We start from the raw sequence: 72089 nt of genomic DNA, 5'->3' as shown, positions 1-72089 counted from the left end.
GCCATGTTGGTAAAAAATTTATTTTTTTTAAATACAAGTGCTACATTTTAAGGAGGCTATAACCATTAGACATATTTATTCTATTTAATTAACATGCTGTCACGCCCTGGTCAAAGTATTTTGTGTTTATCTTCATGTATTGGGTCAGGCCAGGGTGTGGCATGGGGTTTTTGTATTGTGGTGTGTTTTGTCTTGGGGTTTTGGTGTGTATGTATTGGGATTGTAGCTAGTGGGGTGATCTAGCAAAGTCTATGGCTGTCTGGAGTGGTTCTCAATCAGAGGCAGGTGTTTATCGTTGTCTCTGATTGGGAACCATATTTAGGCAGCCATATTCTTTGAGTTTGTCGTGGGTGATTGTCCTTAGTGTCCTTGTTCCTGTCTGTGTTAGTTTTCACTAGTATAGGCTGTTTCGGTTTTTGTTACGTTCTTTATTTTGTAGTGTTTGTATTTTAGATTTGTGTTACGTTTTTTGTTCATTAAACATGGATCGCAATCTACACGCTGCGTTTTGGTCCGACTCTCCTTCACCACACCTAGAAAACCGTTGCAGAATCACCCACCACAAATGGACCAAGCAACGTGTTAACAGGCAGGAGCCACAGGAGAGGCAACAGAGGCAGCAGCAGTGGCGCAATGAGGAATGGACATGGGACGATATATTGGATGGCAAGGGTTGCTACACATGGGAGGAGATCCTGGCGGGAAGGGATCGCCTTCCATGGGAACAGGTGGAGGCAGCGAGGAGAGCAGAGGCAGCCGGAGAGAGGAGCCGGCGATATGAGGGAACACGGTTGGCAAGGAAGCCTGGGAGTCAGCCCCCAAAATTTCTTGGGGGGGGCTCACAGGGAGTATGGCTATGCCAGGTAGGAGACCTGCGCAAATTCCCTATGCTAAAAGGGGGGCTAGAGAAACCGGGCAGGCACCGTGTTATGCAGTGGTGCGCACGGTGTCCCCAGTGCGGGTGCATAGCCCGGTGCGGTATTTGGTGCTCAAGAGCTCCAGTGCGCCTGCACGGTCCGGTCTATCCAGTACCACCTCCACACCCCAGCCCTCCGGTAGCAGCTCCCCGCACCAGGCTTCCTGTGCGTGTCCTTGGTTCAGTACCACCAGTGCCAGCACCACGCATCAGGCCTACAGTGCGCCTCGCCTCTCCTGCGCTGTCGGAGCCTTTCTTCTCTCCTGCGCTGCTGGAGTCTCCCGCCTGTCCGGCGCCGCTGCCGGAGTCTCCCGCTTGTCCGGCGCCGCTGCCGGAGTCTCCCGCCTGTCCGGCGCCAGAGCCCCTCAGCCCAGAGGCGCCAAAGCCCGTCAGCCAGGATCTGCCAGAAGTGCCCGTCGGCCAGGATCCGCCCGTCGGCCAGGATCCGCCCGTCGGCCAGGATCCGCCAGTCGGCCAGGATCCGCCAGTCGGCCAGGATCTGCCAGATCTGCTAGTCAGCCAGGATCCGCAAGTCAGCCAGGATCTGCCGGAACCACCAGCAAGCCAGGATCTGGTAAATCCATCAACCTGCCTGAGCTTTCTCTCACTCCCGAGCTTTCTCTCACTCCCGAGCTTTCTCTCACTCCCGAGCTTTCTCTCACTCCCGAGCTTTCTCTCACTCCCGAGCTTTCTCTCACTCCCGAGCTTTCTCTCACTCCCGAGCTTTCTCTCACTCCCGAGCTTTCTCTCACTCCCGAGCTTTCTCTCACTCCCGATCTGCTCCTCAGTCCAGTGGGGTTCTGGGTGAGGACTACTAGGCCATGGTTGGCGGCGAGGGTGGTCTATCCAGGGACGCGAGGAGAGGGGACTAAGACAATTGTCAAGTGGGGTCCACGTCCCCCGCCGGAGCCGCCACCATGGACAGACGCCCACCCGGACCCTCCCTATTGATTTGAGGTGCGTTCGGGAGTCCGCACCTTAGGGGGGGGGGGTTCTGTCACGCCCTGGTCGAAGTATTTTGTGTTTTTCTTTATGTATTTGGTCAGGCCAGGGTGTGACATGGGTTTTTGTATGTGGTGTGTAGCTTAGTGGGGTGTTCTAGGAGAGTCTATGGCTGTCTGAAGTGGTTCTCAATCAGAGGCAGGTGTTTATCGTTGTCTCTGATTGGGAGCCATATTTAGGCAGCCATATTCTTTGGTTGTATTGTGGGTGATTGTCCTGAGTGTCTTGACGTCCTTATTCTGTGTTAGTTTGCACCAGTTTAGGCTGTTTCGGTTTTCATTACGTTTATTGTTTTGTAGAGTTTGTGTTTTGGATTCGTGTTACGTTTGTTTTATTAAACATGGATCACAATATACACGCTGCAGTTTGGTCCGACTCTCCTTCACCTTATGAAAACCGTGACACCTAACATAAAGACAACTCATAGTATGCTATTCTTTTCTTCTGAAATTAACTACATTTCTGCATATCATGCATCTTTAGACCTGTCTAAAATATATAATGGATTATTGTGAAGGTGTAGGCTATATTACATGGCTTTATGTCATGCCCTGGCCATAGAGGCTTTTATTCTCTATTTTGTTTAGGTCAGGGTGTGACTAGGGTGGGCATTCTATGTTCCTTTTTCTATGTTCTTGTATTTCTCTGTTTTTGGCCAGGTATGGTTCTCAATCAGGGACAGCTGTCTATCGTTGTCTCTGATTGAGAACCATACTTAGGTAGCTCTTGCCCACATAGGTTTTGTGGGTAGTTATTTTCTGTTTAGTGTGTTTTGCACCTGACGGAGCTGTTGCACTTGTTTCTTGTTGTGTTCAGTTCTAAATAACACAAACACGCTGCACCTTGGACCTCACCTTCTTCCACCAATGGCCACTTTATTCAACCTTTTAAAATGTCTTGTAGACTATATGTAAGCCAGGAGATGTAAAATGTGTTTATGTTAATTAACAGTCAATTACCGTGAGACCGACAGTTCTTGTTTTTGACAATCACCGGCTGACAAAATGTTGTGACCGCAACGGCCCTAGTTATTACTGACTAAAGGTGTCTGACTTTAAAGTAAGCACACTGTCAAGCGATGTAGAGTCTTTATGGATGCGTTTTGAATGACCAAAGGGGTCACACTTCAGACAAAGTATTACAGGACACATAAAGTGTCAATAAATAGCATAGAACCTTCCGTTGATTTCTGGAGGTTGTCATGGTTCACAGGTTACTGTAGGGTGTGAGCGGTATTTAGATGGGTAGTTGGATCTGCCAAGCTTGTGTGTGTGTGTCAGAGCCAATATGGTTTGGAGGAGTCCAACCTGAGACTACCTAGCCACCAGGTATTCCTCTTCTGTTCCCAGGCTGGAGACCAGGGCTTGATTACAAACTGCTACGATGGCGGCAACATTATTTGGTCTGATCTTTCAGCGGGAAGAGGGTGAATGTGTCAAAGACCTGACTGGGTCCAGCACCACACGGTATGGCTTGTTATATTGTTGTGTGTGTTTGTGTACTGAGGAACATGTAACTTGGTTCTAGAAGAAAGCCAGGTTGACATGTATTGTCATGTGGCAGGTTGACATGTGTTGTCATGGATCTTGCCCTGGTAGTAGAATTGAGCGATTGCCACTGGATGGGCCAGATGCAAAGTCAAAATTGGCTTAATTGTAAAAATATCCTGAAAACGAAAATGTGCTTTTTGGTCTTAATCTAAGGTTAGGATTAAAACCGAATTTTGTGACTTTGTGGCTGTGCCATTTAGTGACCACTCTGATGAGCTGCCTCAAGTACATAAGTCATCCCAATAAATACCAACCTACGTGTGTTTGTGTGCGTGCGTGTGTGTTTGCGCTCTTTGTGTGTGTGTATGTGTTTGCACTCGGTGCTGTGTTTCTCTCTCTGTGTGTGTGTGTGTTTGCGCTCTACGCTGTGTGTGTGTGTGTGTGATCCTTCTGACTCATAAAGAATGTGTTGTCCCTTTCTCTTGCTCCAGAATGCATAATGGAGGAGAGGTGCCAAGGCTTTGGGATGTCTTGACATGAGAGAGGCCTTGGATTGAAGCAGCTCAAACAGGCTCCAAGTCAGGCACCAAGATGCCCAGAACAGTTCCCTTTTAGAGTTTAAGGACGCAACACTTTATTACATACACTACCTAAAACATGCAAGGAGACATGCATGGAGGCTGTCTTTGCAACATGTGTGCTGTTATCTCTGAGACAGACATAGTCTCATCTAGGGTGCAATTTATAAGCACTTAGTATTAACCATATACAGAATCCCACAGTTGGACCAACTTTGGACAAACAACATTCCATTCATTTCGGACATTAATTAATTCATGTTCATTCATCATTTATGAAGAAAATAAGTATGGTATGTAAAAAGAGATGGGTCATTAATGTAACCCAAGATAACCCCAGAACCACAGCAAGAGCCATCATCAGACCAAAGCAATATGAACCACATAGATGGTGGTAATGCAATAATAATAATATATATAGTAGTAATGTAATAATATATAGTGGTATTGTAATAATATATAGAGGTCATGTTATAATATATAGTGGTATTGTAATAATATATAGAGGTAATGTTATAATATATAGTGGTATTGTAATAATATATAGAGGTCATGTTATAATATATAGTGGTAATGTTATAATAGATAGTGGTATTGTAATAATATATAGTGGTAATGTCATAATATATAGTGGTATTGTAATAATATATAGTGGTATTGTAATAATATATAGTGGTAATGTTATAACATATAGTGGTATTGTAATAATATATAGAGGTCATGTTATAATATATAGTGGTATTGTAATAATATATAGTGGTATTGTAATAATATATAGTGGTAATGTCATAATATATAGTGGTATTGTAATAATATATAGAGGTCATGTTATAATATATAGTGGTAATGTTATAATAGATAGTGGTATTGTAATAATATATAGTGGTAATGTCATAATATATAGTGGTATTGTAATAATATATAGTGGTATTGTAATAATATATAGTGGTAATGTTATAATATATAGTGGTATTGTAATAATATATAGAGGTCATGTTATAATATATAGTGGTAATGTTATAATAGATAGTGGTATTGTAATAATATATAGTGGTAATGTCATAATATATAGTGGTATTGTAATAATATATAGTGGTATTGTAATAATATATAGTGGTAATGTTATAACATATAGTGGTATTGTAATAATATATAGAGGTCATGTTATAATATATAGTGGTATTGTAATAATATATAGTGGTATTGTAATAATATATAGTGGTAATGTCATAATAGATAGTGGTATTGTAATAATATATAGTGGTAATGTCATAATAGATAGTGGTAATGTCATAATATATAGTGGTAATGTCATAATAGATAGTAGTATTGTAATAATATATAGTGGTAATGTCATAATAGATAGTGGTATTGTAATAATATATAGTGGTAATGTCATAATAGATAGTGGTAATGTCATAATAGATAGTGGTATTGTAATAATATATATAGTAGTAATGTAATAATATATAGTGGTATTGTAATAATATATAGAGGTCATGTTATAATATATAGTGGTATTGTAATAATATATAGAGGTCATGTTATAATATATAGTGCTATTGTAATAATATATAGTGGTAATGTCATAATATATAGTGGTATTGTAATAATATATAGAGGTCATGTTATAATATATAGTGCTATTGTAATAATATATAGTGGTAATGTCATAATATATAGTGGTATTGTAATAATATATAGAGGTCATGTTATAATATATAGTGCTATTGTAATAATATATAGTGGTAATGTCATAATATATAGTGGTATTGTAATAATATATAGTGGTATTGTAATAATATATAGTGGTAATGTTATAACATATAGTGGTATTGTAATAATATATAGAGGTCATGTTATAATATATAGTGGTATTGTAATAATATATAGTAGTATTGTAATAATATATAGTGGTAATGTCATAATAGATAGTGGTATTGTAATAATATATAGTGGTAATGTCATAATAGATAGTGGTAATGTCATAATATATAGTGGTAATGTCATAATAGATAGTAGTATTGTAATAATATATAGTGGTAATGTCATAATAGATAGTGGTATTGTAATAATATATAGTGGTAATGTCATAATAGATAGTGGTAATGTCATAATAGATAGTGGTATTGTAATAATATATAGTGGTAATGTCATAATAGATAGTGGTAATGTCATAATATATAGTGGTAATGTCATAATAGATAGTAGTATTGTAATAATATATAGTGGTAATGTCATAATAGATAGTAGTATTGTAATAATATATAGTGGTAATGTCATAATAGATAGTGGTAATGTCATAATATATAGTGGTAATGTCATAATATATAGTGGTAATGTCATAATAGATAGTGGTAATGTCATAATAGATAGTGGTAATGTCATAATATATAGTGGTAATGTAATGTCATAATAGATAGTGGTAATGTCATAATATATAGTGGTAATGTCATAATAGATAGTGGTAATGTCATAATATATAGTGGTAATGTCATAATAGATAGTGGTATTGTCATAATATATAGTGGTAATGTCATAATATATAGTGGTAATGTCATAATATATAGTGGTAATGTCATAATAGATAGTGGTAATGTCATAATAGATAGTAGTATTGTAATAATATATAGTGGTAATGTCATAATATATAGTGGTAATGTCATAATAGATAGTAGTATTGTAATAATATATAGTGGTAATGTCATAATATATAGTGGTAATGTCATAATAGATAGTGGTATTGTAATAATATATAGTAGTATTGTAATAATATATAGTGGTAATGTCATAATAGATAGTGGTATTGTAATAATATATAGTGGTAATGTCATAATAGATAGTGGTAATGTCATAATAGATAGTGGTATTGTAATAATATATAGTGGTAATGTCATAATATATAGTGGTAATGTCACAATATAGTGACGTTGCCATTCTGCCCTTGAGCAGTTAATCCCCCAACAAAAAACCTCCTCCTCGGGAAGCGATGACATGGACGTTGATTAAGGCAGCCCCCTGCACCTCTCTGATTCAGAGGGGTTGGGTTAAATATGGAAAACACATTTCAGGTGAATCCGTTCAGTTGTGCAGCTGACTAGGTCTCCCCCTTTCCTCTCCCAGATTCCCCAGCGTTTGGCTGTGGAGGAGCAACACAATCCCTCTGACGCTCTAAGCATGCCATAACCCAACTGATCCCCTAGTCACATGCACTGGGAGGTGGCATCCAATGTCTTGGAGAAAGAAGCCTTGGGATTTGAGGAGCTCGAACAGGCTCCAAGCTTAGAACATTCCCCTTTTTACGGTTCCAGGTTCTTGACCTTCTCTGCTTCAAGTGTAATACACAGTACAAACTACAGAGAAATGAATACAAACACAGAGCAATTATTTGAGAAAACAAGTCAGGAAATAATGAATGATGAGAAAATGTTATGGGCAAACAAAGAGAATATGGGAGAATGACAAGATGCAGTCAGTGTAGGTCATTGTAAGACACATCACCATCAACTAACATAACCAGAAAGGTATTGCATGGTGAAATTGGGGACATACTGTTTGCAACTCTGAATCGAAAAATGAAATGAAAATTGTTATTATTAGTCCCTACCGTGGGACAACTTTGAGGGATGAGAACATGGACCAGAAACAGAGACAATTACTTATGGTTTACTGTGAGGTCTGATCTGTATGACTTCAGGGGTTTATATATAGCAGCGTGTCTGGTTGAGTGGGGGTTTATAAATGGTTCTGTCAAACAGGAGTTAGAACACACAAGAAGGGGGAAGGGAAGGAGGAGACAACGTAGATACCTGACCCTGTAGACAGTGGGGAAGAGAAAACTGCACTAAGATCACACACAGTCAGTCAGATAGCGAAGGCTGAGAGCTTTTTTTAGTGTGGCTACACATTTGTGTAGTGTTTTTTTTATAAAAATAAAAATAAATGATATAATAGTAAGCTGTATGTGTAGGGAGGCAGTGTTGGACATTTGTTGAGATAAAGACTGTTGCTGTTGGAAACGATGGCTTTATCTGGACCATGCTTCCAGAGGGGTTTGGAGGCTCTATGGAGGCAAGATGAAGAATTTAGGGGGGATAAGCACAATATAGATCGAGATGGAGAAGAGTGTGCAGGAGAAGTGAAAGAAAAGGATTGTGGGGATCAGGTGAACACAGAAGAAGAAGATAAAGATGATGAAGCATTTAGAAGGGAGGAAAACAGTCAAATACATCTAAAGAGGGAGACAACTGAAGAAGAGGAGGATGAGCTTCAAGAAGTGAAAAAAGAGTGGACAGCTGTTGGGGGGCAGAAAGGTGGAATAGAGGATGTGGATTCAATAAGGGTATATAGCAGAGACTCCTATACAAGAGAAATGTTCCAAACCCTGCAGCAGCTCAGGGACTCCTCTCTCCTCACTGACCTGACTCTGAGCACTGAGGATGGGCAGCGTCTTCACGCACACTCCCCTGTCCTGGCTGCTGTGAGCACCCTTGTCCACCAGAGACTGCAAGAGAGGGATGAGGAGAACGAGAGGAGAGATGTTGACATGTATATACAGACAGAGATATCCATCAGTCTGGGTCCTGAGGTGGGGCTTGTGGGGCTGGCAGGGGTGCTGGAGTTTGCATACACTGGGGCCTTAGCAGTTCTGAACAGACACACGCTGGCCCAGATACAGGCTGCAGCTACAACACTAGGGGTCCCCAGAGTTCTACAACTCTGCAGTGAAGAGGAGGAGAAGATGAAGAAGGGAGTAGAGACGAGGGCAGAAGAGAAGAAGATCTCTGCTGAAAAACAGATGAAGGTCAGTCTTCAGTCCATCAGACAATTGTGGACAAAGAGAGTGGGCTGTGATGTAGAGCTGGAGGTTGGTGGGGCATCATTTCATGGTGAGTAGACTGAAGTCAAAATACATCACGACTATGTACTGTAGAATGATACAGGAGACTATTTATTTATGGGGGCTCATCCTGGATCGAACTAAATAACCCCTAATGATGGTAATCATGTTGTTTTTGAGCATATGATGTTAAATATGATGTTAAAGGCCCAATGCAGCCCGTTTAAAATAAATGCTCAATATCAAATTGTTTCTGGTAACAATTAAGATCCTAACTGTAATTGATTTAAATTGTGAACAAGAAACAAAAGTATCTTCTTAGCAAAGAGCAATATCTCAAACAAGAATTTAGCTAGTCTGAGTAGGATGGGGAAGACAGAAAATGAGCTGTTATTGACAGAGAGGTTTGAACTCACTTTCATATTGGTGTATTATCTTATTTGCCACCTGGTGATGTCACCAGGCAGGTCAAAACCCCAACACACCAAAACAGACAGAAATGTCAGGCAGTCTTTTCAAACCGCTCCTACACTAAAATTGCATTATCATATTTTCACAATTTCACAGTATAAATCCAACCTCATAGTGTGGAATTATACACTGAGCGTACAAAACGTTAGGAACTCTTTCCATGACATAGACTGACCAGGGGAATCCAGGTGAAAGCTAGGATCCCTTATTGATGTCACATAAATTCACTTCAATCAGTGTCGATGAAGGGGAGGAGACATGTTAAATAAGGATTTTTAAGCCTTGAGATAATTGAGACATGGATTGTCTATGCGGCAGGGTAGCCTAGTGGTAAGAGCATTGGACTAGTAACTGGAAGGTTGCAAGTTCAAACCCCCGAGCTGACAAGGTACAAAGCTGTTGTTCTGCCCCTGAACAGGCAGTTAACCCACTGTTCCTAGGCTGTCATTGAAAATAAGAATTTGTTCTTGACTGACTTGCCTAGTTAAATAAAGGTAAAAAACATTTTTTGCCAATCAGAGGGTGAATGGGAAAGACAAAATATTTAAGTGCCTTTAAATGGGGTATGGTAGTAGGCAGAGGTGTTGACTTGAGCCACATGACTTGGACTCGAGTCAGAAATATGATGACTGCAAATTGACATTGACTTTAACACCAATGACTCGTGACTTGACTTGGACTTGAGCCTCTTGACTCGACCTGACTTGACACCCTCCCCAAGCCCAAATATAAAACATTATGCTATTAAAAAAGTGTGCAGCGCATCAACTCTTCATTTAACCGATTACATTTTGAATCGGACAGCAGCCAATCAAATTGTGCCAACTGAGAAAAAGTTGTGCGTGGCAGTGCAGAGGAACGTCGGCAGGTGAATTCAGATGGAGCCCATGGAAAGATGACACCCCAAATTATTATTTTTGGATATAAAGACACAATACATTTTAGCAAAGGTGTCAGCTAGAGATGACGTGCAGGAGCATGCCGGGATTTGTAATCTTGCATGATGTCTACTTTTATGCTAATTATAATTTTTGAATCTGAGAGTAAATCGAGCTGAATATATTGATAAAAGTCACCTTGTACGAGGAAGATTTACAAGCCAGGGTAAGCCTACACAAAACACAGCCCTTATTTTTAAGAGTTTCTAAAATCCACTATGAGAAAAATGAACGGCAAAAGTAAGGATTGGAAACATTTCCCTGTTTGACCGCTAGGTTTTATGGGTAAATAATAATAATAATAAATTATGACACCTCCACTCTTGGGCTCTATTCTCCCGCTAGAATGTAAGATAGGCTATGTATCTTCTAGTGATCTATTCAGGGCACAACTTTCACTGGGGACTGGGGGTATATGCCCCCCCCACATTCTGAAATTGCATTTTTGTCTCACCCAGTTTTACCATTGGAATGTGATACAAATGAGGCAACGGTGTGCTTTAGGACCATGCGGACACATTCAAGAGGTTGAGTAGGCTGTTTGGAGTTTTTATCCGATTGGATAAATAAAATAATAATCATGTCCCCCCCCCCACTTCTAATTCCAAAGTTGCGCCCCTGGATCTATCTAAGTGAGCGACAGGGAAATCCTGCTGCTTTGTCGGTCTGCTGTCTGTCCCGCCTCTCTGTACCTGTATTATTTTTGGGCTCTGTGGTTGGCTGTGCGTTGTGGTTGGCTGCTGTCACATTTATTATGTAATGTAAGTGGTAATGATGATTTGAAATCTACTCATGTGTTGTTTTGTGGAACATTCATTTATTTGATTTTGCGTGTTTCATAGGCCTATATAGCCAGCCACGGAGTCGGGCACATAGGTAATTTACTGTACTTCGATTGACGACCAAACAGCTTGTGTTGATTAGTTTATAAAAGGTGTCGACCTGACTAAATAAATGGTATACAACAAAAAAATATATATATATATTTTTTTACCTTTAACCAGGTAAGCTAGTGGAGAACAAGTTCTCATTTACAACTGCGACCTGGCCAAGATAAAGCAAAGCAGTGCGACACAAACAACAACACAAAGTTACACATGGAATAAACAAGTCTACCGTCAATAACACAATAGAAAAAAAGAAAGTCTATATACAGTGTGTGCAAATGGTATGAGGAGGTAAGGCAATAAATAGGCCATAGTAGCAAGTAATCACTGGAGTGATAGATGAGCAGATGATGATGAGCAGATGATGGTGTGTAAGTAGTGATACTGGTGTGCAAAAGAGCAGCAAAGTAAATAAAAACAATATGGGGATGAGGTAGGTAGATTGGGTGGGCTATTTACAGATGAACTGTGTACAGCTGCAGTGATCGGTTAGCTGCTCAGATAGCTGATCTATGATCCGATCTGATAGCTGATCTATGATGTTTAAAGTTATTGAGGGAAATGTCAGTCTCCAGCTTCAGCAATTTTTGCAATTTGTTCCAGTCACTGGCAGCAGAGAACTGGAAGGAAAGGCGGCCAAAGGAGGTGTTGGCTTTGGGGATGACCAGTGAGATATACCTGCTGGAGCGCGTGTTATCGTGACCAGTAAGCAGAGATACGATGGAGCTTTAACTAACATAGACTTATAGATGACCTGGAACCAGTGGGTCTGGCGACAAATATGTAGCGCGGGCCAGCCGACGAGAGAGCATACAGGTCGCAGTGGGAGGTGGTATAATGCACTTTGGCAACAAAACGGATGCCACTGTGATAGACTACATCCAATTTGCTGAGTAGAGTATTAGAAGCTATTTTGTAGATGACATCGCCGAAGTCAAGGATCGGTAGGATAGTCAGTTTTACTAGGGTATGTTTGGCGGCGTGAGTGAAGGAGGCTTTGTTGCAAAATAGAAAGCCGCTTCTAGATTTGATTATGGATTGGAGATGTTTGATATGAGTCTGGAAGGAGAATTTACAGTCTAGCCAGTCACCTCGGTATTTGTAGTTGTCCACATTTTCTAGGTCATACTGCCGAAGGCTGCCTTGTCTCGGGCCACATTACGTCAGCGGAGTCTGACTCTCTGCCTGAATCGGCCCAGTACCACTGTGCTAGCTGGGAAATGATGATAAAACATTTGCAGAAGATGTCAAATCATTACTACAGGAACAATAGGTAGCGGAGAGAGAGCCTCGTTCTGTTCCAAAATAGGATAAAAGAAAACAGATTGAAGGTTATAAAAGCTAATGTCATGACACTTATATGGTATTATTAAAGGTATTGATATATGCCTACTGGTTTGATTAAAGTGTCGACAATGGAGTGAGTAGTCAACTGCTGCTTTCTGTGTAGCAAAGTCCATGCTTAACACCTGCTTCATTATTCAATCACACCTGTAGGTCTAGTCATGTTCACCTAACTTTGTATTAAAGTGTGGGTGCACAATCTCAACAGGGAATCCATGTTTAACCTTTAAAACATTTTTTAAACCTAAATAAACTACATTGAAAAAGTAGACTAGATTTAGTTTACGCCACAATAAATGTAATTAAAAAGGGCTGACTAGACTCGTTTTTCTGACTAGATTACTAATCTACCGCTTTACCTCAAACTCCCACCCACAGTGATTGATTGACAGGTTTGAAACCCTACCAACTCTGTGAGCCAAAGTCATCCTGCCCCCTCGCCTGACAATCCCTCCCACAGTGATTGATTGACAGGTTTGAAACCCTACCAACTCTGTGAGCCAAAGTCATCCTGCCCCCTCGCCTGACAATCCCTCCCACAGTGATTGATTGACAGGTTTGAAACCCTACCAACTCTGTGAGCCAAAGTCATCCTGCCCCCTCGCCTGACAATCCCTCCCACAGTGATTGATTGATAGGGCAAACTATTAATTAAAAATAAAAGTGGTAATTCATATCTTACAGTAAATATGACTTACATCTCAAGAGAAGAAAGGTTTCATGTACTTAGAAAGTATTCCTGATCATATAGGTCAAGGCTTAGACGTTATCCAAAACAAGTAACAACCCACTGAATTCATACATTTTCAGGATTTTTTATTGCAAAGTCATTTTATTGCAGTCATTGTAAAGTTATTAAAGTATTCAAAATGTAGCTGTGTATTTTGGATGGAATCAAGGCATTAGAATGTACCAGAGGCCACCAAAATAGAGCTCGTGCTGCAAAACTATTAGGGACTATCACCCGTACTTTTCTATTTGGCTGGCTACTCCATATACTTACGGAAAACACTGTCAATAAGAATAATAGGCTGATATATGAATATTATTAGTATATTAATATATAACAACATAATAATAATCTGATTTTATAATGAGAACAATTTAAATGAAATGTTAATTGCATATTTGTTTTGTTTATTGTTGGGGACTCGTTTGGGATCAAAACAAATGGTAAGATTCTGCCTTTTGTCTTATATCTGAATTCATAAGAGTCATCATTAACCAGATGTGGAAGTAGTCTATATGAGCTACCTGATGGTAACAACAATATTCAATTTCCTCTTCTTTCCCCTGACTCAAGTCCACAGAGTGCTCTTGTCTGCCAGTAGTGACTACTTCAGGGGAATGTTCACCAGCGGGATGAAGGAATCCCAGCAGGCCTGTGTGGCTCTTCCCTTCCTGGAGGCCTCAGAGCTGGAGGCCCTGATTGGCTACTCCTACAGCGGGTCCCTCCCCCTCAGCTGGGGGTGTGTCTTTGAGATCACCTGCATTGCCTTCCAGCTCCAGTTCCAGCCCGCCCTCTTGCTGTGCCTCGACTTCCTGAAACAAGAAATGGACGCCCACTCCTGCCTGGATGTGGCGTCTTTCGCTGAGGCTTATGGCATAACGGAACTCCTTGAAGAGGCCAACGACTTTGTCCTGAGACACTTCCAAAATGTGGCAGCCACGCCTAAATTCCAGGACCTGCCAGTCAAGAAGCTTAGAAAATACCTGAAAAGCAACTCCCTCTTTGTGCCCTCTGAGCTTGTGGTCTTCAAGGCAGTGGTGGTCTGGATCGAGGCCTGTCCCAGCAAAAGGCTTAAACTCACCAAAGAGCTGATGAAGAACGTCCACTTTCCTCTCATGACATTCAAGGAGTTCGGTGAAGTTAAAACCGCAAAACTGTGGACTGAATGCAACATAAAAAGTCTCTATCAGACTATGCTGGAGGACTTTCGCTCTCATCACGTTGCATCTGAGACCCTGTGCAGGGTCTACCTACCAAAGGACAGCCTAGTCTTGGTGGGTGGAGACCAGATCTCTGCCGACTTTATCCGGCGAACCCCTAGTCGAGAACTGTGGTTTGGGAACTCTCTGAGGAACTACACAGGCGTTGTGAAGACAGTTGAGTGGAGGTTGCTGGGAGAGATGCCAAATCCACCAAGGTTAAGTCACGAGTTGGCTGTTGTCGCAGGGAAGTTGTACGTGCTCGGGGGACAGAGTTATAAAGGCATGCTTGGCGTTCTAAACTCGGTCTACAGGTGAGATAAGAACTTTTGGGTTTGTATCTGCTAAGTAATGAGTCCTTTAGGTATGAATATTTTTGACATATTTATGTTTTTACATGATTTTCTTCCTTCACATCTCATTCTTTGTGTTCTTTCAGATATGATCCGCTTCAGAACCGCTGGGAGAGATTGGCCAACTTGCAGGAGAAAAGGTGTCATTTTTCTGTGGTTGTTCTGGATGAGATGATATATGCCATTGGAGGGTACATTGATCCAGAAACGAACCTGGATAGTGTGGAGTGCTACTGTCCAAATACAGATTCCTGGAGGTAAGGTTTTTCTTTGGGAGGAATGGTAACACAGAATCACTTGCAGTAATTACTGGTTCCATTGGAAATGGTATGTAACTTAAGTAAAACTTTGTTGCTTTGTTGCTATCTTTATCAAATGTGGCCTTCCCTGTTAGCTTTGCCAAACCCTTGGATATGACCTTGAGTTGCCATGCTTCCACACTGTTGGATGGAGAGGTCTTCATCTCAGGGGGGTTCGACTGCAAGTACCACTGTCTGGTGTCCATGTTCCTGTACCACCCTGAGAGAGGAACTACATACCTGGCAGAGATGAGCCAACCTCGAGCCCATCACTGCATGGAGACTTTAAACAACCATCTTTATGTGGCCGGAGGAGTCACTGTTGATGAAAACATGATGTCTATTGACCAGCTGGCCTGTGAGGTCTACGACCCTGTTAGTGACTCCTGGAGCACCCTCACGCCCCTGGCCGTCTCCCATGTTGGAGCAGCCTCTGTGGTTCTGGAGGGGATGCTCTATGTGCTGGGAGGATACTGCCAAGAGGACTACAGGGAGACCAGACTGGTGCATCGCTATGATCCCACCATCCAACTATGGGAGAATATCGGCGAGATACCCGGACCTAACACTGACATAAGAGCCTGTTTGCTCCACCTGCCCAAACACTTGAGACAATGAAACATCACTATACATCCCATAACACCACACTAAATATTATTCCATTACATGACCCACACCTTACTCCACCAGTATTCTTAACTTCAGTAACTTAAACATGTTTATTTCTCTCCATATGCAGGCTATAAGTGAATTACTAACAAAACAGGGAGGGTATTACAATTTCAGGGTCGCTTCATGTCTTCCTGGGAAATGAGAAACTGGGAAGTCATACCTCTGACATGAATGTGTTCACTTGACTTTGAAAGGGGACAAATTTTTCTACCAATAAGATTTTAGCTAGCTTGATAAACTAGCTAAAATTGCTAATAATAAAGTTAGCTAACTTGCTTAACATTGACATATATCAAACTAGCTACATTTGCCAACATTTGTCCAAAATCGTTTGACATAAAACATAACTTTTCTGTCCTTGCATTTATAGCAGTGTAAATTGTTATTATATCATATATTAAGCATTAAACAGTTAAATTAGACATTTAACTTGAACCCTGTAAAAATCCTAGATCTAGCAGTCAGACAGTTTTTGTGTTAAGATATCAGAAACGCGGGGTACCTATGTAACATTTCGTGTCTCCTTATGTTACAGGGTGGAAACAGTTTTCATGGGCACACAAATCCAAAATGATGTATGCGATTCCATAATTGAATGCTTCTAACGAAAGAGTCAACTTAACTTGATACTTAAAACCTAAATTGATACTGTCATTAACATGGTTCTTCAATAATTAAGCATTATACTTAGTGGATGCTCATTTGGTGTCCGGTTGATTAGTTACGTTGTAATCTCAATCTGATCCAGGAAAGAATTTTCCGAATGACAGTCAAGTGACGAGCAGCTGTTGTGATAGCGCAGGCGATACAACAACTGCTGGAAGAAAGGTGTTTGCGAGAAAAGTATTTTGGTGTCTCATTCGTTATGCAAGTGAAAACATTTGTGCCTGGATCCACAGTGAATGTAATATCTCTAGCGAATTGATGTTGATCATCTGTTGTTGTCTGATTGGTCTCATTCGATTTAACAAACAAAGCATCAAGGTAATGAATTCATGTTTTTGTGCCTCAGATTGGAAACCTAGTGTGCGCAATTGTATAGGATAGACTATTGCTCAACACCTACGCTCTTCCTGATCAAGGCTGCAGTATGTAACTGTATGGGGCAACCAGATTAAATTCACATAGAAATGGGAGTTATAGATCTGTCATTGTCATTGAAAACAAGTCCAAGAAAAAAGTACAAAAAAATGTATGAACTCATTACTGTAAATCCCTCTGGATAAGAGCTTCTGCTAAATTACTAACATGTAAATAGGTAGATCTGTTGTATGTGTTTAATTTGGATTTAGCCTATTTTACGTTCAGTATTGTACACCAGCTTCGAACAGCTGAACCCCCCTCCCATGGAGCCGATGTTCTGGATGCAATCATCAGAAGAACGAAAGATTACATGCAGTTTTCATACACCACCGCACAACAGGTCAAGAGGGGTTTCTTTGCCAACAATGGGTTCCCAGATACAAACGAGGCAATGATAGGTTATGTGATGCGCAAAATATGCGTCTGGCTGTGGTGGCAAGGTAGCCAGGTGGAATGCACAACTCGTTCATTCTGCAGAACAGCATTGTTAGCCTATACGTTAGCCTACACGCCTACGGGAGTGAGCTGTTGAGGATGGATGGCTTATTGGTGAGTGTTGCCTACTCATTTGAACTATATTTGCCATTGCTAAAGCAAATTGAATTGTCTTATTGGTCCTCTCTTTGTCCCTATGTTTTAATTTTTACTGGTCAAGCCACAACTGAGCGTGCCAAATAAATGCTGTACTCAATCTCCGACACTATTACCTCTGTCTCGTCCACCTTTTTGTTGTTGCGCCATTGTATTTCATGGTGCTGCTTTGTATATTCCCATGGGCTTTTACGGGATGATTTTGATACATGGTTACTTAAAGGCGTTTCGAAATGCAAATAGCCAAAGTTGTGCAGAAGCACTGAGGCTAAAAACAATTGGTATTTATCAATGGTTATCTATTACAGGTGTGAGTATGATACTTGTAGGATTGTTTGATAAATAACACTTTTTCTTTGCATACAAACATTCTAAATTCAGTTTGTAAGTAGTATTTCAGAATAGTTTCTATGCAATATTGATAAATGAGGCCCCTGGTGTGGTTATCTGAAGTACCCACGAAGGCCACTAAATGTTATACAATCAGATAGGAATACAAATACTAGATAGTACTATACATATAGATGTATTTCTAATAGAACTAAAGCCATGTCAAAAAGGGAAAAACTATTGAAAAATGAAGTGTTAGTATAAGGAACCCACAGTCAGAAAGAGAGCATTTACAACGGGGAAGAAAGAAGACACACATAGAAAACTATAAACAAACAGAACCAGGAGACGTCTAGAAAACAACTAGATAAAAGGTTAAAGGGGAACTGCAACAGCTGATTCAGCCTTGTTTTTTGGCACCTCAAGAAATGCTGGGGGCCATCACAGGTGCCAAATGTGAGTTGGCTTGGGGGTCAGTAGCCTACAGAGTAATATGAGCAGAATGCAATTGCTGAACTTATGTAGATATTCTAAACAAATTGTTTTAATGCCTTTCAAATGTAGTAGCAGGTTAATTAGGAATGAACAATCCTTTACATAATACCACAGAATCAGTGTTCTGCTAATATAACAGTGTGAACCTTTCATTGTCATTCCCAGCCGATACAGACACTGAGCCTATGGGGATTTTGTCTGGTGGTAATGGGGCTACCTTGGTGAACATGTCAGAGTGGTCATACCTTCCTGTTTGGTGTCATGTATACAACAGGAGTTCCCTGATCCTGGTGCAGAACACACAGGGTTTTCCCTCCCCATAATGAAGGATACCATTCAATTCAATAACAAAAAAAGACAATCCAAGTAAAAGTTGTCTAGTAAAACGTTTATGTTGAGTGCCAGGTCTGTCTGTCAGTCAGGACTCCATCACATCATCATGCAAGTCTCCAAGTGCTGGCTCCATAGATGCATCTGTCAACACACACACAGTCACGGTTCTATGACCAATGGCACTTAGAATAGGTGATATCTGACAAACAAACATATACTATATTGACGTTTTAACAGGTCAGACTAAACCTACCTAATTGTGGTTTCCCCATCAACGACCATTGGGGAACAGACTGGAGGCAGGGTCTTTGCCACCGCCCCATTGATGGGCATGGCAACGTATCATCAAAGATACTGGTTGGTCACACACAAACAGTGCACTGATTGCATTATTAATGGTGGTGATGATTAGCCTGCTGGAACCAACCTGATTGCTGCGTTCGCCTTTCTACTTTCTACTTCACTTCAGATATCGTTATTGGTGAAGGGACATAGAATGCCAAAAGCAGTAATCAGGTTGGTTCCACCAAGCTAAACTGTTTTGACCTTTGACCAGGTAAAACGTGACCAACCTGATTCACGTGTCCTCCCTGTTCCATTCGTAGGAATGCTCACAGCGAGGGCATGTCTGCGTGATGGCTCAGCCACACATGTCCCGTGTGGTTCAGTTGGTAGAGCATGGCGCTTGCAACGCCAGGGTTGTGGGCTTGATTCCCACGGGGGACCAGTATGAAGATGTATGCGCTCACTAGTGTAAGTCGCTCTGGATAAGCGCGTCTGCTAAATGACTTCAATTTCAAATGTAAATGTGATGTTCCCTTTGCTGGTGTTCTCTATGTTGCATGTTTGGCTGCAAACTGGACATCTCTCAAACAACTGCAGCAGGCAATCCTCATAAACAATGTTCCTCATCTTATGAGTTGGTGTTGAGTGGGAGGGTCTGTGACAGGCCAATCCAATAGATAGTCAAGTGCTGATTTGCATTTTGTTATAAAAAAATAACAAAGATTTTTGATAATACACCAAAATCACTCGACTACTTGTATCTGCTTGGCTGGGAAATGAACCTACTAGTTTATCCCCATATGGAAAATGATCATAATCAAATAAGAACCTTGTATGGCAGAAGAAGATAATTTGTACAAAAATCAAATACGAATCTGATAAGATGTTGCATGTTTTTCCTTACTGTACTGTATGTTAGTGGTGTATTGGCATACTGTATGTTAGTGGTGTATTGGCATACTGTATGTTAGTGGTGTATTGGCATACTGTTAGTGGTGTATTGGCATACTGTTAGTGGTGTATTGGCATACTGTTAGTGGTGTATTGGCATACTGTTAGTGGTGTATTGGCATACTGTATGTTAGTGGTGTATTGGCATACTGTATGTTAGTGGTGTATTGGCATACTGTTAGTGGTGTATTGGCATACTGTATGTTAGTGGTGTATTGGCATACTGTTAGTGGTGTATTGGCATACTGTTAGTGGTGTATTGGCATACTGTTAGTGGTGTATTGGCATACTGTTAGTGGTGTATTGGCATACTGTTAGTGGTGTATTGGCATACTGTATGTTAGTGGTGTATTGGCATACTGTATGTTAGTGGTGTATTGGCATACTGTTAGTGGTGTATTGGAATACTGTTAGTGGTGTATTGGCATACTGTATGTTAGTGGTGTATTGGCATACTGTTAGTGGTGTATTGGCATACTGTATGTTAGTGGTGTATTGGCATACTGTATGTTAGTGGTGTATTGGCATACTGTATGTTAGTGGTGTATTGGCATACTGTTAGTGGTGTATTGGCATACTGTTAGTGGTGTATTGGCATACTGTATGTTAGTGGTGTATTGGCATACTGTATGTTAGTGGTGTATTGGCATACTGTATGTTAGTGGTGTATTGGCATACTGTATGTTAGTGGTGTATTGGCATACTGTATGTTAGTGGTGTATTGGCATACTGTATGTTAGTGGTGTATTGGCATACTGTATGTTAGTGGTGTATTGGCATACTGTATGTTAGTGGTGTATTGGCATAATGTATGTTAGTGGTGTATTGGCATACTGTTAGTGGTGTATTGGCATACTGTATGTTAGTGGTGTATTGGCATACTGTATGTTAGTAGTGTATTGGCATACTGTATGTTAGTGGTGTATTGGCATACTGTATGTTAGTGGTGTATTGGCATACTGTATGTTAGTGGTGTATTGGCATACTGTATGTTAGTGGTGTATTGGCATACTGTACGTTAGTGGTGTATTGGCATACTGTATGTTAGTGGTGTATTGGCATACTGTATGTTAGTGGTGTATTGGCATACTGTATGTTAGTGGTGTATTGGCATACTGTATGTTAGTGGTGTATTGGCATACTGTATGTTAGTGGTGTATTGGCATACTGTATGTTAGTGGTGTATTGGCATACTGTATGTTAGTGGTGTATTGGCATACTGTATGTTAGTGGTGTATTGGCATACTGTATGTTAGTGGTGTATTGGCATACTGTATGTTAGTGGTGTATTGGCATACTGTATGTTAGTGGTGTATTGGCATACTGTATGTTAGTGGTGTATTGGCATACTGTTAGTGGTGTATTGGCATACTGTATGTTAGTGGTGTATTGGCATACTGTATGTTAGTGGTGTATTGGCATACTGTATGTTAGTGGTGTATTGGCATACTGTATGTTAGTGGTGTATTGGCATACTGTATGTTAGTGGTGTATTGGCATACTGTATGTTAGTGGTGTATTGGCATACTGTATGTTAGTGGTGTATTGGCATACTGTATGTTAGTGGTGTATTGGCATACTGTATGTTAGTGGTGTATTGGCATACTGTATGTTAGTGGTGTATTGGCATACTGTATGTTAGTGGTGTATTGGCATACTGTATGTTAGTGGTGTATTGGCATACTGTATGTTAGTGGTTAGTATTGGCATACTGTTAGTGGTGTATTGGCATACTGTATGTTAGTGGTGTATTGGCATACTGTATGTTAGTAGTGTATTGGCATACTGTATGTTAGTGGTGTATTGGCATACTGTATGTTAGTGGTGTATTGGCATACTGTATGTTAGTGGTGTATTGGCATACTGTATGTTAGTGGTGTATTGGCATACTGTATGTTAGTGGTGTATTGGCATACTGTATGTTAGTGGTGTATTGGCATACTGTATGTTAGTGGTGTATTGGCATACTGTATGTTAGTGGTGTATTGGCATACTGTATGTTAGTGGTGTATTGGCATACTGTATGTTAGTGGTGTATTGGCATACTGTATGTTAGTGGTGTATTGGCATACTGTATGTTAGTGGTGTATTGGCATACGGTATGTTAGTGGTGTATTGGCATACTGTATGTTAGTGGTGTATTGGCATACTGTATGTTAGTGGTGTATTGGCATACTGTATGTTAGTGGTGTATTGGCATACTGTATGTTAGTGGTGTATTGGCATACTGTATGTTAGTGGTGTATTGGCATACTGTATGTTAGTGGTGTATTGGCATACTGTATGTTAGTGGTGTATTGGCATACTGTATGTTAGTGGTGTATTGGCATACTGTATGTTAGTGGTGTATTGGCATACTGTATGTTAGTGGTGTATTGGCATACTGTATGTTAGTGGTGTATTGGCATACTGTATGTTAGTGGTGTATTGGCATACTGTATGTTAGTGGTGTATTGGCATACTGTATGTTAGTGGTGTATTGGCATACTGTATGTTAGTGGTGTATTGGCATACTGTATGTTAGTGGTGTATTGGCATACTGTATGTTAGTGGTGTATTGGCATACTGTATGTTAGTGGTGTATTGGCATACTGTATGTGTTAACGTATATGGCTTATGTGGAAAGTACAACTGGATACATGATTGTGGTGATTGTCTTACATAGATGTGGTATGACAGATGTGAGACAAAATATATGAATCATATAGTCCCTCTATGACTATTATCAGTAAAGTGTATGTTCTGATAATGTAAACTCTACAACATTTGGTTGTCCTAATAGGTTTCATATTGTTTTTATACCTCAACATACACTGAGTGTATAAAACATTAAGAACACCTTATTTAATGATGAGCTGCACCCCAGTTATGAGTTTTGTATATCATTTGTATATAAATGATATACAAAATGATATTCAGATTTGTATATAATGTGTATGTACATTTTCATTTTCAGGTATGAATTTCCACGGTTAGAAAACACATTTTATAATAAGTTTGCAATAGTTTGTATTTGTTCCTATATAAATGCTGCATGTTACAATGTAGGAATCAAATAACACCTTAACCAGTCCATTATAAGGGAAATAATGATGAACATTCAGCAAACTGTTAAGTATAACATGTTTATTAACAAATGAAGAGGCCCTGATGATGCCGAACCGTCACTTATACAGTGCTGGAAATGTTTTATCTCAAAAAACACATCTGTACCAAACAAGGAGTAAATAGCCCTTAATAAATATTTCCCTGAAATATTTCAGCAAGTGTAGTACAGTGCATAAAAAAATACATCTAGATTGTGAAAAAGGTCTACTGTATGGATTCCATGTTTAAAGTAACTGTCCATTGTTTATAGATTTATATGAAATATGATCTATTATTAATTATAATCTGAGTGAAATCATTTTAGTTCCAAAAATGTATTAAGTAGAGTATGTTAAAAAGCAGCTTTTCTGTGTTGGAATGATTGCAGCATACCCCAACAACAATGACGAGGGTGTATAGCGGTCATAACAAATATTCATGCAAGTAAACCACTTATTGGCCAGCTCATCCTCTTCGAAGAAATAGCAAGCATTTTTTGTATCTGTTTAAAATACAAGTTTGAGGTGGCTTTAAAAAGACAATTCTCCAATGTACAGTATTGTGACGCCACACTTTCTGCACTGTTGTTAAAATCATTTGTTTTATTTAGTATAGTATACATTTCTGTGTTAAGCATCCTAAATAATGCCATGGATTCCGTCTCTGAAAAATAGGACAGAAAAAAGGGAAGCATGATGTAAGATGGGAACCTGGTATGCCAACTGATTATAGGCTACTGAAGACTTACCGCTCCACCGGTTTTCCTGAAAATAGTAGAGGAAAAATAAAGAATTCAGCACAATTTGGTGAAAGCCCTGAAACCTAAAGAAAGCCCCCTTTTTACCATCACTAGTGTTGTGTTAAATAATTACATTTGAATGATAACATATTCGCTTAGGATCTCTTGGTGAAGAAACTGGATGAATGGACTCTCCTGTGGACTGAAACTGGATGAATGGAACAACAATGTCCAGTGTCACTAACAAATACAGTCACAGTCCTTCACTCGAAAGGCAAGGCACACTGGGAAATATGCAAATAAGTCTTTACACTAAGCAGTGTGTTAATTTTACACTGAAAAGTGTGAACCCAGGTAGATACTGGAATCTGAGGTGCAGTTAACTTTAACTCTAATGAACGTACCCTTTGCAGCAGAGGTAACTCCTTTCCTTTGGCGGTCCTGATGAGAGCCAGTTTTATCATTGTGCTTGATGGTTTTTGCGACTGCACTTGAAGAAACTTTCAAAGTTCTTGAAATGTTCCGCATTGACTGACCTTCATGTCATAAAGTAATGATGTGCTGTCGTTTCTCTTTGCTTGTTTGAGCTGTTCTTGCCATAATATGGACTTGGTCTTTTACCAAATAGAGCTGTCTTCTGTATACCACCCCTACCTTGATACAACACAACCGATTGGCTCAAACAATTAAGAAGGAAAGAAATTCCACAAATTAACTTTAACAAGGCACACCTGTTAATTGAAATGCATTCCATGTGACTACCTCATGAAGCTGGTTAAGAGAATGCCAAGAGTGTGCAAAGCTATCATCAAGACAAAGGGTGGCTACTTTGAAGAATCTCAAATATAAGATTTGTTTAACATTTTTTGGTTACTATATGATTCCATATGTGTTATTTCATAGTTTTGATGTCTTCACTATTATTCTACAATGTAGAAAATAGCAAAAATAAAGAAAAACCCTTGAATAAGTAGGTGTGTCCAAACTTTAGACTGGTACTGAATATCATTTCATGAAACAAATAACACTCTTTGTAAGGAGGTCATAAGTTATGTAATACTGTCAACACACATACATTCATTTTTCTTTTGTTTTCTACAAACAGTAAAAAAACAGCACCTGACAAACAACACTTTGCAAAACAAAATGCCCACTACCCAACACATCCCCAAAGTGATCAACATATGGTTACCAAATTTCGTCAAACACTTTCGTTTTTTTAATTTAATTGAATAATATATCAAATCCAATGGTACAGTATGTAGCTAGATAGTTCAGTCCTCCAGTTTGCTATTAATGGTGAATATGAGGCTTTTCAATTGATGGCTATGCAGACCTTGACAACAAAGCTTTCTCTGAGATGAATCCCAACTATTGACATATCCCAACAGACAGAACCGTGGAGATGGAGGGAAAAACATTCCCAGTGACAAGGAAATAGGACATACAGTACATGACCCCAAAATGGTGTCAGTTTGTCACAGGACCACAGCATATGTAATAGTATTCTTCTGTGCATCTCCAACAGAGATGTGACATTTCTGGGTGTATTATACTGTATGTGTTATGGCAGGAGTGTAAAACGTCCTATGAATGATCTTAAATGGCAGTAATTTATGTCTTAGGTTGTAGGAGCAGGTATGAACATTTTTGAATCCAAATATTTCTTGTAATTGACTGAATGACAGTAGATATCCATCATAGAATGTTAAAAATGCATGATGGCACTTTGGAACCAGGACTTTAAGGTGCTGTCATTAAACACCCGAGGTAAGGTAGGGTTATTCCAAATACGAATGGAATTGGCTGTTGTTCAATGAAAACAATATATCAATGACATAAAGAATTAGGCTATGATTTCTGGCAGACAATATGTTTTTTTTTCACAAATGCCAGCATAGCTCTTTCTCTGTGTTTTAGTCAGATTTTTTTTATTTTATATATGGCAACCCCAGCCCTCTTTCTCACCATGTGACCCTCCCTCTCTCATTGTTTTATTTTCTCTAGTGGGCAAGCAGGTGGAGCATTAAAGTAGTCCTGCCTCTTTCTAAGTGTTTTTCAGTTCATAAAAAACAACTTCAATGTAATGTGGAACTTTATCACCCTCGAAAGTTCCCTCTCTCATTGTCTCAAGTGTTTGGGCAGGTGGAGCAAACAGGCTCTTATGTCAGTGTTAGGTCCGGGCATCTTGCCTATATTCTCCCAACGTTGGGTAATGGGTTCATATCGGTGAACCAGTCTGGTCTCCCTGTAGTCCTCTTGGCAGTATCCTCCCAGCACATAGATCTTCCCCTCCAGAACCACAGAGGCTGCTCCAACATGGGGGATGGTCAGGGGCGTGAGGGTGCTCCTGGAGTCACTAACAGGGTCGTAGACCTCACAGGCCAGCTGGTCGGTGTAGAACGTACGTAGGTTACACACCCCTCCAACCACGCAGAGACCACCACCACCATGATGCAGGACCTCCATACAGTGCTGGGCCCGATCCTGGCTCATCTCTGCCAGGTAGGTAGTTCCTCTCTCAGGGTGGTACAGGAACATGGATGTCAGACACTGGTACCTGCAGTCGAACCCCCCTGAGATGAAGATTTCTCCATCCAACAATGTGGCAGCGTGGCAACTCAGGGCCTGGTCCAGAGGCTTGGCAAAGCTGGAGATTGGCAATGGTTGGTATGAGGTTGGAAATAGTACTGATTCAGAACAATCACAGATGGTTCAAATTGAGAGTGCTATTGTTGAATTGAGTCAAAATTATATGCTGCTCTTACATTATTCTGCATGTGTCCGAAATGTAAAACATTCATCCTGTACACTGTAAACCAACTCAAGCACAACTCCTTATTCTTAAATACCACTAGATGTCACCGTGATGATATTTGTTCGGTTCAGACGCCAGAGAGTCACACTACATTCTTCTTCTAACTCCACAGGTTCTTTGTTTACCTCACAAATCATTTGATCCTTACAAATAAAAACCCTGCAGGAGTTGAGCAAACGATGCTGAATAGTCTTGACAGGGACTTTTGTTTTGACATTTTGGGTAAAATCAGTTATGAGCTGAGGAAAACACTTGCAACAGATCCAAGTTTTGAAAAGTCTGTTTAATATACTTTCCTGTTCAATAATATTCTGTCTTCCATGAGATTCTATCTTACCTCCAGGTGTCAGATACGGGGCTGTAGTCCTCCACACTGTCCAGGTTGGTATTCATGTCCATGTCTCCTCCGATGGCGTAGAGACGATCACCCCACACCACCACCGAGAAGTTACTCCTGTACTCCTGCATGTCAGCCAACCTCTGCCAGCTGTCCTGCATGGGGTCATACCTGTATGTGTGTGCGTGTGTGTATGTGTGTGCGTGTGTGTGTGTGTGTGTGAGATAAAGATAAAGAGAACATTTTCCTCAATGATAATAAACATACATTTTCTACATCAGAAAAAAGCCATATGTATTGTTAAAACAACTGATCTTTGACCCCTTTATACCTGTACACTGATTTCAGCGTATCAGTCTTTGTGTAGAACTCACACCCTCCGATCACGTACAGCTGCCCCTCCATCACCCCCACCCCGTGTCTAAACCTGGGCTTCTCTGGTATCTCTCCCAGAATCCTCCAGTCCATGGCCTTCACCAGGCCTGTTCCGGTGCGGAGGGAGTTAGCGAACCACAGCTGCCTGCTGGGAAGCCGTTTACCCAAGTCAGGATCCAGCTGGTCGCCTCCGACCAGAACCAGGGCGTCTTTGGGCCGTCGGATCCGGCACTGGTCCAGGGTCTCGGGAAGACTGAAGCCAAACTCTTTGAGGGCTGAGCCGTACAGATCCACCTGTAGTAATAATAACAATTATACATTTTATTTATAATCAGCTTTTTATAAAACCAAATTGCTGTCTGTATGATGTGTATTATACACTATCTGTTATGTCTTAATATACAGCAGAATTCTTAAAGACTATTTCCCAATACAATTATAGTTGATCTTGTTATATTGTATTGAGATACAGTTGTATCATATCGTATTGTACCTCTGTGTCGCTGCTGCATTCCATGCGCAGGTTGATTGCCCTGACCTCTCTGAACTCCTTAAAGGTCATGAGCTGGAAGCGGACTCCTGTCATCAGCTCCTGGGCCTGGGCTAGCCTCTCTGCCGGGTTGGCCTCTACCCAGACCACCACAGCCCTGAACACGGCCAGCTCTGAGGGCGCACAGAGGCCGTCAGAGTGGAGAAAATCCAGCAGTTTATCAGCCGGAAGGTCCAGGAATTTCAGGCTGGTAGACACTTCTTGGAAGTTCCTCAGAACAAAGTCCTCGGCCTCCTCGAGGAGTCCCGGCATCTCATAAGCCAGGGCAAAGGAGGCCACATCCAGACATGAGTGGGCATCCATTTCCCGTTCCAGGAAATCAAGGCATAGCAAGAGGGTGGGCTGGAACTGGAGCTGCAGGGCGGTGCAGGTGATCTCAAAGACACACCCCCAGCTGAGGGAGAGGGACCCGCTATAGGAACAGCCAATCAGAGCCTCAAGCTCAGATGCCTCCAGGAAGGGAAGGGCTACACAGGGCTGATGTGATTCCCTCATCCCGCTGGTGAACATTCCCCTGAAGTAGTCACTACTGGCAGCCAGGAGCACTCTGTGGACTTGAGTCAGGAGAGGGAGGAAAATTCAGCATCTGATTTCAGCATCAGCTGTATCATCAAAACTTCTTTAGAATCATTATTATTACCATCATCACCATTGTTATCATCAAGTTACTCCTAAACATAATACTGGGTCTACTCCAGCTTGATCCCCGGCAAACCCCCATAAAACCACAAACATTCTCTCCTCTATCGTTGCTTCAGTACATAGTCATGACAGGTTTCATTTCAGTCTACTCACCATGGAATGATGTTCCTCCAACCTGCAGCTCCACATCACAGCCCACTCTCTCTGCCCACAGCTCTCTGATGGACTGAAGACTGACCTTCATCTGTTCTTCAGTAGAGATATTCTTCTCTTCTGCCCTCTTCTCTACTCCCTTCTTCATTTTCTCCTCCTCTTCACTGCAGAGTTCTAGTACTCTGGGGGCCCCTAGTGTTGTAGCTGCAGTCTGTATCTGGGCCAGTGTGTGTCTGTTCAGAGCTGCTAAGCCCCCAGTGTAGGCAAACTCCACTACCCCTGCCAGCCCCACAAGCCCCACTTCAGGACCCAGACTGATGAATATCTCTGTCTTTATGTCCATGTCAACATCTCTCCTCCCCCTCCTCTTCTCCATCTCTTCATCCCTCTCTTGCAATCTCTGGTGGACAAGGGTGCTCACAGCAGCCAGGACAGGGGAGTGTGCATAAAGATGCTGCCCAGCCTCAGTGCTCAGAGTCAGGTCAGTGAGGAGAGAGGAGTCCCTGAGCTGCTCCAGACCCTGGAATACCTCTTTAGGATAGGTATGTCTGTAGAATGTACGAACCTTCTCTTCATCTCCCAGTCCTTCCCTCCTCTCCTCTGACACTTCCTCTTCTTCTTCCTCTTCTACCTGGCTTGCCGTGCTGTCGTTCCTCTTCTTGACCCTTGCTCGCTCTTTCTCCTTTCTCCTCGTCACGCCCATCCGGTTGTTGTTGTAGGCCACAATCCACCTCAGCTTTCGATCGTCCGCTTCCACCTCTTCTCCTCCTTCCTCAATCACCCTTCTCCTCCTTTCCTTCTCTTTCCTCCACCGTTCCTCCCATTCCATGGGCAGGTAACGTCTGGTAAACTCCATGGCTGTTTATGGCTCGAACTTTAGGACTCAGTTAGAGATTGATCCAACTGCTCTTTAGACAACCTCTGTCTCACAGATTATGTAGGCTATGTATATGTTATGCTAACTATCTACTGCTATACACATAGCCGAGATCTAAACGTTCTCCCCTTCTCTCTCAACCACACTATCTCTTTCTTTATCCACTCAGACACTTTATGTGCACCTCTCTCTCATTTTTCCTCTCTCCGTCTCTTTCTCTTTGTATCTCTTTCTCTCTCTCACCTTTTCTGCCTCTCTTTTTCTCTCTCTCGTTCTCTCTCACTCTGTCTCTCTATTTTGCTCTCTCTATCGCTCTCTCTCCTCTCTATCATTCTCTGTCTCTCACTCACTCTCTTTCTCTCTCTCTCTCTCTTTTTTTCTCTCTCTCTCTTTCTCTTTCTCTCTCTGTCTATTTCTCTCTCTGTCTCTGTTTCTCTCTCTGTCTCCTTTTCTCTCTCTCTCTTTCTCTCTCTCTCTGTCTCAGACTCCTATACTCTCTCTGATTTTGATCTCACACACGTTCACAGGCGAGGGCTTCAGACGTAAACAAGAATTCTATTCATAGCTACTAGGTCAAAAGGGGATTCTGTTTTAATAAACACTGGGTCTGCTTACAGGATCATATGAAGTGTAGTCAGGCTGTTGGAAAGTATGGTGGGTCAAGAGAAAGTCACCAAAAGAGACAAGAAAGTGACCAAATTGTGTGTTAGGTCACGTAAAAGTGTAGTGGATCACATGAAAGTTGGTCACAAAAGGTGTAGAAGGCCTAAGTGACATGAAAGTGTTGTTGGTCACAATATACTTTTGTAAGGCCTTAGCTGGGTTACAATGAGAATGCATCCCAGATTTATCAGGCTTGGTCAATGGCTCCTACCTGTAAATGCAGTATAAAATATACTATCAATGAAGCACTTTGAGGTTAATGCCCTGGCCAAGGAGGTACTGTGTAGACATGACTTATTGTTATGTAGAACTTCCTTAAACAACCAGTACTTCATGGGACATACTGTTCATTGTTAATCATTGTTAGGCCCATATGCAAACACAATATTGGTGAGTGTTGTATATATTGTTAGTAAGTGCAAGTCAAATTCTCTGAATATGTAAGACATTAGAGATGTCACTGAAACGCAGCCTGTTACAGGTGAGGTTTTCAGACTTCCATTCAGTTCACTGATTATACAGACAAAATCACAAACACACATCCCTCTCTCTAAGTGATTCAGACTCTGAACACTCTTTCTATTTGACTTTGGGCACACACATTTACGGGCGAGGGGTTCAGGCGTAAACAAGAATCTATTCATAGCTACTAGGTCAAGGGGATTATGTTTGGATAGACTCGTGGTCTGGACCAGCATACAGTATCGTTACCATCTAAGACTAGAGACGAAAACATTAGGACTTATGAAGTGTGGGCCAGCCAGTGGGCCAGGAGAAATGATTGTAGGTCACAAGAACATTCTCTAACAGAAATGTGTGATAGGTCACAAGAACATTCTCTAACAGAAATGTGTGATAGGTCACAAGAACATTCTCTAACAGAAATGTGTGATAGGTCACAAGAACATTCTCTACCAGAAATGTGTGATAGGTCACAAGAACATTCTCTAACAGAAATGTGTGATAGGTCACAAGAAATGTTGTGGGTCAAAAAAAAAAGGGTGCTGTACGCCTGGTCACCATTGTCTCGTGTCAGAGTGTCGGCCGTCTACACTGTTCTATCTGATAACTCGTGAACGCCCATGGGATAGCTACAAATAAGTTCAGCTGCAATGTGCTGTCCTAACTTTCGAAAATGTTACCAAGGTGACATCATCCTCAAAAGAGTCACAGTTAATCTTACCAAAAACAATAAACCTGTAGCTAATATTGACATTTTTTTATCCAGTTCTACATCTTGCTAAGGTGTTTTGTGGTTCTAGAATAAGTATTTATGAAATTGAAAATGTGCATTAAAATTATTAAACATTTTTAGGGGTCTGAAATGTGAATGAAATTGTCTTTGCTTGCTGTCCGCTTGCTGGCTGAACCAATCTCAAATCAATCCATATGAAATGAAAGGCAGGGAAGCTAACATCGCTTGTTCAAACATTCACCGCTGAGTACTCCCTCTTGCTAGCTAGTTAGCGTGATGAAGTTCTAACTAATGTGCAAATGCGTTTCCATGATATCTGTTCTGCTGTGATTAGTGTGACGAGTTGTACAGCACATCTGACTGCTCTCTGTGATGTCTTCACGGTGGACAAAGTAACGTGACAGCTGGCAAATTCAAGTTACATGCTGATTTCTGAGAACAGTCCTAGAACTTTGGTTCCTTACAACTTCACCAACAAGCTGGCAATCTCGCTTTCGTATGGCGATTCAAAGAAGCTTGCATTAAGTCGTTAACTGGAGCATGGTTTGCCGTTGTACTTGCCAGTGCGTCATAGCTTAGGAGAGCAGAGTAATTTTCACAATTATGAACTAGTTTTAGGGGGATGTGCCAAATCTCAAATGTTAGAGATGAGTTCCACATCCCAAAAGAAAGATTGGTTGATGGACGAGTGTAGTGTAGGAGGGACGCGATCTGACATGAGACAAAAACATATAGTTGGTCACAATACATTTTTGAGAGGTCTAAGCTGGGTCACAATGTGTGTGCCAATGATGTGGCAGCATCGTCTCTGAATGCATTCTATTGTCCTTAGAGAGACACTTTGGATGGCCGACCCACTCTGGCGAGGCATACTCCATGATTGGGCAGATTAAGGTCATGTATACCTGTAGTAGGACTTCAGTTGGGAGGCCAGCTCACCTTGCTACACTTATGTAGTTCCTTGTAGGTTGAACCTTTTTTAAGATATACCTGTCATGTTCGACCCAGGACAGGTCAGCTGACATCATTACACCCAGCAGTCGGAAGGACTCCACAAGCCTTGTCAGCAGCCCTTCTGAAGCTGATGACCGTATCCTTGCTTTTCTTTTCATTCACATGCAGGTTGTTGCTTTTTCACACTCAGCCACTGCATTGAAGGCGGCTTGTGTTTGGCAAGGTAGCTTGCCTGGGGACAACTCTGTGAGTGTGAGGTCACAACTTTGGGGAATGTATGATTGTGTCCCATGAAAGATAAAGCGATTTATCAGGCCTGATCAATGGCTCCTTCCTGTAAATCAGTGAAGCAGTTGAAGGTTAATGCCAAGGAGATATTGAGGAGATAAGGCTTATTTTTCTGCATAACTTCCTTGAGAATATTGTCTGCACGTGTAATCATAAAATTGTGAATTCAGAAATGATAAGATAGTCTGACAATGCCATCTATTTTTCTCTGGCTTACTTAAATACACCTTTGGACTGCAGTGGACAAAGTACAATCTTTATTCACAAGCTACAGAAATACAATCTTTATTCACAAGATAGAGTCTCACACTAAAAACAAAGGGCTGGGTGGGGCAGGTGCTTAAAAGCTAATGTGTTCAAATGTATTGGTATATACAGTACCAGTCAAACGTTTGGACACACCATATATATATATATACTGTATATATTTATGAGGGTACTTATATGAGGGAAAAATACCCTAGACATTGTCTGTGCTCATGGCAGGAATGACCTAATATTTAACTATGGGTTGTGTACAGTATATACAGTGGTCATGCTCTGCAAGTCAACACAGAATGAACTTTCAAGTATCTAGGCCTGCTCTTAAAGTTTACCTGTCTGTAGAATGGGGGGACTGACGCTGATCCTGCTGCTGCTGTGTCTGTCTGGGACTCTGGAAACCAATGACTTCGTTGCTATCCTCACAAGTTTGCTGAGCACCAACCTTTGTTTGTCTACAGAGACACCAGGTGGTCTTCTCAGCTGCACTGTGAATAAATGGTGGACATATAGTGCCATATAACCCTGGCACCACTTTAGAAAGATATATTCACCAATGTTGAAAATGCCTACAACCTCAAACACAGGTAGCCATGGTCAAGCCATCTAATGCAATGCATGTCATTTTAACAAATTGACAATTGACAAAAACTTTCATTGATTCATTTGTTTTTCAGGCATCTTTTTGACGCCTGGGAGAGGAGTCTATGTCTTCGTATTCTCTGCTTTCAATCATGCCAGTGCACACACCACTGCTGTGAGTTTATATCATAACGGGCAAACAATAGTCTCTATCCATGACCAGAAGTCACGGACCACAGATGACACTTCATTCAACAGTGCCTCCATTCTGAGGGAAGAGAGAGACCAGGTCAACATGCGTCTGTGGGCAAACATGAGGGTCTTTGATGACCACCTCATTTACAATACCTTCAGTGGTCACCTCCTTTATCTTATGTAAAACCAATGTACTTAAAGATAATAGTAATATTCAACATGTAACACTATATCTTATTGTCAGAATTATATGTACACTGTATAATTTTAATTTACTGTAATTGATTTAGAATGTATCTATAGTCTTAACAATGTATTAGCTTTAATTCCATAAAAATAGTATGAATAAATGCTAAATGTAAACTAAACTGTATAACCAACCAAATAAAAAGATAATTTCTACCAACTCTCTGGCCACGTGAGTCAAGCTTCCCTTGTGCACACAAACGCAATTATTGTTTTGTTTATACCTCTCCCCATCAATGTCTTTGGATAATATTTAACCCAGACATGCTTATAAACAAGAGGTAGGCTACACGCAGACACATCACAACACAGACCTGCAGGTCATATAGTCATAGATATATCTACTACTGAAGTACACGTTTAAGTACTGATCTGTAGAATGGGGGGAATGACTCTGACCCTGCTGCTGCTGTGTCTGTCTGGGACTCTCAGTGAAGATGCTGGAGAAGACAACCTCAATGACATCATGGTACAGATTCAGCCTGAACAGGGACAGGACATAGAACATGAATACAAGGCTCATAACCAACAGGTAGAGACTGCAGCCACTACAACAACCCAATCAGGATGTGAGCCTACCATCCACACTGTGATGAGAGAACTGGGGGCAATGGAGGAGCGACTGGGAGCAACAATTAGGTCATTGGAAGGCATGAGAAACAGGCTGGAAGCCAGTGAGAGCCAAGTTAGGTCATTAAACGCCACAGTGAATGAACTGAAGAGATTCAATGAAGGTAAAGAGTATGATGTATGGTTCACTGAGAGACATTAGTGCATAGTCATTGAGTAACTTAATACAAGTATTCCAATTGTTCATTGTTTTAGTGTGTTATAAGTGTACTTAAAACCTCTTTGCGCACCGATCCCTTTAGTGGGATCATTTTCGTCAACATCCGCTAAATTGCAGAGCGCCAAATTAAATTAATAAAAATATTTAATTTTCATGAAATCACAAGTGCAATTTACCAAAACACAGTTTAGCTTGTTGTTAATCCACCTGGCGTGTCAGATTTCAAAAAAGCTTTACAGCGAAAGCAAACCAAGTGTTTATGTTCGGACAGCTCTCTCAGCAGACAAAAAATTACAAACAGCTAGCAGCAAAGTAGATTGGTCACAAAAGTCAGAAAAGCAATTAAATTAATCACTTACCTTTAATTATCTTCGGATGTTTGCACTTACGAGACTCCCAGTTACACAATAAATGTTTGTTTTGTTCGATAAAGATAATTTTTTATATCCAAAAACCTCCATTTGGTTGGCGCATTTTGTTGAGTAATCCACAGGTTCGTGCAGGTCACGACGGGCAGAAGAAAATTCCAAATAGTATCCGTAAAGTTCGTAGAAACATGTCAAACGTTTTTTATAACCAATCCTCAGGTTGTTTTTACAATAAATCATCGATAATATTTCAACTAGACGGTAGACTTTTCAATAGGAGAGAGAGAGAAAAGGTCTCGCTCCAGTGGCTCGTGCATGCACAAGTCTGGGGACACCTAGCTATCCACTGACACGATGTGATCATTCTCGCTCATTTTTCAGAATAAAAGCCTGAAACTATGTCTAAAGACTGTTCACACCTTGTGGAAGCCATAGGGAAAGGATATCTGGTTGATATCCCTTTAAATGGAGAGTAGGCATGCAATGGAACAGAGAGGTTTCAAAATAACAGCACTTCCTGATTGGATTTTCCTCATGTTTTCACCTGCAATATCAGTTATGTTATACTCACAGACAATATTTTGACAGTTTTGGAAACTTTTGTGTTTTCTATCCTAATCTGCCAATTATATGCAAATTCTAGCTTCTGGGCCTGAAGAATAGGCAGTTTCATTTGGGCAAGTTTTTCATCCAAACACCAAAATACTGCCCCCTAGTCTCAAGAAGTTAAAGTAATTTTGATCCAATTTTTGTTATGCTGTTGTGCCAATCAAGTTGTGTTAACGTAAACTGAACAGTAATTATTGTCAATTATCAAAACGTAACAGTAAAACTAATGTTGTCATGTCATGTTAAATCCTAGACAGGCCCCAGGTGACATTCTCAGCTACTTGAGGAATTTCTGGAACCATTGGACCTGTCAGCAATGAAATCACTCTGGTCTTCCAGCGTGTTCTATCAAACGTTGGAAATGCCTACAATCCAACCACAGGTATTTCCCTCAATGTCAAAAAAAAAAAAAAAGGGATTCACATTTTTACACACAATGCTCATGCTTACGTTAGTTAGTATGCTGTGTGTAGCTATTACTTTACGTTACATGTTCTTACTTCGTATCCACTAAATTAACAATAATGCTGAATAATTTATATTTTTCCTCTGATTGGAGGCATCTTTACAGCACCAGTGAGAGGACTCTACCATTTCACCTTCACAGCTTTTGACTGGGGATGGACTAAAATGACAGGGGCAAGCTTACGTCGTAATGGACAGGTAATGGTCTCTGTGTATGATGAGAAAGAAGGGGGTTCCTCTGAGTCGTCATCCAATAGCACCACCTTCCTGCTACAAGTGGGAGAGCAGGTGTATGTTGCTCTCTGGGGACATGGACATCAGATATCTGACAATGAAAATCACTACTCCTCATTTAACGGTTTCCTGCTCTTTCCCATATGATGAAATATGTTCAATATGTTTTTCTGATCAATCACATACATCTTAAAATTTTGACATAGAATATAGTAAGTGTGTGCTTGTAGAAATGCAAGAGGGACATCCTGTATTTGTTCTCATTAGATATAATAATTGAGATTTTTTATAAAAAAATAATGCATTTTATTGAAAAAAATAGTCAGGATTTCTGTACAAGTAACTGCGTGCCACGAACCGGCTCAAAGCCCGTAACAAAAGGGAGACAACGTGGAGATAAGGAGTAACAAAACATATATTTATTAAATAAAGTAAAGTACAATATACAATGGTGTCTGTAATCAGTAATCAGTAGTGTAAGTGAGTGTTTTGCATGAATGTGATAATGCAGGGTGTTGAAAGATCCCAAAGCAAACAACCAAAAACCACCAAGATACACAACCAAATCTATAAAGGTGTCTGCATGGAGAGAGTCTCCCCTATGAATGGGGAAGTGGTGTATTTATCCTGGGAGACACCTGGCCCAGGTGTTTCACATGTAGCTGACGACCCTCCCAACTCCGCCCACCGGCATCCTAATAAGGAAACAAGAACAAATAGAGAATACGGCAGAAACAGTAGGAGGGTCGTCACCCCCCCCATAAAACCGGGGACCAACAAGGACCCCGAATCATACCGGCCCCTGCGTCCCCAAATTGCTTTTTATTGAGATGACTCATGTACTGAAGGCAGCTCTGCAGAGTGGTCACTAGCTAGCTCAGCCAAAAAGTTATAAAATCAAATGTAAACCTTATCCTAATCTTAATCATAACCTTAACCACACTGCTAAACCTAATGCTTAACCCAAACCTTCAAATTTTGACTTTGCAGCTGAACCATCTAGCGAAACCGCTCACTGTCGCCCAGTTCTGCCTCCAGGGAAAGACTCATGACAATAAACGTCAACGGCTAACACCACAAAAACACAATACTATATTCTCATTCACAGTACACAGTATTCACAGTGCCAAATCAAAAAGACACAAATAAATCTCACTTAAATATCTTCAAACATTTTTTTTTACCATTTTAGTGATTAACCTCTGCAGATTGTGTACTACTTTAGGTCCTGCAGCAGAACGCATGCAATGTGACAATCATTATGATACATAGATATAGTGATGAGAATGATTATGACAGCTGATTATAATGATAGAAGTGAGAATCATACTCAAAAACAATAAAGGCATTTAAATGCCTTCATGCATGTAAAACAAAACTGCGTATAAATGATTACGAATGCTTTCCAATTCATTATGTAGGCCCACTATCATATGAAGGTGATGAGGTACTCTGGGTACGCTTGGTCGTCGTGGAAGATGACAAACATGCTGGGTCTCTGCAGGTTGTCCACTAGACTGTCATAGCAGTCAGCGGAATCTGTGGGGGAGCGACGAAGGGTGAACTTCATGGAGGGGTCACCCAGGGTATAGCGCCCGGTCAGGACACGTGCAACGTACATACGCCTGTGCCCAGAACCATCAGGAGGGCTATATCTGGGATTGGCTGAATAGCTGGCGTTCACAGCAAAATACACACCCACTCCATATGCTGTAACTAAAAGAAGAAGACAAGTGGAGGAAATGGATGAAGCGGAGAGAATTCATTAATAAAAATGAAAGTACGTAAAAGTAAAAGACGACATTGGAATAGCATTGTAATAGCATTGTAATAGCATGTAATAGCATTGTAATAGCATTGTAATAGCATTGTAATAGCATTGTAATAGCCCTTACTATTAGCATAGCTCCTGTCGAATCCATTACTTTCAATGGCGTCACAGGTTTTTGCTGCCGTCCCGTGGTAGAGTTTCCTTACCCCTACCGCCGCTGCTCCGTTCTTGGCCCGGATGCGCTGCTCACACAATGCGTACGCCTGCCACAGAAATACATTCTGCACACGCTCAATCTGGGAAAGAGACAACGTTCAAGAACCAACCAACACCTTAAAACACAACTACAGTATTGTTATTTACACTGAACAAAAATATAAAACAACAATTTCAAAGATTAAAGTTCACACGACAAAATCAGTCAATTGAAATAAATTCATTTGGCCCTAATCTATGGATTTCACATGACTGGGAATACAGATGGTCACAGATACCTTAAAAAAAAAAAGTAGGGGCGTGGATCAGAAAACCAGTTTCTGGGATCTTTTATTTCAGCTCATGAACCATGGGACCAACACTTTACATGTTGCATTTATATTTTTGTATTTTAATTTTAATTTTCTATACTACCAGATACAGTATAATCATAATAAGCAGCTGGTTGTGTGTCAGGTTGTGGCGTGTCAGGTTGTTGGTCTGTTACTTTGTGGATGGCGACTTGTGTTGCCGTGGTGCTTTGGAATGCCTGTGCCACCGCCTGGTACTCTGACGAGGTAGGCAAGAGCAGCACTCTCTTCAGCGTTTCACCAGCGGCCATATCATCCCAGTACGATGGCAATTCTAAAAACACAGGACTATAAGTGGAGTTTACGGCATGAACAGGGCTATTATCAGAGGATGTTTAAAATGTTAAACGGGTTTTAAAGATAACAGTGAAATCAATAGTGGCTATGGGTCATCAGGCTGATGACATAATGGATTGAAGGGTTAGTGTTAACTACAAATCAACGTCTGACTGTAAAGTCGCTCTGGATAAAAGCATCCGCTATCTGACCAAAATATAACATATAATAAAACTGTCAGATATTCTAAAACGGAAAATAAAACAATTCAATCCATACTTTCACTCTCCTCTCGCTTCATCTTATAGGTGCAACCCGTTTTCCAGTCAGTGGCCATGTTGTTCTTCAGGTTCACCCTGACTTTGCTCCCATCTGGGACATCCAGCTCTGCTGAGACATCTCCTCTTAGCTGTGCCTGCTCCAGATGGTAGTTGTCATGCATCCCCAGCTCCTCCCAAACGTCACCATGCCTGCACATAGACCACTGGACACTGAGGGCCATTAGTGCCTCATTTCTGTCTTGCAGCTCCCTGCGGAGGGCGCCACTGAGCGCACTATCCAGCACCTCGCGCACGCTCAGAACGTCCTCCTTCAGGCCTCGGAGAACATAAAACCCCTCTCCAGTCGCAGCTCCACCTCCAGCTCCAGCCTCCACCCCTCCTGCCTTCTGAACTCTACCCAGCTCCAGGCTCACTCCCAGGACCTTGGCATTCTTCTGCACGGCCTGCAGCTCCACCTCTCCCAGCATGCACAGGTCCTCTCCCTTCACATCTCTCTGAGTCAGCTGGTTCTGCAAGATGGCCTCCAGCTCCCGCCTGGCCCCCCTGATGGCGTCCGCCCCGCGCCCCACCACGCTCAGCACCACCGGGGGCGGTCTCCAGGGGGTGATGGTGAGGCCTGGAAGGGCATGAGGAGGGGGAAGGGAGCCATGCGAGGGGGAGGAAAAGCCGATCCTCAGTTTCTTTGTCAGTATCTGTTGGGCTCTCTCTGAGGAGACAAAGAGAGGAGAGTTGAGACAGAGTGTAAAGTCACATTTTATAACTCGGATCCAAAGTTTTCCCTGTCATCAAAGCATCACCAGGTAAAACCAGGCCCAAGTTATATCTGCATACCCAAGAATATAGAGATCATTTGTACATACACAAGTATACACACAAACACACAAACCTTTCGGTGTTGGGTTTGGAGCGACAGCTCCCAGTCGGCTCTCCAGCTCTGACCTGCAAACAAACAAAAACATAAATAAAATGTCCTGTCCAAAGCTTAACATCCAGACATCACAACTAAAACTCGTAAAATAACAAAACTCATTCTATAAGTGAAGCAAACTACAAACAAACTTACCATACCATTTAAACCAGGGTTGCCCAACCCTGTTTCTGGAGAGCTATCTCTGTAAGTTTTTCACTCCAACCCCAGTTGTAACTAACCTGATTCAGCTTATCAACCAGCTAATTATTAGAATCAGGTGTGCTACATAAGGGTTCCACTCTAAACCTACAGCATGGTAGGGCTTGCAGTCCAAACGCAAAGTAGAGAGCCCTCGGGCCTTGAATGACGTTTTACATCATCACATCCGAGTGTACCTTCAATGTCCCTTGCCCAAGCGAGGGAGAGTGATGATCGGAGGTGCGACGTCCCTGGTAGAAATCTTGAAGTTCAGCTTAAAAACGACCAACCTAAAGCTATTAATGTACCTAGCAAGTTAACGTAGCTAACTAGCAGTTTTATCAGGTAGCTAGCTAGCTACAGTTACCCATAGCTGTCTAGCTAGTTTTATAGTTTGGTAATTTATTTCAAGAAATTCCCCAAAATATGTTTATGAAGCTAGCTATGTTTTATATGCTCCTCACTACGAGACTCAGCCAATTTGATCGTAATTCCCATTTGCCAACGCCAAAATCAATGTAATCTATAAATTATTTTTGCAAGATAGCATCATAATTTTGTCTCACATACCGAAAATGCAGCCGTGTTGATAAAATTGGACACTTTGCAACCACTGAAGTTTGACACGTCTCATTTTGAATTGAATTGTGGGTCGTATCAACCAGACAAGTGATCCAGGTTCTTCACTCGGTCCCTCCAGCTAAACCGAGGGCTGTTTGTCAACTGGACCTCCACTTAAGATGACAATCAAACTGCATCCGGTTTCGACGAGGGGTAGTGGCTAGCGCGAGGGCTAATGGGGGTCAAATGAACGTGTTTGAACTGTAGCCAAGCTCTTCAGGAACAGGGTTGGGAAGCCCGTGATTCAAACCAAGACACATCAGAGACCCCACCATTTCTGACAATTAAAATGGAGACTGACCTGAATGCCTGGAAGACGGGTCTCTGCAGCATGACAATGCGGATGACAGAGAGGATGTTGGGGGACAAATCCCTCACACTTGACGCCATGCCATCCAACATGGCCTTACACACAGAGCTAGAGTCTGCTCGAGCAGCTCCTGGATGAAAAAAACAAGTTTTTTTTATGTCTAGAATATCATCTAACCAGTATATTACAGAATATAGATGCTCCTGTCACTAATGAACATGTTCATCAGTATTTGTTTTGACATTAACTGAATTGTGTCCTACGAAATTTAAGACTAACAACTGCGCACAATAAAAATATTGAACACAAATTGGTATGGCAGAGGGTTGATACAAGAGCAAATCAAGGGAGTCGGTATTGCATTTCACACAAAATAAGACACACTGTACATACCAGTGTTGACTGCAGGGAAGGCTGCAGAGCGGTAGCCCTTTCTCTCACACTGTTTCAGTATCTTCCCACAGACCTTGCTGATCCTCTGTGTGTCGCATTTAAAGCTGACGTGAACGATCTCCTTGCAGCCCAGTGCACCGGGCCCTGTGGTGCACATCAAGCCTCCTGGCACACCCACTGATGGAGAGAAAAAGAAAGATATGGAGGCTTCTGAGGGGAGGACAGCTCATAATAATGGCTGGAATGGAGTCAATGGAATGGTATCAACCACATGGAAACCACGTCTTTGATGTGTTTGATGCCATTCCATTGACTCCATTCCAGAAATGATTATGCGCCATCCTCCCCTCAGCAGCATCCACTGGTAGGCACTTAGTGTTCAAATATAGACATATGAGTGACAGTGGAGGCTGGTAGGAGGGGCTACAGGAGGAAGGGCTCATTGTAATGGCTGGAATTGAATCAAGGGAACGGAGTCGAACATGTGGTTTCCATACGTTTGATGTGTTTGAATGGGTTCCATTTATTCCATTCCAGCCATTACAATGAGCCCGTCCTCCTATAGCTCCTCCCACCTGCCTCCATCAATAAGTGAAGAATAAGCTAGTAAAGCGATCTGTGAAGTAATTATTCAATGTCTCTATATCTTAGTGGAAAAAGATTTTCCTTCGTCAAATGATTACTTTCTGACTTGTGTGAACGGATTGCTCAGAGATTTTGTGATTGTGTTAATAGGATTGTGTATGGAAATACTGTAAAACCAACCTTGTGCTAACGCTGCTTGGACTGTGGAACCTGCAGCAGTCAGAATAGCTTTGGAGACACCTAGAGGAAGATAAGGGGACGTGAGGGGACACAGAGAACAGAACAAACAAGCAAACACACACATACACACACAGTGATGACTAATCAAAAGCACATTGGAGGACAATGGTAACTAGTGCTACCTGAATGGTTGGCTGAGAAGTCTGTGGTGTTGACGATGACATCAGTGGTCTCACGGGTGATGTCGCCAAAGACCAGTTGTAGCTTGACACTGCCCAGTGTGGCAGAGACCTCGTCCTGAGTGGTTGAGACGTGGCGATAGAAGGAGGCTAAGCGAGAGAGAGAGATTGACAAACAATTGACAAAAAAACAAACCAAAACAAAGGCAGAGAGAGAGAGACAGAGACAAAGAGACAGAGAAATTAACAAATAGTTGACAAACAAACAAACAAACCTAAACAAAGTTTTCTCATGCATTGTTGATTTCAATTTGGCATGAGGGTCTGCTATACAAATTGATGGAAAGAGGTGTTGGGGGAAAAACATCCAACATTATAAAATCCATGTACACAAAGAACAACTGTGCGGTTAAAATTGGCAAAAAACACACATTTCTTTCCACAGGGCCGTTGGGTGAGACAGGGATGCAACTTAAGCCCCATCATCTTCAACATATATATCAACGAATTGGCGAGGGCACAAGAACAGTCTGCAGCACCCGGCCTCACCCTACAGTACTAGAATCTGAAGTCAATTGTCTACTGTTTGCTGATGATCTGGTGCTTCTGTCCCCAACCAAGGAGGGCCTACAAGAGCACCTAGATATTCTGCACAGATTCCGTCAGACCTAGGCCCTGACAGACCTGGGCACTGACAGTAAATCTCAGTAAGACAAAAATAATGGTGTTCCAAAAAAGGCCAGGACCACAAATACAAATTCCATCTAGACACCGTTGCCCTAGAGCACACAAAAAACAATACATATCTTGGCCTAAACACCTGCGCCACAGGTAACCTCCACAAAGCTGTGAATGAGCTGAGAGACAAGACAAGAAGGGCCTTCTATGCCTTCAAAAGGAACATAAAAGCCGACATACCAATTAGGATCTGGCTAAAAAATACTTACTTATCAGTTATAGAACCCATTGCCCTTTATGGTTGTGAGGTCTGGGGCCCGCTCACCAACCAATAATTCACAAAATGAGACAAATACTAAATTGAGACTCTGCATGCAGAATTCTGCAAAAATATCATCCATGTACAGTGGTTCCTCCATTAAAAGTTGTGTCATACTGCGGCACACCCTGTGTGCTGTGCATTCTGTGGCACATCATTTCATTCTCAGCCATTTCTTCTGTTACTGCAAGTTATTGCATTAGCATTTGATAGTATTCCGTATAGTATTCCGTATTGGCATTACCAGAGAATTTAAAAGCTTTTTTGTAATAACATAGTATATGGGATTGATTTGAAGAAATCTGGCTTAATTAATTTGATTCATATTATGGTGTTTAAATTCAGAGAAAAATTGTCTGTTTGTAAATTCAGACCGTTTCGCTCTCGGAGTGCACACAGGACGTTCGGACCGAGGAGTAGGGTTGATTTGAGCATTCTGGCCTTACAACAACAGTCAAGCCCCCACGCTAACGTTGGCTAGCTACTTCCAGACACAAATGAGACCACTGACCATTTTACTAACCCTAGCAGAGCTGGTAAGGCAGTTTTCGTGTTAACTAGAGTGTTGGTGACTGTGAATGTGCTGCTGGAAACAATTTAATTGCGCTTATCTTCTGACGTTTACTGACCACGTCCATATTCAACAGGTGTTGAGCGCTAATAAAGTAATTATTCTGCGATCTGGTACACTCAGACTTAGAGTGCTCTGAAATCGTAGTTAGCTGGACACATTACATTTTTAACAACGTTATTTTCGGATAAAAACTAGTTCATTGCATCCGCCGTGGAGCCCAGTTTCATAATATGACCATATTTCTCAGCTGCTTGCCGTCGTTTTGAAGTATTCACAAAAAAACAGGCCTTATTTTAGTGCATTTAGTGCATCAAAGCGGACACCTACGAAGACGGCATCTCAGGTAAGCAGCACTGGGCTGTATTTACGTATCCTAAAAATGACACCTGCTGCTTTAGATTGAATGATCATATCTCAGTTATTGTTTTCAGATCTATAAAAATAAGCTGTTTTCTTTACTTTCAGAGAGCGAGCTGATCAAGGGGTTGAAAATGTAGATATTGCCAGATGTTCACTGTCTGAGGAACAGGCCGTGGGAAGCTTTATTGCTGCCAAAAGTGTCCATAACCAGAGGTAATTAAACTGTTCTGTGTTCTTTTTCTCCATCTCTGCCTGTCTTGTTGTACATGGAACCTGTCTCACATGCATTCATTTAAAAACCCTTAAGATGTCAGCTGCTAAATTTCAGATTTACACCACATAAACACAGCCATTTTCACTGGACTATCTGTTGCTGCCAAGTCATGATTTCCCTGGTGGTTAGACTTAATAACCAAGTGGTGAGACACATAGCCCTCTATATTTAAATGTTTCAGGTACAGTCCGATAGGTGTCTGGGTCACATACAGTATCTTCTATTGACATTATCTTCTATTGTTTGTCCTCATGTGTCTGTTTTTCATCATAAAGTACTCTGTAGCCACTTAGTGTGGACACCAGGTGAGACCACACACACACAAAATAAGAGTCTCTCTCTTATTCACTTCATCCATCTCCCCCTTCTCTCTAAATCCTCTACGGTTATATAAGCTGGTTTGGTGACCCCCTCCCCATTCTGAACTGGCTGACACAGAGGGCACAGGATGATCATAGGTGAGATGTCACTTGGTCGGGTCAACAGGAAGTATTATTAAAGAGATGCTTTAAAATGTAAATAAGACAGAGATGTAGTAGTCCCAGAGTTCATGATGCAAGGTCAGTTTTGCATTTCACCTCCTGATGATTATGATGACTGACCGTGTTAGAATAAAGAAAACAAGTCTTAATCATGTTCTCTCTCCATCCATCTGTCTCTCGTCTGCAAGTATGTTTTGATGTGAGAGAGGAAGCCAGTCCCGTCATCGCCACCTCACCCGCTCTTAAGATAACCTTCGGGCCAACTGGGGGCCCAAGGCTGGTTAGGAGACACCGCAATTGTGATGAACTGAGAGAATATTAGGGTAGCACTGTAATTCATGAGTCATTTGCTGTCTGCCTCTGTTCTTACCTCTTTCCCTTTCTGTCTTCTACACCTCTCTCACCACCTCGTCTTTCTTCCTTGTTTTATAATGCACAACATACGTGCATTGAAGTTCACATTGAACTTGTATTTATGATATAATATTAAAAATGATCATAATTATAATGCATTTATGTAGTTATAACACCTGGATAATTCACTTCTTTCAAGAAAACGTTTCAAATTCTCCACAGGTTGAAATTAAGTATTTCATTGAAATACTATCCTGTGTCCTCAGACTAATGCAGATGAAGGGAGTTAGATATGCATAGTTATTTTCTGTATGTATGAATTACAAATCAATCATGTTTCTAGTTTATTTCATAGTTACAGTGTGTTAATCATTGATGTCCCAGGAGTAGGAGTGGTAAACACTGTTGAAGTGTATAATTGTAATACATACAGTTTGACATGACTGAAAAATAATGTCTCAGAGATTCATACCTGAACCGCACCTTTATTTGCCAAGGAAGAGTACATTATCAGTGAATATATTCAATGTACAGGCTACAATGTGGGAATGTCATGCATAGTAATAACTACAGGACATGTACAGTTGAAGTTGGAAGTTTACATACACTTATGTTGGAGTCATTAAAATCGTTTTTCAACCACTCCACAAATGTCTTGTTAACAAACTATAGTTTTGGCAAGTAGGTTAGGACATCTACTTTTGCATGACACTTAGGGTTAGGCAGGTGAAAAGCATGGCTAGCCGTAGAAAAATGCTTATTGAAATTCTCGATTATTGTGGATTTATTAGTGGTGACAGTGTTTCCTAGCCTCAGTGAAGTGGGCAGCTGGGAGGCGGTGCTCTTATTCTCCATGGACTTTACAGTGTCCCAAAACGTTTTGGAATTAGTGCTACAGGATGCAAATTTCTGTTGAAAAAGCTAGCCTTTGCTTTCCTAACTGACTGTGTATATTGGTTCCTCACTTCCCTGAAAAGATGCATATCACGGGGGCTATTTGATGCTAATGCAGTGCGCCACAGGATGTTTTTGTGCTGGTCAAGGGCAATCAAGTCAGGTGGGAACCAGGGGCTATATCTGTTCTTAGTTCTACATTTTTTGAATGGGGCATGCTTATTTAAGATGGTGAGGAAAGCACTTTTAAAGAGCAACCAGGCATCCTCTACTGACGGGATGAGGTCAATATCCTTCCAGGATACCCGGGCCAGGTCGATTAGAAAGGCCTGCTCGCACAAGTGTTTTAGGGAGCGTTTGACAGTGATGAGGGGTGGTCGTTTGACCGCAGACCCATTACGGACGCAGGCAATAAGGCAATGATCGCTGAGATCCTGGTTGAAGACAGCAGAGGTGTATTTGTAAATATGACAGGAATAGTTTCCTTAACTCACTCTGATCTGGAGAAGCATCCATTACAAACCCTCTGACATGCAAAGCACACTGGGAAGTCTGGAAAGCCTGGTAGTAAAACAGAATACAACCACAAGTCAAGGGCAACCAGTGATGAACTGTGTTAAACAGTAACTTAAGTTTTGATTTTGCATGAAACATCCATGGAAGTCAAGAGAAGTGCCCTTCTTTAAAAGTCTCTTCTCACCTTGGTAGAATCTCTGTCATTGGGATGGATAACAATGCGGACAAGGAAGGGGGTTCTGCTCGCTCGATTCTGTTCATACCTACGGATCTCTTCTAGCAGAACCTGTGTTACCACATTGTGAGGGAACTGGAGAACCACACCAGTTCCAAGTACAGGGAAGGCAACAGAACAGAATCCCTGGATCTCACAAGAGGCTAGAACTTTCCTCACACCCTGCCTCAGAGCCTGAGAGAGGACCAGAGATCAAGGGTTAATGGTGGTTCAAAGGTCACAACTGCCAAGTGAAGACACACTCACACATGCACACACACACACGGACACATACCAGGGGACAAACCTGTACTGCTGGTCCGTGGAGGTTGTTGTCCCATTGTAGACAGCTGAGGAAGAAGACGCTGCCAGAGCTGAGACCAGACAGTCCCTCCACCAGGACGTTGTCACCAGGTGCAGTCCGTCCCCCTGATTTCCTCGCAAACGCTTTCATCAGCCCTGGTCCAGCTGCCTCCGACAAGACATGACCCACTCGGGAGGAAAGAGGCTTACTACCAACCATGGGGGACACCAGGGCATCCACCTTCAGAGAGAGAGAGAGAGACAGACAGACAGACAGACAGACAGACAGACAGACAGACAGACAGACAGACAGACAGACAGACAGACAGACAGACAGACAGAGGGACAGAGAGACAGGCAGAGAGACAGACAGAGAGACAGACAGAGAGACAGACAGAGAGAGTTAAGTTTGAGGTTATTTTTTATTTTTACAGGGACAGTGCACATTAATCAACGTTTCAGTAAAAGTGCCGGTTTTAGCCAGCCGGCTAATTTTCAACCGCAGTCCCTGGGCAGGTTATTAAAAACAATTACAATATAGACAATAGCAACATAGAACAAGCAAGACATAGCAACATAGGACAAGCAAGACATAGCATACAGACAGAGCAACATAGGGCAAGCAAGACGTAGCATACAGACAGAGCAACATAGAACAAAAAGCAGCAAGACAAAATTCATAAAAGAAACAAAGTGTTTCCACACCTCACAAGCTACAGACAACAGACAACATGGAAAGCGGCAACACACAGCTAGGGACCATGTTCACAAATCTGATTGACCTTTAGCCATGTCTTCAAGCATTTTGTGAAAGTGTGATATGTGGTGCAGTTATGTGTGTCTGATGGCAGTGTATTCCAGACATGGGAAGCTCTCACAGAGAATGCAGATTTACTAAAGGTGCTTTTCCTTAGGGGAACTATACAGTCACCTCTCATGGCAGACCTTGTGGATCTGCTGCCATATGTCTGGGTTTTCTGTTTAACAAAAATATTGAGTGGAGGGGGAGCCAGGCCATTAAGGATCTTGAATACAAGACATGCATCGGTGTATTGCACAAGATTTTCCCAACTCAAGAGCTCATGCTTTCTAAGGATGTGACAATGATGATGGCTATTGGGCTTCCTATCAAGCACTTTGAGAGCCTGTTTGTAGACAGACTGAATAGGTTTTAATGTTGTACAGCAAGCTTGGGCCCAACTAGTCAAGCAGTATGTTAATATAATAATATATGCCATTTAGCAGACGCTTTTATCCAAAGCGACTTACAGTCATGTGTGCATACATTCTACGTATGGGTGGTCCCGGGAATCGAACCCACTACCCTGGCGTTACAAGCGCCATGCTCTACCAACTGAGCCACAGAAGGACCACGTTAAGTGGGGGAGTAGCATAGATTTGAAGTACAGTTTTGCTACCTCTGTAGTCAAACAGTTTCGTATAAATCGGAAATTAGCTAGGTTGAATTTGGTTATTTGAATTACCTTTTTCACATGCTTTTTAAAAGAGAGGTTGGAATCAAGTATGATGCCAAGGTACTTAAAATCGGATACCACCTGGAGCTTCTCCCCTGACACATAGACATCTGGCTCAGTAGCATCTGTTGCCCTCTTTGTGAAGAACATGCAAACAGTTTTTTTCACATTGAGATGCAAACACGAGTCACTGAGCCACTTTGTAACCTGGACCATTACAGTAGTGAGTTCTTGTGCAGCTTGTTGTTTGCTCTTTGCATGCACATATATCACTGTATCATCTGCATACATTTGAACTTCAGACCCAGTACAGACAGAAGGCAGATCATTAATGTACAGGCTGAACAGGAGGGGCCCCAGTATTGACCCTTGGGGCACGCCCACATCATAGCCTGAGCACCTGTAGCATACTCCTGGGCTACAATACCCGGGCCCAGGACCGGTCTATCGATGTCACCACATGAAGGGGAATAAACAGACTCACCCCATCGCGACGTCCCCCAAAGGCTAACTCTCTAGCCCTCGCTATCTCCCTGCTTGCTAATTCGGCCTGCTAACTGCTAGCTTGTCTAGCTCCGGTCCGCTAACTGCTACCTTGTCTAGCCCGGGCCTACGAACTGTTAGCTTGTTAGCACAGGCCTGCTAACCGTCTGAATCACCGCGTCCCAAACACTCTCTGGACCCATATTTACTTTCTATCTCTTTTTGATTTTTAATTTGTTTATACCTTCCGGAAACCTGCCTCACCCAATGTGATACGGAATCGCTATTATTTTAAATTTTTTAGAACACACTCAAGAACCTCCAGACGCTAACCAGCTAACTAGCTACAAGCTATTTAGTCATTGTTAGTTTTTTTAACCTGGATAACACCCGCCAGTCCAGATTCCCTGCCCATCCACCGCTGCCCCCTGGACACTGATCTCTTGGCTACATAGCTGACGCATGCTGGACTGTCCATTAATCACGGTACTCCAGTCTGCTTATTTGTTTTATCTGTCGGCCCCGTTGCCTAGTCAACACCATTTTACCTGCTGTTTGTTGTGCTAGCTGATTAGCCTCGCCTACTGTTTTCGCTAGCTTTCCCAACTCAATACCTGTGATTACTGTATGCCTCGCTGTATGTCTCTCTCAAATGTCAATATGCCTTGTATACTGTTGTTCAGGTTAGTTATCATTGTTTTAGTTCACAATGGAGCCCCTAGTTCCACTCTTCATACCCCTGTTACCTCCTTTGTCCCACCTCCCACACATGCGGTGACCTCACTCATTACAACCAGCACGTCCAGAGATACAACCTCTCTCATCATCACCCAGTGCCTGGGCTTACCTCCGCTGTACCCGCACCCCACCATACCCCTGTCTGCGCATTATGCCCTGAATATATTCTACCATGCCCAGAAACCTGCTCCTCTTATTCTCTGTCCCCAACGCTCTAGGCGATCAGTTTTGATAGCCTTTAGCCGCACCCTCATACTACTCCTTCTCTGTTCCGCGGGGGTGATGTGGAGGTAAACCCAGGCCCTGCATGTCCCCAGGCACCCTCATTTGTTGACTTCTGTGATCGAAAAAGCCTTGGTTTCATGCATGTCAACATCAGAAGCCTCCTCCCTAAGTTTGTTTTACTCACTGCTTTAGCACACTCTGCTAACCCTGATGTCCTTGCCGTGTCTGAATCCTGGCTCAGGAAGGCCACCAAAAATTCAGAGATTTCCATACCCAACTATAACATCTTCCGTCAAGATAGAACTGCCAAAGGGGGAGGAGTTGCAGTCTACTGCAGAGATAGCCTGCAAAGTAATGTCATACTTTCCAGGTCCATACCCAAACAGTTTGAACTACTAATTTAGAAAATTACTCTCTCCAGAAATAAGTCTCTCACTGTTGCCGCCTGCTACCGACCACCCTCAGCTCCCAGCTGTGCCCTGGACACCATTTGTGAATTGATCGCCCCCCCATCTAGCTTCAGAGTTTGTTCTGTTAGGTGACCTAAACTGGGATATGCTTAACACCCCGGCAGTCCTACAATCTAAGCTAGATGCCCTCAATCTCACTCAAATCATCAAGGAACCCACCAGGTACAACCCTAACTCTGTAAACAAGGGCACCCTCATAGACGTCATCCTGACCAACTGGCCCTCCAAATACACCTCCGCTGTCTTCAACCAGGATCTCAGCGACCACTGCCTCATTGCCTGTATCCGCCACGGAGCCGCAGTCAAACGACCACCCTCATCACTGTCAAACGCTCCCTAAAACACTTCTGTGAGCAGGCCTTTCTAATCGACCTGGCCCGGGTGTCCTGGAAGGACATTGACCTCATCCCGTCAGTTGAGGATGCCTGGTCATTCTTTAAAAGTAACTTCCTCACCATTTTAGATAAGCATGCTCCGTTCAAAAAATGCAGAACCAAGAACAGATACAGCCCTTGGTTCACTCCAGACCTGACTGCCCTCGACCAGCACAAAAACATCCTGTGGCGGACTGCAATAGCATCGAATAGTCCCCGTGATATGCAACTGTTCAGGGAAGTCAGGAACCAATACACGCAGTCAGTCAGGAAAGCTAAGGCCAGCTTCTTCAGGCAGAAGTTTGCATCCTGTAGCTCCAACTCCAAAAAGTTCTGGGACACTGTGAAGTCCATGGAGAACAAGAGCACCTCCTCCCAGCTGCCCACTGCACTGAGGCTAGGTAACACGGTCTCCACCGATAAATTCATGATTATCGAAAACTTCAATAAGCATTTCTCAACGGCTGGCCATGCCTTCCGCCTGGCTACTCCAACCTCGGCCAACAGCTCCGCCCCCCCGCAGCTCCTCGCCCAAGCCTCTCCAGGTTCTCCTTTACCCAAATCCAGATAGCAGATGTTCTGAAAGAGCTGCAAAACCTGGACCCGTACAAATCAGCTGGGCTTGACAATCTGGACCCTCTATTCCTGAAACTATCCGCCGCCATTGTCGCAACCCCTATTACCAGCCTGTTCAACCTCTCTTTCGTATCATCCGAGATCCCTAAAGATTGGAAAGCTGCCACGGTCATCCCCCTCTTCAAAGGGGGTGACACCCTAGACCCAAACTGTGACAGACCTGTTTCCATCCTGCCCTGCCTATCTAAAGTCTTCGAAAGCAAAGTTAATAAACAGATCACTGAACATTTCAAATCCCACCGTACCTTCTCCGCTGTGCAATCTGGTTTCCGAGCCGGTCATGGGTGCACCTCAGCCACGCTAAAGATACTAAACGATATCATAACCACCAGCGATAAAAAACAGTACTGTCCAGCCGTCTTCATCGAGCTTGCCAAGGCTTTCGACTCTGTCAATCACCTTATTCTTATCGGCAGACTCAGTAGCCTCGGTTTTTCAGATGACTGCCTTGCCTGGTTCACCAATTACTTTGCAGACAGAGTTCAGTGTGTCAAATCAGAGGGCATGCTGTCCGGTCCTCTGGCAGTCTCTATGGGGGTGCCACACGGTTCAATTTTCGGGCCGACTCTTTTCTCTGTATATATCAATGATGTTGCTCTTGCTGCGGGCGATTCCCTGATCCACCTCTACGCAGACGACACCATTCTATATACTTTCGGCCCGTCATTGGACACTGTGCTATCTAACCTCCAAACGAGCTTCAATGCCATACAGCACTCCTTCCGTGGCCTCCAACTGCTCTTAAACGCTAGTAAAACCAAATGCATGCTTTTCAACCGATCGCTGCCTGCACCCGCATGCCCGACTAGCATCACCACCCTGGATGGTTCCGACCTTGAATATGTGGACATTTATAAGTACCTAGGTGTCTGGCTAGACTGCAAACTCTCCTTCCAGACTCATATCAAACATCTCCAATCGAAAATCAAATCAAGAGTCGGCTTTCTATTCCGCAACAAAGCCTCCTTCACTCACGCCGCCAAGCTTACCCTAGTAAAACTGACTATCCTACCGATCCTCGACTTCGGCGATGTCATCTACAAAATGGCTTCCAACACTCTACTCAGCAAACTGGATGCAGTCTATCACAGTGCCATCCGTTTTGTCACTAAAGCACCTTATACCACCCACCACTGCGACTTGGATGCTCTAGTCGGCTGGCCCTCGCTACATATTCGTCGCCAGACCCACTGGCTCCAGGTCATCTACAAGTCCATGCTAGGTAAAGCTCCGCCTTATCTCAGTTCACTGGTCACGATGGCAACACCCATCCGTAGCACGCACTCCAGCAGGTGTATCTCACTGATCATCCCTAAAGCCAACACCTCATTTGGCCGCCTTTCGTTCCAGTACTCTGCTGCCTGTGACTGGAACGAACTGCAAAAAGTTGGAGACTTTTATCTCCCTCACCAACTTCAAACATCAGCTATCCGAGCAGCTAACCGATCGCTGCAGCTGTACATAGTCTATTGGTAAATAGCCCACCCATTTTCACCTACCTCATTCCCATATTGTTTTTATACTGTTTTTTTATTTACTTTTCTGCTCTTTTGCACACCAATATCTCTACCTGTACATGACCATCTGATCATTTATCACTCCAGTGTTAATCTGCAAAATTGTAATTATTCGCCTACCTCCTCATGCCTTTTGCACACATTGTATATAGACTCCCCCTTTTTTTTCTCTACTGTGTTATTGACTTGCTAATTGTTTACTCCATGTGTAACTCTGTGTTGTCTGTTCACACTGCTGTGCTTTATCTTGGCCAGGTCGCAGTTGCAAATGAGAACTTGTTCTCAACTAGCCTACCTGGTTAAATAAAGGTGAAATAAAATAAAAAATAAAATAAATAAATAGCTACGAGTGGGCGACAGCTCATTGCTCACTCTGACACACTGAGTTTTGCCTTCAAGGTATGATTTCATCCATCTCAAGGCATCAGGGGAAAAGTTGAACTTGGACAATTTTGTGATGAGAATCTCATGGTTAACAGTATCAAAAGCCTTCCCTAGGTCCAGAAACACAGCCCCAACAGCACCCCCTTTGTCCATCTTGGACTTCACATTTTCCAGAAGAAAGCAGTTGGCCGTTTCTGTGGAGTGTTTCGCTCTGAAGCCAAACTGCATGGAGTGTAATGTGAAGGGGCTGTTGTTGAGGTGGGCAATCAGTTGTTCTGCTACACACTTTTCAACAACCTTTGACACCACAGGTAGTATACTAATGGGCCTGTAGTTACTCACGTCAGCAGGGTCGCCTGATTTAAAGATGGCCGTTATTATGGCCGACTTCCATACCCTTGGAAACACACCGAGACCAATAGATGTGTTGGTGACCTTAGTAATGGGGCCAATGAGTGACTCTTTGTAGTTTTTAAGAAAGGTAGAGTCCATCCCAAACACATCTTTGGCTTTAGAGTTCTTTAGTGAGCTAATCACCTTGTTCACCTTTGACTCAGAAACCACCCTTATGATGAAGACAGGTTGAGTGTCATTCACTAGCACTGAGCCCAAGAAACCAGTGGAGGGGTTCTGTGTCAGTACCCTGACAGAGTCAATAAAGTAGGAATTGAAGGCTATTGCTAATTCGACTGCATCCTGTGTTAGATTGTTATTCACCATGAGTTCTAGTCTTTTTGCAGTGTTACTATGGTCTTTCCCTGTTAACTTTTTTAGATTCTCCCATATCAATTTAGAATTTCCCTTTTCTTCACCAATTATGTAAATAAAAAAGTTTCCCTTGGCCTGTCTGATTTCTCAACATGGTAAACCTACGTCTGTCATGCTCTAATTTAGATTTTAGGGCTATTTTTAGAGCATAATCTCGTTCTTTCATCAATTTCCAGATTTCTCCAGAGAGGGGGGAGAGATAAAGAAATTAAGTAAAAGGGTAAGAAAAAAAGGAAGACGAAGTGTAAAAGAGAAAGGGAACATTGAGGCTCTCTCACCTCCTGTTTCTCTATGGTTCCCTGGATGATCTCCACCTGGACACAGACCTCTGGAGCAGCTGGTCCCCTGGTGGAGGCAGCAGTGGTGTCTCTCTGAGGAGCATGTGTAGTGGTCGTGGTGGTGCTCGACATTCTCTCCCACTCAGGAATCTCCCTCTTACCCTGTAACAGCCTATCACAGGCCTCCTGCATGGCTCTCACTGCCTCTCCACTCACATCAATCAGAGTGACCTTGGTAAGGATGTGCTGTTCCCTCCCAAAGTCCCTCACTGCAGAGACTATGGCCTCAGAACACACCTTCAGAGGAACGCCGAATAACCCTGAGCTGATGCAGGGCATGGCCAAGGTCTGGAGCTCCCGGGTCTCTGCCAGATCCAGGACTGCCTTTACTGTCTTCTCCAGCAGAGGGCGCTCATTCCCACCTACGCTGCCCCCTACTGGTCCCACTGCATGCAGCAGCATCTTACAAGGCAACTTCCCTCCTGTAGTCCCTACCACTGTACCTGTGGGCACTCTACCTATCTGCCTAACCAGATCTATGCTGGCCTGCTGTACCTCAGGCCCCCCCGCACGGCTTAGAGCTGCAGCCACGCCACCAGCGTGATCCAGGTCCTCATTGGCTGGGTTCACCAGCGCATCCGCCTGTTCCTTGGTGATGTCACCTTGACGTACCACAACCTGCAGCCCCCGCTGGAGGCGATAGCTGGTGGCTGTGACCATCTCCTCCAGTATTGGTCCGGCGCGAGCTTCGCCGGCAACACCACCGTGGTTGTGCAGCTGGATGAGGCAGTGTTGAGAGCGACCCACCACTCCCAGGTACTCCCTTCCCAGGCCCTGGAAGTAGCGTAGCGCCCCCGGCTGGTCTATGGTCACAGTCTGGTGGACCAAGGAGGCCAGAGCGGGACCCAACCTGTCCCTAACCTGGGCCACCCGGACAGAGGGTCCACAGAGCACCACAGTGGGGTGGATGGCTGAGGCTGAGGGGTAGAGGGTCACCCCAGTGTGTTCCACACCGATCCTCTCCAGCAGTTCTGGTAGGTGGTCAGCAATCTCTGGGTAAGGGAGACACACTGTCTCCTCCACACTGGACTGGTCTATCAGAAAGGCCCCGATCTCCTCCCTCAGCTCCTGAACCTCCTTCACGTGGCCCAGCAACTGCACTCTACACCCAGGACCATACCTTGCCACCACCCTGCATCTGCTCTGGTTCATCTCCTTCACCTTCTTCTCAAGCTTGGATTTCAGTTCAGATGGCAGGGTGCCACAGTTGGGCACATCAATCTTCTCCTCCCCAAACTTTCCCAGCAGATTCTTCTCAGCCTGCTCCAGTTTCCCAGAGGATAGGGAGAACAGACGAAGCTCTGTATCCCCCAGCTCTACCTCCACATGGAGTCCCAACCCCAGCAGACTGCTCAGGTTCCCAGACCTCCCATACTCATCCCTCAGGAAGGACAGGAGGTGGGGGGACACCGCAGGCACCACCCGCTCCAGCACCAGAGAGATTTTATCTGTAACTAACTGTCTGGCTGTCCGGACATCACTTGCTGAACCATCCAGCACCAGCTGAGATGAGTCACTGCGCGTCACCCTCACCCCTGGAACAGCCTCACCCAAATCCTTCTCTATAACTTCCTCTAGAAGCCGGAGTTTGGACTGTCCCAGACGACAGGTGGTGCTGATCTTCTCCTGCGTCCAGGAGCTCAGACCCTGACCCTGGAAGGCCTCCAGCTCCTTCAGCTTGGCCTGGACCTCGGGCCCCTCCCCAACCACCACCGCAAACCCTTCCGCTGCTTCGCAGTAAACCCTCACATCCTCCGAACCCAGGGTACTGCTCTGAAGCAGAGTCTGGCGCTTACGTGGGTCTACCTCATAGTGGCATGTGTACCGCTCCTGGAGCTGTTTGAACAGTCTCCCGACCTGTGTCTTCCATGGTCCCGCCCCAACCCCATCTCCACATGACCCAGCTTGGCCTGAGCCTCTGACCACTGCCCTCTTGTCCTCTGGATGGAGGTGGACAGAGCAGCCCAGAGAGGACAGCTGCTGCTGCAGGTCTCTTCCAGCCCCAGGGCTCTCCTTCAGGTATCTCAGGAGGTAGGAGTCTAGATGCAGTTCATGCTCTAGGAAACCAGGTGGCGATGTCTGGACAGGGAGGGAGGGATGGAATGGGAGGGACTGGTGACTCTAGAGTCAGAGATAAAAGGTGTAAATCCTGGAGAATTCCACTATTAATGATTATTATGTCTGTCTTTATCTATGTTTATTATTCATTTATTATTGTAGGTCAACCGTACAGCTGCGTCTGGATTATATTAGAAATCTAGCAACTGGTTTGGCATTTGTCCATTTTGTTAGTTTAATACAGATTGCTTTCAGTTGGAATTTATTTTAATGTCATTCCTCATATTGTAAATTCATGTTTTACTTATTATAACAATAAGTAAAGCCAAACATGCAATGTAATCAGACTATTTGGACATCATTTGAAGGGATAATAAAGTCATAACCTGACAGACAGATCCATGATATATGACTAAACGTTATGTTTACTGGGATGTAAATACAACAACAGTGCATTGACGTCTGTGTGTTTTGACCTCATGTTATGGAACATAAATGTCTTATCAAGCAGGTTATGTGACTCTGCATGTACTGTATAGGTGTGTCTGTTAAGTCTGGCCTCACCTGACTGCTGAATGTTGTGGGTGGAGGCTCCTGGCTGCCTCTCAGAGTGAGGAAGAGAGGTCCTCCAGGCATCTCCAACACATGATTAGGTTTCTGAAGTACCCTCTCCTGGACTGAAAGAGTTACAGAGGCATGAGTTGATGTTGCCGTTGTAGTCGTTGTTATAGTAGTGGTGGTAATAAAAATAACAACTAAAAGCACCAACATATTTGTATCTTTCGTTCCAGTACTCTGCTGCCTGTGACTGGAACGAATTGCAAAAATCGCTGAAGTTGGAGACTTTTATCTCCCTCACCAACTTCAAACATCAGCTATCCGAGCAGCTAACCGATCGCTGCAGCTGTACATAGTCTATAGGTAAATAGCTCACCCTTTTTCACCTACCTCATTCCCATACTGTTTTTATACTGTTTTTATTTATTTACTTTTCTGCTCTTTTGCACACCAATATCTCTACCTGTACATGCCCATCTGATCATTTATCACTCCAGTGCTAATCTGCAAAATTGTATTATTCGCCTACCTCCTCATGCCTTTTGCACACATTGTATATAGACTGCCCATTTTTTTCTACTGTGTTATTGACTTGCTAATTGTTTACTCCATGTGTAACTCTGTGTTGTCTGTTCACACTGCTATGCTTTATCTTGGCCAGGTCGCAGTTGCAAATGAGAACTTGTTCTCAACTAGCCTACCTGGTTAAATAAAGGTGAAATAAAAAATAAAAAAAATAAAAAAATCTTAAAAGCACCAAATGGGGTCATTTTTTAACCCCAATTTGGTAATGATTGCATAGAGACACTGTCTGTCAAGCAGTAACACATTTATTTAATTAACCTTCTGTAACACAAGCTTCTTTTTTAAAAACATTTTCACACATCTGTTTTTTTTAATGTTTTTATCAGTTAATTTGATCAATTGAATCAATAGAAACGTATAAACATTTTTGGGCTATTTATGTTTCTGTAACGTCTACTCCCACTCTCCGGCATTCAACGTCGTCTGTCTACTAACCACAGGTCCTGGCAACCCACCTTTACACACACCTGGCAACCATCTTCAAGCACACCTGCGTCTCATTATGAGTCACACCTGGACTTCATTACTCCCTTGATTACTTACCCTTTATATCGCACTCTTTTGTTATCAGTCATCAGGTATTGTTGTTTGTGTTTCCATGTCAGACACTTCTCTTGTTTTGTTATGGATCCATGTTTGTTGTTATTAAACTCACTAACTGCACTTGCTTCCTGACTCCCGGCGTCTATGTTACAGAACACTACCTCCACAAATGGAAGCAACAATCAATCAAGACATCTCCCAGATGGTCGCTGAACAGGGTCACCTACTTCGTCAACACCTTGACCAGCTGGCTCATTTGGGAACGGCTATGGATGAGGTCCTCTTCATTACTCAAGGAGCTTCATCTCCAAACAGCGGAGGATTCTCTACCACAAGTCGACCCAGCGAGCCAGTACCACAGCCCATCCAGCTGTCCGTCCTGTTCAACAATGCCAGATTGTCCTTCCTGGACAAATTTGACAGGACTCCATTGAAATGCCGTGGCTTCCTACTCCAGTGCTCCCTCTATTTCGCTCATCAGATGGGAGCCCCCACCACCGAGAGGTCCAAGGTTGCAACATTTATTTCTCTGCTGACAGGACGAGCGTTGGAGTGGGCCACGGCCATCTGTGAGAGAGGAGAGGATAAGCTGGGTTCCTATGTGGGGTTCATGGCTCTGTTCAGGGTGGTCTTCGAGAGGGGGGTGAGCGCCTACTCCAACTACGACATGATGGCCAGTCCGCGGAGGAGTACGCGCTCACCTTTCAGACAGTGGCAGCATCCAGCAGCTGGAATGAGCCGGTGCTCTGCAACCTTTTCAGAAAAGGTCCGAGATTATATCCTATCCTTGGACACCCTCATCACAATGGTCCTCCGTCTGGATAACCTGCTTCGGGAGTGTCGGAACCCGCACTGCCTCTCTCCCTCCTCCGTTGATCATTCTGAGTCAGAGCCTGAACCCATGGAGGTGGGGGCGACACGCCTTTCCGCAGCTGAGCGACGCCGTTGTAGACAGCTGTGGCTCTGTCCTTATTGCAGACTGAAGGGGCACCAGCTTCAACGGTGTCCGGTATGTTCTAACCGGGGATCCACAAGAGCAGAGGGACAGCCACATGATCATCCGTCTCCTGGGTTTGGCATGAGCATTCCATCCTCATCACTTTTAGCCAAACCTTTCCGAGTATAAATTTCACTGTCTGGCTGTCCTTCGCCTGCTGAAGGTTCATTTCACCTCCGCCCCGTTGCTTAAACATCCAGATTCCACACTGCCCTTTCTCGTGTAGGTGGACGCCTCAGAAGTAGGTTGTGGGCGGTCCTGTCCCAATGCCAAGGTAATCCACAGAAATTGTATCCGTGTGCCACCTGTCCTCCTGAGAACACCTTCGTTCCCACAGGGATAAGGGATCAGCTATTGTCCTGGGCACACAGCTGTCGTCCCTGGACATCCAGGTATCACCCACACCATTCAGCCCATCTCTGGAAAGTACTGGTGGCTTACCTTGGCGCAGGACGTCAGTCATTATGTTAATAAATCCTGTTATGGCTGCGATTCCTGTACAGGGATCAACATCACGGGGAAATTTCAGAGTGACAACTAAAAATACAACGTCGTAACATTAGACATTCTTGAAAATGCAAGTGTCTTACACCCTTCAAAAGATTAGAATCTTGGTAATCAAACTACGTTTTCCAATTTAAAATAACTATTACAGAGAACAAATAACATGCTTTTGTTTGAGAAGAGCAATCAACAACAGAAACATTTTCCGCCATGACAGTTTTTACACATTCACATCTGAAGGTAAAATTCTGACTTACATTCTGATATCTTGCTCTTATTTCTCTTCCTGAGGGTCCCAGTGATCAAATGAAGTGCTGTTTTCTTTGATAAAATCCATTTTTATAGCTTAAATCGAAACATTTTGTAACCTGTTTGTGCCGTGAATTCCATCTCTATCAATTTTTTACAGAGCATTCAACGTAATTACACACGGTAAACCATCGTTTACCTAGTCATGGTTGGTTTCAGTGCATTCCTCTGGATGTTTGCAACACAGCCAAACCTTATTGTTTTTTTTGCGGGGAGTATTGACCGAAATGAACTGATTTGAAGACAACGAGCAATGACTACCTTACGGGGAGGGCAGGCCCACAACAATGACCGGATTTGAATGGAACAGCACTTCACCTCCGTGACTGTTCCCTCTGCTCTATACAATACATATCTGTTTATTTTATGTGATGATAAAAGGCTCATACAATACAAATATTTTTTAAATGTTTTCTTTCACAGTGATAGCGACTCCGACTGGGAGCCCCCGGTGCCAAGCTGCCCGCTCTACCTCTGCCCCTAGTGGTGTTCATATGCCACAGTTCATTACTGCAGGCATGACTGTGCCTCAGGGCCAAAAGGGCACCACATGGAGGCGTCGTTGTGTTCTGTGTCGCATGAACTGCACCACTTGTTCAGTTTGCCTCTGCTTTACATCAGAAAGAGACTGCTATGGGACATGGCACAGGCAGCAAAATATTGTGTCGAGGACTTCCAAAGAGTGTACTGTTTTTTAAAAATATTTATTTTCAATTTTTTTAAAACATTTTGTGTGTGTGTGTGTGTGTGTGTGTTAGAATTGCTTGTTGATATGTTGTATATAGTTATTTGCACGGCCACTTGGGTACATTTGGGCCACTTGTGTGGAACACCTGGGTGACTTCATGCTAAATGTCATGTAGCTCACCCATTCCTGAAGTTATCAGTCTGAAACTTTGCACACCTACAGTTGCCCTCTTGTGTTATCCATCAACATTATCTCCAGCATCCTATCTGACTGTGTGGCTATTCTAGTAAATGTGAAAGACGATACTACAACAATAAAAAACAGAAAACTCTTATACTCTTTCTTTCTCTGTTCTTCCACCAGATCTACTCAAATCAAATCAAATCAAATTTATTTATATAGCCCTTCGTACATCAGCTGATATGTCAAAGTGCTGTACAGAAACCCAGCCTAAAACCCCAAACAGCAAACAATGCAGGTGTAAAAGCACGGTGGCTAGGAAAAACTCCCTAGAAAGGCCAAAACCTAGGAAGAAACCTAGAGAGGAACCGAGCTACTGTGTTATATTCTCAACATGGAAGGCTTTCATGGAGAAGCTGGGTGTCACGGTCAGCCTCACTTCTGGGTACCGGCGTCAGTCTAACAAGCAGGTGGAGAGGATGAACCAGGGGCTGGGGAGGTTCCTGAGGAGCCACTGCCAGGACCGGCATGGGGATTTGGTCCGATTCCTTCCTTGGGCTGAATACACCCAGAGTTCATTGCGACACTCCTCCACCGGGCTGAATCCCTTCCAGTGTGTTCTGGGTTATCAGCCAGCCCTGGCTCCATGGATTCCGAGCCAGACCAAAGCCTCTGTGGTAAACGAGTGGTTCAGGCGCGCAGAAGAGGTATGGAACGATGCTCACATGAGACTCCAGCGCATCGTCAGAAAGAGCAGGCGGATGGCCACTGCAGTGAGGCTACCGTGTTCCATCCAGGTGATCCGCGTCCGGCTCTCTGCCAGGATCCTCCCGCTCCACCTGGCATGTAAGGAGCTGAGTCCCTGGTTTGTGGGGTCGTTCAAGGTTCTCTGGAGGGTCAACAATGTTATTTACAGATTACAACTCCCCACTAACTTCCAGCTCTCACCATCTTTTCATGTTTCCCTTCTCAGGCCAGTGGTTCCTGGTCCCCTGGCTGATGCCGTCCCCCACGACCCCCCGGACATTGAGGGAAGCCCTGCCTATGCCGTCAGATCCATCCTAGACTTACAATGTCATGGGGGTCGGCTCCAGTACCTGGTGGACTGGGAAGGGTACAATCCAGAGGAGTGGTGTTGGGTTCCAATGGACGACATTCTAGATCCCAACATCATCCGAGAATTCCACTTTTGTGTCCAGAATGGGCTGCTTCTCTCCCTCTGTTATGCAGGTGAGTGAGGACCCAAAAGCGGTTTAACAGAAACAGAGTCTTTTAATGTCCAAACACAGGGAAGACATATATCCTCTTCAGATGTATCGATTGACAAAATAGACAACCCGCAGAGAGGGCGACAAATAAATCATAAAGTCCTCTGATCTTTACAGGAGAGTCCCCTTCTAGCAGCAGAGGAGAATAGCAGGGTTAGCGGCAACAGACTGCTGGTCTCTCCGGGTAGGCGCGGGTTGTAGAGGACAGAGGTACCTGATCACACGTAGCATCTGATGAAGAGGCAGATTACGACAGGACGGGACAAGGGTGAAGCAAACGAGAATCTGACAAAGACAGAAACAGAAACAGAGAGAGAAATAGAGACCTAATCAGAGGGAAAAAAGGGAACAGGTGGGAGAGAGTAAACGAGGTAGTTAGAGGAGATGAGGAACAGCTGGGGGAAGGAAAGGAAGAGAAGGTAACCTCATACGACCAGCAGGGGGAAACGAAGTGAAGAGAAAGAACAGGAACAAGACATAACATGACAATACATGACACCCTCGGGGCTGTCCTCCTGGTCGGAGTCGTCCTGCGGCTGGGGCCGAGTGTCGGGGGGAACTGCCACATCTACTCCCACTCCCCCTCTCCAGCACTCTACGTCGCCGGTTTACTAACCACCGGTCCTGGCAATGCACACCTGCATCTCATTATCAGTCACACCTGGACTTTATTACTCCCTTGATTACTTACCCTTTATATAGCACTCTTGTCATTAGGTAGTATTTTTTGTTTCCATGTCAGATGCTTCTCTTGTTTTGTTATCGTTCATTGTTATTAAACTCACTAACTGCACCTGCTTCCTACTCCCTGCGTCAGAGGCTAAGTAAATGGTCATTGAGCTAATCTGAAGTACCTGTACACCCTACGTTGGACATTATCGGCTATATGGGTGGTGGTGCCATCAGACTCACCTGAAGCAGGAACAGAACCCTGTATACAGGTGCACAAGCTCTGCAAGTACGAATGGCTTGCATGTATATTCATCTTGTGCGCATGCTTCAGGTGATAGAAGTCTGAATGCACTGCCAGCGCTTTGAAAACTTGATTTAATTATACTGGAACTTTCCTTAAAACAAAGGTTGTAAAAGTATGCCAGTGTAACAGTATAACTTTAGACCGTCCCCTCGCCCATACCCGGGCACGAACCAGGGACCCTCTGCACACATCAACAACAGTCAGCCACGAAGCATCGTTACCCATTGCGCCACAAAAGCCATGGCCCTTGCAGAGCAAGGGGAACAACTACTTTAAGGTCTCAGAGCAAGTGACGTCACCAATTGAAACGCTATTTAGCGCGCACCACCGCTAACTAAGCTAGCGTTTCACATCCGTTACACTAGACATTTATAGAATCAATCATACCTAGTTTGATGTTTCTGTGACAAACCATGAATTAGTTATTGATTTATACCACTTTTAATGGCATCTTATATATTTCTATCAAATCAAAACTGGAATTTGTATTCAAAATGTACTGATATAGAATAAATCATATCTAGTTTGATGATTCTGTGACAAAGGCTGAATTAGTTATTGATTTATATAGCTTTAAATTCCATTTGAAAAATGTTATGTATTTCCATCAAATCAAAACTGGACTTTTTAGTCAAAGCAAAGGTTGTATAAGTATACTTTATAGAATTAACCATATCTATTTTTATGTTTCTGTGACAATCAATTCATGGGTTATTGATTTTTACTATTTTAAATGTGAAAGTGAAACTGTTCCAGAATTATCCACTGGAAAACATTTTAAGATACTTTTTTACGTTTCACCTTTAGTTTCAAGTACAGTTCAAATACTAATTTCAACATTGTCATACCTGTTTGGTCAAAAAATGCGATCCTGTAAAGGTTGTCACCAACATTGTCTATCGGTCCGCAGTCTCCACCACCAGATTTACGGAGAACCTGAAAGTACTTTTCAATATTCTCTTTCTGTGCTGGATCCAGACTGTGGACCTCGAAGAAAACGGGGTATTTGTACATTTCCATATTGTAACTTAAAGTAGCCTATTCGCTTTCTTATAATAGCTACTGTACATGGTCTCAAATCAGTTTCATTCGAACAGCACAACCGTTTACCGATCATCAGGCCTACTGTCAGTTTTCTTTTGCAGGTGAACTTGCCAATCAATGTAGGCTGAAGCGCGCGAGCACACTTCTCGAAAAAAAACACACACCTTTTTTGTATTCTACTTGGCAACATAGACATTGGGCACGTTGATCAGTTTTGTCATGTGGTCACCGCCTTTCAAAGTGTGTTGCATTATGGGGATAAAAATGGTTAGACTTGCGCCTAATGTGGACTGCATGAACTTTACAAAAATCATGTGATCATAGGTAATGTAGTTTTGACTGCATTCGACTGCAAGTTTCTGCAGTTGCTCTTTACCAGCCATCCCCTGCCATGTGTGTGGCCCTATTGTCAACCAATTATTAGCTTGTTTTTGTTTGACCCACGCGAACGTGGCCAAAAACCTGACAGGAACCAACTATGCCACTTTATGTATTCAGTGGACATACTATCACAGTATATTGGATGACTCATTCATATTCCATTCATCCAGCTCCATATATCAATGATAGGTTTAGGCTACTACATGAATCACATTTTCTCTATACCCATAACTGAGGTTGCTACAACCTAGCCTACAAATTAATGTTTTGAATGTAGGTGGATATGTGGAGAGACAAATTGGAGTAATCAAGATGACAGACAGTGACACATTCAGTACTGCCTTGCACACTCTTGCCTGCATCCAGCTGATCTAAGGTGTAATAATTAGTCCAAACAGTTGAAAAACGTTATGTTTTGCAAACAAAACAAAAGTTTCTATTGGACAAATTCAGGCAGGTCTATCCCTGTTTCGTTTCCTTCTGTTTAAGAAATGTTTTTCAACTGAATCGGCAGAATGAATACACCCCTGATCACCTGCACACACAGGTCACTTGCATAGCAGCGGCAGCCACATACAAACAGCCTCATCACTTTGTTTGTTGTATAATTCCTTCTACGCACATATGATTTCAGTTTGTGAGGGTGTGATATGGGGGTCAACATTATAAAGAAAATCTTGTATAAACAATTGCAACACTGTCATATTGATCTGAGCTTTGCTGTTGGAAAATCACATTTGTGTCCGACTTTCGGCTGTCACAGATGCACCTCCCCAGACTTCACTCCTCGACTTTCTTCTTCTTCTTTGGTATTATGGCGGTCCGCAAACAAATGTTGTAGGTGCATGCCGCCACCTAATGTATTGGCTGTGCATCACATTGGAGGCTGGTGGGAGGAGCTAGAGGAGGACGGGCTCATTGTAATGGCTGGAATGGAATAAATGGGACGGCATCAAACACATCAAACATACGGAAAGCACATGTTTACTCCATTCCATTTAATCCATTCCAGCCATTACAATGAGCCCGTCCTCCTATAGCTCCTCCCACCAGCCTCCACTTGTGTTTTAGCTTACTATTCTGTATTATAAATTCATTACACTATGAAAAAATTGCCCAACCAACTAACCCTACACCCATTAAAACCAAATTACTATTGCACTACTCTGGTCCAATCTGATCCTACACTTGGAAGGACAGGACACTATCGTTCAAAACACCTTGTAACTCCTATACAGTAAAATCTCATATACCCAAGCACGTCTCTGCAGCTGTCACCACAACATCTATCCTCTGTGATTTACGTTCCATTCCTGCGGTACAGTTGACAATCATGGCCATGAAAAAAATAATAATAATACTGAATCACTTTATTCCTATCACTCTCTCAGAGCCAGCTGTAGGCTTTTGGGGGCCCTAAGCGAGACTTGGTTGGGGGGGCTCACCTCGTGGCAAAACATTTTAGTGGCCCCCTTCTTGATGGTGGAGAGAATCATTTGATTTAAAGTCAATTTCCTGCAATTCTACCCATTTTGCCATGGGTACAGATCATGTGTTGCTGTTTTACAGCTAATTGTGTGCAATTCTACCCATTTTGTGATGGGGGGGGGGAGAAAAATGTACAAGTTTAGATAGCTGGCAAGACTAACTACCAATCTAAAAACTGTTAGCTGACATGGTTAATTGAGTGACTGTCAGTGACTTGACATAACAAGAGAAAAACTACTGATGCATTACCAAATTTCAAAATTGCACCTAAGTAAGTGATTGATTATGTCGCTTATGCCTGGAACCGGCCCTGCACTCTCTATTGACCTTGGTGTTCTGTCAAGGATCCTTTTAGCATCCCTCACCCTGGACCCATCTTCTTCTAATACTCTCTTCACTGCCTCAGCATAAGACACCTTCTGTACTACTCTGATCCTGGCTGCCTCAACCTGGACCCATCTTCTTCTACCACTCTCTTCACTGCCTCAGCATAAGACACCTTCTGTACTACTCTGATCCTGGCTGCCTCAACCTGGACCCATCTTCTTCTACCACTCTCTTCACTGCCTCAGCATAAGACACCTTCTGTACTACTCTGATCCTGTCTGCCTCAACCTGGACCCATCTTCTTCTACCACTCTCTTCACTGCCTCAGCATAAGACACCTTCTGTACTACTCTGATCATGTCTGCCTCAACCTGGACCCATCTTCTTCTACCACTCTCTTCACTGCCTCAGCATAAGACACCTTCTGTACTACTCTGATCCTGGCTGCCTCAACCTGGACCCATCTTCTTCTACCACTCTCTTCACTGCCTCAGCATAAGACACCTTCTGTACTACTCTGATCCTGGCTGCCTCAACCTGGACCCATCTTCTTCTACCACTCTCTTCACTGCCTCAGCATAAGACACCTTCTGTACTACTCTGATCATGTCTGCCTCAACCTGGACCCATCTTCTTCTACCACTCTCTTCACTGCCTCAGCATAAGACACCTTCTGTACTACTCTGATCATGTCTGCCTCAACCTGGACCCATCTTCTTCTACCACTCTCTTCACTGCCTCAGCATAAGACACCTTCTGTACTACTCTGATCCTGGCTGCCTCAACCTGCCTTTCTCTCACTGGACACCTCTGATCTCCAGCACCCTGGGTACCCCTACAGTTTACACACACTTTTTTTTTTTCCATTGATGCTGCACATTCCTTTGTCTCATGTCCTCCTGCATATTTCTCGCATCTAGGAATCTCCCACCTACACAGTGCTGCCACATAACCATGAGCTTGACACCTAAAACACAGTAATGAGTTCAGGACAAAAGCTTTCACGGGATAACTGACCCCTTAACTTGACTTTATCTGGTAAAAACTCGGCATCAAAACTCAGTAGTACATAGTGTTTTCTCTTTTTCACCACACTTTCCACCAGGTCTGTGTTGCAACAAATGGCGGGCGTCTCAGTCACGCTCCTTAACTTTCATCTACAGTAGGTTGCTTTAGCCTTACCATTCAAACGTGCCCATTAAAACAAGTAGATAGTGATAGCGCTGACATCATCCTCGTATTCCTTTGGAGCCGGACATATTTTCAGTTTGAAGGATGCCATATAGAGCTTGCCAGCTTGTAGTCCTAAAACCTGGAAATGAGTTACTTCTGCTTCGTTCAGCCATCCCTATTCAAAAAAATGTATTAGGAATGAATAGGGTTTTGGAATAAACACTAAAAAATAAGGTCTGAGGTTAACACAGGTTTATGAGATCTTATACATTTTGTTCTATGAGATAATAAATAATAAAATGACCTTTATGAATTATGAAGCCTTTATGTGTTTTTTATATGAACAAAAATGTAAACGCAACATGAAACAATTTCAAAGATTTTACTGAGTTACAGTTCATACAAGGAAATCAGTCACTTGAAATGAATTCATTAGGCCCGAAACTATCGATTTCACATGACTGGACAGGACATTCCTGCAGTCAGCATACCAACGGCACACTCCCTCAAAACCTGAGACATTTGTGTCATTGTGTTGTGTGACAAAACTGCACTTTTTAAAGTGGCCTTTTTATATTGTCCCCAGCACAAGGTGCACCTGTGTAATTATCATGCTGTTTGGTCATCTTCTTGATATGCTACATCTGTCAGGTGGATGGATTATCTTGGCAAAGGGGAAATGCTCACTAGATGTAAACAAATCTGTGCACAAAATGTGAGTAAAAAATACACTTTTTGTGCGCATGGAAAATTTCATGAAAATGGAACCAACACTTTACATGTTGCATTTATATAAGGGCAATAGTAATGGCGTCTTTTTGTAGGCACTAACTCCGCCATGGTTGGATGGACAAAGCCTATGGAATTTTTTTGTTTTTGTAGGATTTTTGGTTAAACACAGAAAATAAGATATGTTGTAAACATGGGCTTAGGAGATCTTATACGTTTTGTTCTCTGAGATGATGTTCATTAGGTAATGTAACTTTTTGTGAATATTGAAGCATTTATGTAATAAAACAAAAACATAACACACACAAAGGCTTCATAATTCAAAGGTCATGTTAACATACTGATATTATCTCATAGAAAAATGTTCTCTACAGAACACATCCCAGGCTCACACACTTTACAATAACAGACAGGTGCGTGACTACACCTAGATAGATAGAAGAGATAACCAAACCAGATTATCCTAATCACTTTGTGTGCATGTTTTTGTATGGACAATGGAAGTATATACAGTGCATTCGGAAAGTATTCAGACCCCTTCCATTTTTCCCCATTTTGTTACGTTACAGAAAAGGTCAAGGGGTCTGAATACTTTCCGAATGCACTGTATATACTTCCATTGTCCATACAAAAACATGCACACAAAGTGATTAGGATAATCTGGTTTGGTTATCTCTTCTATCTAGGTGTAGTCACTCACCTGTCTGTTATTGTAAAGTGTGTGAGCCTAGGGTGTGTTCTGTAGAGAACAGCATTGTTAAAAGTGAATGAATTCTCTAGATATTATCTTATGTGTCTCTCTGACAAGTACAGTAGGTCTAGCAATTAATCCTATTATCTCTATTTGTAACATTAGGCCTACTACTATGTTCAATGTGTACATTGTCATCCACCTGAACAACCCTCTTAATGCTCTCCTCTGTTGATTTGAGCATGTTCTTTATTGAAGCTGGGTTGTGTTCATTAGAGCACACACCATAACAAAACAAGCATTGAAGGTCAGATGGTATTCTGCCTCCTGTTTCACTTTGCTTTCTTCTTTGTTGTGCCTTCTGAACATTACCCTGTCCTTTATTCGACTTCTTCTCTGTCCGTCTCTGTAGTGGCCTGTTGTTGTTGTATTGACGATGCCGTCTTCCGTTCATATTTCCCCAGTGGCTGCGAGGTTGTGCTTGTGGTCTCTGGGGGTTGGGTGCTGATCTAGGCGGAGAGGCAGAGGCCGGAGGAGCCTGCACTGGAGGAGTGGCTGTGGGTGTTGTGGTGGTGCCCATGCCAGGCCATGCCCGGGGCCGGGGCGGGCTGTGTAGATAGCAGCTGAGCCGCTCTGCTCTGCCCTCCCATCAGACACTGGTAGGTGGCAGCCTCGGCAATGGAAACAGACCCAGGAACAGGTGAGGAATGGATGAGGAGGACGACACAGAGAAAGACACACACACACGGACAGTGTACAGTACTATACTATAACAAGCAGGCTTAACATCACGCACACACATACTTTAGTTATTTACACAAGGCTCCATGGGAAGTGAAATGTGTAAGCCTATTTGATCAGACCCCTTTTGACTATCAGTCTGCAACTACCATAAGACGGCCATACCTTCTCTCTTCCCGTTCCTCACTGTGATGCAAGATACCTGTCTGTAAATCGTCTCTCCCAACTTCTCTAACATAATAGAGGTTAGGTTAGTCAGATAAATCATTGATGTGACTGAGGGGGATTAGAGATTGTATATCTTGTCTGAAATATTTCCCCTGAGATGCAAGAAGGTATGGCACACACAGAGGAGGAGAGATATCTTCCACTGTTCTGTGCTCACCACAACATGCTCTCTCTCTCCCTCACATTCACGCACGTACACATTCCTCGCTGCTGCAGACCCTGAGTCCCAGTCTGTTTGTGCCCTCATGGCAACTCTTTGTCCCTCATGGTGATGCTAAATGTTTTGACTTGGCAATGACAGCAATGGAGTTGGCAAGATCACTAATCTATGACCAGGCTACAGACACTTAGGCTTATTCACCACAAAACACATCGACACTAATCCCACTGCCTGTATGTCCCACTCCATCTAGGAGCAGGAACTGCCATTCTCTGCCCTCATCACGTCAGAACCTGTCCGTCACTCCCGGAGCCCTGACCTCTCATTGGACAGCAGCCTGCTGTTGGAGTTCCTGCTCTTCCTCTACCTGCTGGTGGTGCTGTTCGTTCAGTACATCAACATCTAAAGGACCATCATCATCAACCCGGTCTGAATGGTTCTACCGGCATTACAGCTGTAGAACACTGGAACAATTCTGGAATACTGGAGTTAAGGTTGCTGACCGTTTTGCCACCGATTGGATGCTGGAAGACATCGGCCACAAGCTTGACCCAAGACAGCCTGGATGTCAAAAGGGCAGGTTGAAGACAAATGTCTTGGTCAGCCTCCTAGACATGAAATAAAATCCACTAATGCAAGTAAGACCATTATATATGCACTATAATAATAGCAGAGTTTGCCAAAGCCTTCAACCAAGTTGACCTTACAGGTTTTCATCAAGGATCTCTCTGTACTTTTCTCCGTTCATCTTTCCCTCGATACTCACTAGTCTCCCAGTCCCTGCCACTGAAAAACATCCCCACGGCATGATGCTGCCACCACCATGCTTCACTGTAGGGATGGTGCCAGGTTTCCTCCAGATGTGACGCTTGGCATTCAGGCCACAGAGTTCAATCTTCATCAGACCAGAGAATCTTGTTTATCATGATCTGAGAGTCTTTAGGTGCCTTTTGGCAAACTCCAAGCAGGGTGATTGGTGGAGTGCTCCTTCTCAAGATCTGTGCCTCGACACAATCCTGTCTCGGAGCACGATGGACAATTCTTCAACCTCATGGCTTGGTTTTTGCTCCAACATGCATAGCATGCCTACCTGAAACAGGACAGTAGATACTATTCAACCAGGTAGAGTCTTGGGGTAAGCAATGGGGTCAAGCCCAGCCCTTACAAACCCTGTATTAGTCCTCATAGCAGAGGCGCAACTTTGGTTTCAGAAGTGAGGGGGGACATAATTATATATATTTATCCAGTCGGATAAATACTCCATACAGCCTACCCGACCGCTCGGAGGTGTCCGCATGGTCCAAAAGCACACCGTTTCCTCGTTTTGTATCACATTCCAATGATAAACTGGGGGGGAACAAAAATGCATTTTCAGAATGTGGGGAGGGCAGTGAAAGTGACGCCCCTGCCTCAGTGTTAGCTGGGACAGAAGCCTGCACACCCTGTGGTTTTCCAGAAAGACGGTGGGTGACCAATGCCCTACATGCCATGACAGGCCTTGAAAGCCTGATCCCTACTAACCCTAGTATAGGCTGCCCTACTATACTTAATAGCAGATAGAGTCTGTTGTTATTGTAGTGTTGGCCATTAGACCACATAA

The 72089-nt window shown here is 42.9% G+C and overlaps 3 protein-coding genes and 1 long non-coding RNA gene across 6 annotated transcripts; 2 read left to right on the top strand and 2 right to left on the bottom strand.

Moving 5' to 3' along the window:
• The first annotated feature begins 7770 nt into the window (after positions 1–7770).
• LOC118368920 (kelch-like protein 33) lies at positions 7771–17055 on the top strand. The gene is made up of 4 exons (XM_035753404.2): positions 7771–8875; positions 13770–14709; positions 14835–15005; positions 15143–17055. The coding sequence occupies exons 1-4, from the start codon at positions 8008–8010 to the stop codon at positions 15663–15665; spliced, it is 2502 nt and encodes an 833-aa protein (XP_035609297.1). The 5' UTR covers positions 7771–8007; the 3' UTR covers positions 15666–17055.
• Positions 17056–22762: 5707 nt separating this feature from the next.
• si:ch211-63p21.8 (kelch-like protein 33) lies at positions 22763–31579 on the bottom strand. The gene is made up of 5 exons (XM_035753403.2): positions 28489–31579; positions 27637–28247; positions 27100–27437; positions 26769–26939; positions 22763–26263 (listed from the first exon to the last, which is right to left on the bottom strand). Exons 1-5 carry the CDS (start codon positions 29342–29344, stop codon positions 25735–25737), a joined length of 2505 nt encoding a protein of 834 aa, XP_035609296.1. The 5' UTR covers positions 29345–31579; the 3' UTR covers positions 22763–25734.
• Positions 31580–34059: 2480 nt separating this feature from the next.
• Positions 34060–36473, top strand: LOC127916133 (uncharacterized). Its single transcript, XR_008093525.1, has 3 exons — positions 34060–34483; positions 35770–35898; positions 36076–36473. It is a non-coding gene; the product is annotated as an uncharacterized LOC127916133 (long non-coding RNA).
• A 139-nt stretch (positions 36474–36612) lies between these two features.
• LOC118368916 (protein mono-ADP-ribosyltransferase PARP14-like) lies at positions 36613–64914 on the bottom strand. 3 transcript variants are annotated; one of them, XM_052497455.1, is made up of 15 exons: positions 64376–64914; positions 57484–57596; positions 54802–56940; positions 47446–47694; positions 47121–47345; positions 46915–46981; positions 42489–42635; positions 42307–42366; positions 41542–41718; positions 41140–41278; positions 39996–40048; positions 39108–39815; positions 38690–38826; positions 38111–38282; positions 36613–37931 (listed from the first exon to the last, which is right to left on the bottom strand). In XM_052497455.1, the coding sequence occupies exons 1-15, from the start codon at positions 64545–64547 to the stop codon at positions 37645–37647; spliced, it is 4845 nt and encodes a 1614-aa protein (XP_052353415.1). In that variant the 5' UTR covers positions 64548–64914; the 3' UTR covers positions 36613–37644. The 3 variants fall into 3 exon arrangements, with proteins under 3 accessions (XP_052353415.1, XP_035609294.2, XP_052353414.1); XM_035753401.2 differs by having other exon boundaries at positions 54802–56982; positions 64376–64913; XM_052497454.1 differs by having other exon boundaries at positions 47458–47694; positions 54802–56982; positions 64376–64912.
• Between the last annotated feature and the right edge of the window lie 7175 nt (positions 64915–72089).

The sequence above is a fragment of the Oncorhynchus keta genome, chromosome 35 (genome assembly GCF_023373465.1).
Source record: "Oncorhynchus keta strain PuntledgeMale-10-30-2019 chromosome 35, Oket_V2, whole genome shotgun sequence".
Lineage (NCBI taxonomy): Eukaryota > Metazoa > Chordata > Actinopteri > Salmoniformes > Salmonidae > Oncorhynchus > Oncorhynchus keta.
Note: the sequence above shows the minus strand (reverse complement) of the source record. Positions and strands in the feature narration are given on the sequence as shown.

What these genes read in the sequence shown, in the direction of transcription:
- LOC118368916 (XM_035753401.2), bottom strand. Translation starts at nt 64,547, where the DNA reads ATGGAAATGTACAAATACCCCGTTTTCTTCGAGGTCCACAGTCTGGAT. An exon ending in CGCATTTTTTGACCAAACAG is followed by an intron (nt 57,597 to 64,375) that starts GTATGACAATGT and finishes TAACTCTTTCAG; the next exon opens with TCCAGGAGAGGGTACTTCAG. An exon ending in CCACAACATTCAGCAGTCAG is followed by an intron (nt 56,983 to 57,483) that starts GTGAGGCCAGAC and finishes CTCTGACTCTAG; the next exon opens with AGTCACCAGTCCCTCCCATT.
- LOC118368920 (XM_035753404.2), top strand. Translation starts at nt 8,008, where the DNA reads ATGGCTTTATCTGGACCATGCTTCCAGAGGGGTTTGGAGGCTCTATGG. An exon ending in GTTCTAAACTCGGTCTACAG is followed by an intron (nt 14,710 to 14,834) that starts GTGAGATAAGAA and finishes GTGTTCTTTCAG; the next exon opens with ATATGATCCGCTTCAGAACC. An exon ending in CCAAATACAGATTCCTGGAG is followed by an intron (nt 15,006 to 15,142) that starts GTAAGGTTTTTC and finishes CTTCCCTGTTAG; the next exon opens with CTTTGCCAAACCCTTGGATA.
- si:ch211-63p21.8 (XM_035753403.2), bottom strand. Translation starts at nt 29,344, where the DNA reads ATGGAGTTTACCAGACGTTACCTGCCCATGGAATGGGAGGAACGGTGG. An exon ending in AATGCAGCAGCGACACAGAG is followed by an intron (nt 27,438 to 27,636) that starts GTACAATACGAT and finishes TTATTACTACAG; the next exon opens with GTGGATCTGTACGGCTCAGC. An exon ending in ACGCTGAAATCAGTGTACAG is followed by an intron (nt 26,940 to 27,099) that starts GTATAAAGGGGT and finishes ACACACATACAG; the next exon opens with GTATGACCCCATGCAGGACA.